General features: G+C 40.0%; 1 protein-coding gene across 5 annotated transcripts; it reads right to left on the reverse strand.

Annotated features, from left to right (window-relative positions):
* Positions 1-6,516: 6,516 nt before the first annotated feature.
* Positions 6,517-52,200, reverse strand: RAD50 (RAD50 double strand break repair protein). Of its 5 annotated transcripts, XR_010589892.1 has the most exons (27): positions 51,995-52,200; positions 48,880-49,062; positions 48,052-48,135; positions 46,803-46,954; positions 45,811-45,996; positions 45,458-45,662; positions 42,017-42,145; positions 40,372-40,537; positions 38,749-38,942; positions 37,326-37,532; positions 34,898-35,080; positions 34,507-34,664; positions 31,423-31,598; positions 30,523-30,760; positions 28,822-29,011; positions 26,914-27,040; positions 26,393-26,586; positions 25,875-25,985; positions 25,197-25,289; positions 25,006-25,119; positions 22,486-22,613; positions 20,870-21,094; positions 18,456-18,480; positions 12,851-12,936; positions 12,186-12,328; positions 7,839-7,972; positions 6,517-7,020 (listed from the first exon to the last, which is right to left on the reverse strand). XR_010589892.1 is itself a non-coding variant. In XM_008171210.4 (26 exons), the coding sequence occupies exons 2-26, from the start codon at positions 49,006-49,008 to the stop codon at positions 6,834-6,836; spliced, it is 3,939 nt and encodes a 1,312-aa protein (XP_008169432.1). In that variant the 5' UTR covers positions 49,009-49,062; positions 51,995-52,200; the 3' UTR covers positions 6,517-6,833. The 5 variants fall into 5 exon arrangements, 4 of the variants coding, with proteins under 4 accessions (XP_008169432.1, XP_065411055.1, XP_065411057.1 ...); XM_008171210.4 differs by lacking the exon at positions 18,456-18,480; XM_065554983.1 differs by lacking the exon at positions 18,456-18,480 and having other exon boundaries at positions 51,816-52,051.
* Positions 52,201-72,089: the final 19,889 nt, after the last annotated feature.

Here is a 72,089-nt window from a genome sequence, read left to right on the forward strand (position 1 = left end):
GGTCTCATGCTGCCAGTATTAAAACATCCTTGGAATTTCTAAAAATTATAGATGACAATTTCCTCACTGAAAGAGCATTGCTTCCAATATGGAGGAATTCTACACTAGACCTTATTCTGACTGATAAAGGGAAATTAATCAAAGAATTAAAATGAGTGGTTACTTATGTGAGAGATAAGATGGTATCTTTTATTGGACTGACTTCTGTTGGTGAGAGAGACAAGCTTTTGAGCCACATAGACTGGAAGAAGAGCTCTGTATGGCTTAAAAGCTTGTCGCTCTGACCAACAGAAGTTGGTCCAATAAAAGATATTACCTCACCCACCTCATCTCTCTATTATCCTGGGACCCCAATATGGCTACAATAACACTGTATACATGGTTACTTACATGTAAGTGATTATGACTTGATCACATTTGTTATGTGCAAACAGGATAAAGCCCAAACCAGTAATACATATACTTCGTGCTTTAAAAGAGCCAATTTCTCAAAACCTGAAAACAATTATGACCAAAGCATCTGGGTGAAAGCATTTAAATAGAGTAATGTGAATAAAAATTGGGAAGTGTTTAAGAACATTTTGCTAGATGCCCATAAAGCTACAATAACACAACTGAGAAAGACTTCACTGATTCTAATGGAAAAAGGGGAAAGTTGATAGCAACGGATATAAATTAGAAGCTAGGAACTGTAGCAATTGATAAGGGAAACAAAAAGGCAAAAGGAAAAATCTATGAATAGCAAAGTTAAGGATAATGAGGAAGTTTTTAAAGTATATTGAGAACTAAAGGAATCGGTTCATTATTATTTGGAAATGGTAGAATTGTCAATAGTAATGCAGAAAAGGAAGAAGTGTTAAATAAATATTTCTGTTCTGTAGTTAGGGGGAAAACAGATGATGTATTCATATCATGATGATGATTAAGAAACACTTTTCATTCCAACAGTAACTCAGGAGGCTGTTAAACAGCAGCTATTAAAGTTAGACCGAGGGTCCGTGGACCAAAGGTTGAAAACCACTGAGTTAGACACTTTAAAATAGGCAGCTCTGGATAACTTCCAGCCAAGAATTTAAAAAGAGCTGGCAGACGAGCTCTCTGGACCAATAATGAGTTTCAATAAATCTGGAACACCAGAGAAGTTCCAAAGGACTGGAACAAAACTAATGTGCAAATATTTTAAAAAAGTAAATGGACTCAGCTTGACAATGATCCTGGGCAAAATAACTAACGACTAATATAAGATTCAATTAATAAAGAATTAAAGGCAGGTAATACAATTAATGTCAATCAACACAGGTTTATAGAAACAGGTCTTGTCACACTAACTGGACATCTTTTTGATGAGATTACAAGTTTGGGTGATAATGGTAGAGTGCTGATGTAATCTACTTAGATTTCTGCAAAGCATTAGACTTGGTACTGCATGATATTTTGATTAAGAAATTAGAACAATACAAAATCAACATCAAACATAAATGTATTAAAACCAGACGAACTAAGAGGTCTCAAAATGTAATCATAAATGGGGAAATATCATCAAACAGGTGGGGTTCCAGGGGGTTCAGTTCTTGGCCCTACATTATTTGAGATTTATCAGTGACTTGGAAGAAAATATAAAATCATTACTGATAAAGTTTGTGTATGACACAAAGATTGGGGGAGAGGTAAGTAATAAAGAGGAGAGGTCACGGATACAGAGTGGTCTGGATCACTTGGTAAAATGGGTGCAAGCAAACAACATGCATTTCAATAAGGCCAAATGTAAAGTTATATATGTAGGAACAAGAAACGCAGGCTAGGATGGGGGACTTTATCCTGGGAAGCTGTGACTCTGAAAAGGACTGCCATGGTGAATAATCAGATAAACATGAGCTCCCAGTGAGATGTTTAGGCCAAAAGGGCTAATGTGATCCTTCGAGGCATAAACAAGGGAATCTCAAGTAGGAGTAGAGAGAGAATTTTACCTGTATTTTGGCACTGGTACAACTACTACTAGAATAGTGTGTCCAGTTCTGGTGTCCACAATTCAAGAAGGATTTTGAAAAATTAGAGAAGGTTCAGATAAGAGTCAGACAAGATTGACTGAGACATTGGAAAACATGTCTTATAGTGAAGGACTTGAATAACTCAATCTATTTAGCTTATCAAAGAGAAGATTAAAGGGGTGACTTGGGTCATAGTCCCATATGTGAGGAATGGAAATATGATAGTAGAGGGCTCTTCAATCTTGCAGACAAACATATAATATGATATAGTGTCTGGAAGCTAAAGCTAGATACATTTTGACTAGAAATAAGGTGCAAATTTTTAACAGTGAGGGTAATTAACATTGGAATAATTGAGCAAAGGTTGTGGTGGATTCTCCATCACTGGAAATTTAAATCAAGATTGGATGTTTTTCTAAACAATATTCTCAAATTCGAACAGGATTTAATTCGGGGAACTCCTATGGCCTGTATAATACAGAAAGTCAGATTAGATGATCACAATGATCCGTTCTAGCCTTGTCATTTATTAATCTCTAATTGCATTAAGGTTAATTAATATATTATCATATAAACTATCTTAATGAGGTGCTGGAGTGTTCTGACAATTTTTGAAGAACTCTTCTGTTGCCCTGAGCTGAAAAGTAAGGCTTAGGATCTGCAGTCTCAAACGACGACACTGGACTGGCTCCAAATTCGTGATGAATGAGGAGAGAAGCTGTATAGTAGAACTGTTTGGAGTGGATTTCTGCAGTCCAAGGCCAGAACCAAATATGGCATCTGTTTGGTGAATTGGAGTGGGAGGCAGAAGAGTGGCAGATGCAGGTGGATGAAGCCACCACACTGCCAATTACCAAATCCAGGAGAAAAGGAAGAAAACAAGTTATAAACTGCTTGCTAATTCCTAAAAACTAAACGTTGCCATAGGAAATGGTTGGGAGAAAAGCCCTAGAAGCAGAAGTTCTGGAGGGAAGCTGGAGAAAGGGACATGCCCAACACAGGCTATGCTGCAACACCGAATCATCTCCAGAAATGCAGAGAGACGGGGAACAGTACATACATCACAGAACTGTGGGAGATGTTGGGTTGTAGAAATGAACTGCACCTAGTGGCCTGAGACAAACACTGTTCTTACTGGATAAGACAGTCCTGAGCTCCCTGCATCAAGATATGAAATCGTAGGGGAAATCTGACAAGTAGCTCCAACATAAAAGTAACCATGGGGATGACTAGTTGTTCTGGTTTTAACAGCACCCACTCGCCTTTTCCGGAGACATAGGGCGTGCGTATTGTGAGGTGGAGGGTGGGGAGGTAGCAGAGCTTAAGCATGATGCACTGCTGCTGGTGATCTCTACATATTCTAAGTTATGCCAGGGCCCTGACAACAGGCACTTACTTTTAGTTTTCCCTGTGGCACGGCCAAACAGCTCTGGCAGGTGGGTGCTGAGCACCCACTATTTTTTTCCCCATGGGTTCTTGAGCCCCGAAGCACCCACAGAGTCGGTGCCGATGGCCCAGACTCTCTGCCTCCTGCCCCATCCTGCCAAGGACATTTTCCTTGTATTTGTATGTTTGGGGAGTTGTTTTTGTTGGGTTTTCTGCTTCCCTCCCCCAAACAGCTTTAGATTTGTGGGTGACACTACTGCTTTTTCATGATGAGAAGCTCTCTTTAGAGATTCAAAGCCATTCCCCCACTCTTTTAAGAAAGAGCGGGTTCTTCTTCTCTGTCCATAAGGGACTTGGAGAGGAGATGCAAGGAACTCTTGGATAGGACTTAGGTCAAACCATTTCAGGAGGTTGTAGAGCAAGGTGGTTAGGGAATGCATGCTTCCTTCAAAGAGATTAATGTTTACTTGAGAACCTGAGTGAATATTAGAGACCTTGTTACCACTGGAAATGGGGAAAAGGTTTGGGGAGGAAGGTACTTTTTCTTTTCTCTGCAGCTCGATTGGTGGAAATGAATAAGGTGGCCATGCTAACACCCATTTATCCAATAGGACAATGGATCAAGGTTGGTTGAAATGGGAAAGGCAGCTCCCAAAGGTAGTGGCAGGCTTTGGGTTGGCTCCAGTGTGGCTCTCAACCCTCCCGTCACACTTGCTGCCTTTGTGATGGCATCAGGTGAATGACGGAGGACAGATGTCTCCTGGAAAACTGAGATACCTTCTGAGGCAAAAAAGTTTTCAGCTTTGCGAGTAAAATGGCAGGTTGTCAGCCTTGTGAGCAAAATGGCATTCTCTGCCAAGGTTGGTACCTTTCTGGTTTCTGGTAGGGAGATGGTATGTAAGTCCCTAACAGCAGTAACATACTCCTTGAGACCTTCAGAGAATGGGGAGCACCATCAGTTCTTTGGCTAAGGAGCTACAACCTCTCAAAGGGCAGGTGACTTGTACCTCTTTGGGTAACCCAGATGCTAACAACTAAGAGGTCCATCTCATCATGATGGCCACAGCCATCAACTCTGTGACTGTGCTGGATAAGTCCATGGCTGCCTGTGGTGACATTCTAGCAACCATTTGGCATTCTTACGATTTCTTGCAACTCCTCCCTGTTGTTCTCCTGTCAGAGATCTCTAACAGGAAGGGAGTGACCCTCTCCCAGGTGAGAAATGTTATACTTTGCTAACAGGGCTTGATAGTTCTATACCTGGAGCTGGAGTCAGGCAGAAGTGTACTCTTTGTACCCATACAGGTCTAATTTCTTTGCAACTCTGTCCATAGGTGTACCCTGCGATGACATGTATTTTCTACTGGACTGTGAACACCACTGAAGATCCTGGAGTTGGTGTATGGAAAAATGTTCAAACCCCTTCAGAGACATCTCGTAATTTTTTCCCCCTGTATAGACAGAGGAGGAGAGTGGACGGATTCTGACAGAGTCCCTTAGCTGGCTCCAGTATGCCTCACTGATGGGGCGGGAAATCCTGGCTGGAGTTGTCAAACTTAAAAACCATCCCCAAAAGCATGTGGGACTTCAGTCATATTGCTACTATTTCAATGTCCAAGTCTCTGCAATGTCAGACAGGAGAATGCTTTGAAGTCATCGGCTCCTAGGGGAGGAGCTATTGTCACCGCCTCATCAGGTGACGAGGCCTGGACAGTGATGCTGCTGGAGAATGGGATCACCTCCTCTTCCTGGATGCGTGAAAGGGGGATCTGCTCCAGGGCAGGTGCAGTGACAGTCCCCAGTTAAGTCAGTTATAGCTAAGGTGACATGGGGTACTGATTTGCTTGAGGCTGGTTGGCCCAATGTCACTTATGCCCTGCCTGGGACGGGGATCTTAGCAAGGGACTTGTGGCACTGTCCTTGGGGTTGCTCTCTGAAGGCAGGGGAAAGGCATCCCTGCTCAATGCCAGGAAGGCGTAAGCTAGTGAGAGTGAGGACAAGTACATCACTTCAAATGGCAGTGACATAGAGTAATGTGGCATCTGCACCAATTCTGGAACTGGTTGCCACTCTGGAGTGGGGGATGCTGGAGCCTCTGAGGGGGATAATTGGGCCTGTTATTGGCTCAGTCATCAGCACTAGTATCAGTGCCAGGCCTCCTTCATCCTGTGCTACACTCTCCTTGCTAGAGGACTTGGGAGGCTCAGTCCTTGAAGGAGTTATATTTTACATCTTCCTTGTGGGATGATCCCATGTGCTGTTTGGAGCTACCTTTATGGTCTGTGCATGTTTGTCTCTCGCACTGCCTTTCTGTATCAGCAGCATCGGTGCTAGCTCCATTATTGAGGTTGTCTGGGTCAAGGTGGTTAGTGTTGAGGTCACTGGCGCCGAGGTTGTCAGGGTTGACACTGATGATGCAGGTTTTGACTATGTCCTCTTTGTTTCCTTGCTTTCACTGCCTGATCCCAGTATATGGTGTTTGCTTGGGGGAGTACTGACTGATGCTTGCTCTTTTGGCTCCACCTTAGTTGACATTTCCTTTGGGTCTGAAATGGACATCTGCTCAAGCATGCCCACATTGGTTCCTTCAGCACGTGTAACTTGAGTTGAATGTCCCTGACATGCAGGTTCTGGAGAAAAACAACCTGCACACCAAACACCTATCCAGAATGTGGCTCTCTCCAGGCAGAAGAGTCACAGGGTATATCAATCACTGAGGGGGATGAGTCCATCACAGGTCGGGCAGGATTTGAACTCTGATGGTTTAGAGTCAACCATGTTGGCATACAGAATCTTGCCCTGCTGTTCAAGGGTGTGTGTGTCTCTCTCCCCCCCGCCTCCCTTTTGGGGAGGAATGGGGGACATCCAAACAAAGAAAACATGGAAGAAGGGTGAAAAGAAATTTTCTTCAGCAATTTAACTGAAAAAAGACAAGTCTGAAGCTCTGAAAAGTAGAAGATCTTGCTGGGTTCCATCTTGCTACCATAGGCAGTTAGAAGGAACTGAGGGATGGTGAGACACTCTGTCCTTTATGCGACACAGGGCATGTACACAGCACTAACAGACACCGCTATTTAAAAGAATCTGACCTTGCATGCATGAGACACATGTGCACCTAAAGTGGAATCATGCTGACACATACTCGAAGAACATGCCTTTATTTATATTTTTAAAGCACCAGGTACATTTATAGTGCTATCTAAGCATTTTGTAATAATTCAAAATCCTCCATATTTTTGTATTTATATTTAAAACAAGCACAGAAATGTGTATCTTTTAGATGTTTTTTGAAGATGCAGAGTTTAACAATACAATAGTTTGATACTACTTAACTAGAATTTAAACATTAAGCTATATTATTTTTCAGTGTCAGAAAATATAGTTCCTTTCTTCATATCCAGTATCTTAACTTTTGCTGTGTTACTGAGTCATCCTACAATACAAAATTATTTGAAAGTGCTAATGAGCATAGGATCCTAAGGAACTGACACTGCACTTCACAATCTCAGAACATTGGTCAATGTTCTTCTTTATCCTGTAGAATTTCTCCACGTATTCAGAACGGCCCAAAAGCTCCACAAAATCTTCATCATGTGTTATGACAAGAAGCTGAAAGTTGCGCTGTTGTGAGCGGCTTTTTATTATCCTATGAAAGAATTGAAGTTTAGGACACTTTTATGGAAGTTGAATGCTAACTTTACATAACTTGCAAATACACAAAATAAAAAACTCTAAAACAACATTAATGCAATATTCTAATAAATACTGTATTCAATAAAACAAGGTATCTTCCTACCGTAATTATTATCTCTTCATTTTTAATTTAATTTTTCATATATAAGAAAATGAGATTAACTACTTCGGCAAAAACAGGAATGTATTGGAAACAAATCCAGACTCTCCTTCTGTCATCTAATGAATCTGTCCATTAGTAAAATGCTTCACAGTTCATACTCTTAGGCTCTGAGTATCAAAGATGTAGTGAACTCTTAGCAAAGATAAAAGAATAAAGAGCTGTGACCCATATTAACTGCTTGACTAAAAAGCTCTTCATTGTTCCTGTGGTAGCCCTAATGTGGATGCACCAAGACAAGGAGCATAGATTGTTTGACAGTTTAACAGCTAACGTTCATGTTACTTCTTGACTATGTGTAAAATGAAAGAAAACTGATTCAATGCTTCTCTTCTCAACAAAGCAGCAGGAATCTAAATCTCTTCCTGGCCAAAATATGGTAAGAGGTGTACAGAATTAGCAAGCCACTGGGCAAAATTAAAAAACCAGTGGCAAAACTACTGCAAATGCTGGACCTGATTCTGTTCTCACTTAAAACTGTATATGTCAATGAAGACACAGTAGTGTAAAACCAAATCTATTTATAACAAAGAATCCACCTTTCTCAAGTCTATTAAAACTCAGAAGACACCCATCCCAAAAGACTCCCAATGAAAGCCGAAGTCACTTACTCCACCAGAGCATGTGCAAGAGACTCAATGTTCTCTCGATCAAGGTTGGTGGTAGGCTCATCCAGTGCAAGAATGCCACAGTTGAGACAGAATGTTTCTGCCAGAGCAAGACGAATAATGAGGGAAGCAAGCACCTGAAAGAAAATAAAAACTCACTTTTCAGTATGTTATTAGAAAGCACCGATGTACATAACTGTTCAATTTATAACACCAAAGACTTGGCTACACTTGCAAGTTAGAGCGCATTAAGTCATCCCCGGCCGCCCTAACTCCTGAGGTGTCCACACTGGCAAGGCACATAGAGCGTCCGGACTCTGCGGCTGGAGTACCCTGGTAATCCACCTCCACGAGAAGCATAACGCTTGCTGCGCCCTGGCAGCACCCAAACTGTGCTCCTTGTCCCAGGAAGGCTAACATGTCCACGCCACTGTGCCATGACGGGCGGGGGGACCATTGCTGCACATAGACAAGCTGCATAAGGGCCAGGGCGGAAGCTGCATTGTAGTAGAAGACCCTCCCTTGCTTCCCAGGTCACCCTCAGCAGTGAGATCTCTTCCAGGACGAACTCATCCTGTGGAAAATGTGTGGACAGTGTTCATTATAGGGGTCACCTGCAGCTGTTGGCTCTCCCCAAGGCACAGAACTCCAGAGGACAGTACGGCCATGAAAGAATCAGTCCCCCTTACCCCTGTGCTTACTCACCATTTTGGGGCTCCTGTGAGCTCGCATTGGGAGGGGCAATTTCTGCTATTGTGTACACTGTACTTGTCTTTAAGTACGGCTTAATCATTACTCTGTCTGGTGTGAACAATGCTGCCTCTGTTAAGTGTTGCATTTTGGCTTTACAGATGCAACCTGGAGATCCCAGCCATCCTTGTTATCAACAGACGAAAGACTTCAAAGAAACAGGAAGTGTCCGCGAAGAAGCAAAGAGGACATGCAGCAGTCCCTTAATGAAAATCAAAAAGTGCAGGAGTGGCGGGAGACTGAAAGGAGGCTCTGCCAGCAGAATGCAGATCGCCGGCACCAAACCACGGAGCGCCAGCTAAGCATCATGGAGCGCCAAGCGGACTCAATACGCGCTTGTAGCAATGCAGACGGAGCACATTTCCCCCTCCCCCCCCCCGGCCACAGCCCTTTTCCCAAAACTCTTTCCCTTGTGCTCCCATGTCACTGTCAACTATGGTGACCAGATGTCCTGATTTTATAGGGACAGTCCCGATTTTTGGGTCTTTTTCTTATATAAGCTCCAATTATCCCCACCCCCGTCCCGATTTTTCACACTTGCTCTCTGGTCACCCTACCGCCAACCCACTTTCCCCAACATCTGGTATCTTATCACTACCAGCTGCCTCCAACACCTGTAGCTTCAGCACCCAGCCCTGCAAACTACAACCCTTAACCACTGTACTCAACCCCCATCACCATGCATTTTAGCCAGCCTGAAGTGCAGCACTCATTGCATGGCACTCCAGACAGGAAGGCTGAGTATGATAACAGGACATACACAAATCTGTGATTGTCCCTTTCCCCACCCCGCCACTTTCCCTCCTCCCACACAGTACAGGTTGTGTCATGCCCTTTCTGTTTCCCAAGCAGTTGTGTTTCTTTTCAATTTGGCTTTGAAGACATTCTTTATTGCATTAAGTAAAAGATACTGTAGCCCAGGAAAGCAATCGGCACTGCAAGTCAGTGCATCATACGCAGCAAACACAGATGCCTACTAGCATTGGAACCACTGCACTTCACTCCCATACAGGGCACCGAACATTACTGGTGGCTTTCAGCATCAAATTGCTCCCTCAAGGCATCCCTAATCCTTACAGACTCGCACTGGGTGTCTGTAATAGCCCTGATTCTCTGGCTGTTCAAATTTGGCCTCCAGGTGTTGAACCTCCGAGGTCCAGGCCTGAGTGAAGCTTTCACTCTTCCTTTCACAAATGTTATGGAGGGTACAGCACGCGGCTATAACCGTGGGGATGCTGTTATCGGCCAGGTCTAGCTTCACATACAGACAGTGCCAGCGGCCCTTTAAACAGCCAAAAGCACACTCAACAGTCATTCTGCACCAACTCAGCCTGTTGTTGAACCGCTCCTTGCTGCTGTCAAGGCTCCCTGTGTAGGGTTTCATGAGCCATGGCATTAAAGGGTAAGCGGGGTCTCCAAGGATCACAATGGGCATTTCAACTTCCCCTACGGTGATCTTCTGGTCTGGGAAGAAAGTCCCGGCTTGCAGCTTCCTGAACAGGCCTGTGTTCCAAAAGACGCGTGCGTCATGCACCTTTCCGGACCAGCCTGCCTTAATGTCCATGAAATGCTCACGGTGATCCACAAGAGAACCATAGAGAAATACCCCTTCTGATTTATGTACTCGGAGGCTAGGTGGTCTAGTGCCAGAATTGGAACATGCGTCCCATCTATCACCCCTCCGCAGTTAGGGAAACCCATTTGTGCAAAGCCAGCCACAATGTCACGCACATTGCCCAGAGTCAGGTTCTTCTGAGCAGGATGTGATTAATGGCCCTGCAAACTTGCATCAACACAATTCCAATGGTCGACTTTCCCATTCCAAACTCTTTAGTGATCAACCAGTAGCTGTCTGGAGTTGCCAGCTTCCAGATTGCAATAGCCACCCGCTTCTCCACCGGCAGGGCAGCTCTCAATCTTGTGTCCTTGCGCCGCAGGGTGGGAACGAGCTCATCACACAATCCCATGAAAGTGGCTTTCCTCATCTGAAAGTTCTGCAGCCACTGCCCGTCATCCCAGAATTGCATGACAATGTGATCCCACCACTCAGTGCTTGTTTCCCGAGCCCAAAAGTGGCGTTCCACTGTGGTGAGCATGTCCGTGAATGCCACAAGCAATCTCATGCTGTATGCGTTACATGAGTCGACATCATTGTTGGACTCCTCACTGTCACTTTGTAGCTTAAGGAGTAACTCAACTGCAATTCGAGACATGCTGGCGAGACCCATCAGCATATTCCTCACAAGTTCAGGATCCATTCCCGCAGACCAAAACGGAAGACAGAGCGCTCAATACAAAAAATGTTGAAAGATGGTGCCAAATGTGGACAGAAGCATAGGGATTGCTGGGATGCGAAGTGATGCATCATGGGGCATTGGGACAGGACTCAGAATGCCCTGTCTCTGCCCCCTTCCCACAAACCACAGCACTACAATGGGAAGAGGTGCTCTGTGGGATAGCTGCCCATAATGCACCGCTCCCACTGCCACTGCAAATGCGGCCATGCCACTGCGCTTGCAGCTGACAGTGTGAACACATGGCAGTGCTTTCCCTGCTGTGATCTCCGACGGCTGGTTTACGTCACAGCGCTCTACATCTGCAAGTGTAGCCGTGCCCCCCAAAAAAGCAGCAGCAGGCTTTAGAGTTAAAAGACAACATGCCAGATGTTTGTAAATGTCCATTAACAGATCCATTCACTGTTAACAGACAGAACTAAATGAAAAAATTCTAATTTAAATTAAACAATTAATTTAAAAAAAGCTATGCTAAAAGAAGGTTGTGAAGGTTGGAAAGTGGAGTACTTAAAACTTAGGAAATAACAGAATTAAGTATGTCTTGGGAACCTTAATTCCACATCTGTATAAGAATGCATTACGATACAGTCTTTAATTAGGTGATCACATTTATTTTGATCCATTCTCACATCTTTTGACACTGGATGGTTGAGATCTATGTGCATATCTTAGTGGACCCGGCCCCTGATACTATGTTACTAAGCCTGACTGATTAGGTTCTCATGTGACCTTATGACCAAGTAAAAATTATAAACACATCATGGGAACTGTAGCAGGGGTATACTCTGCTAAAGGATACTTTCCAGTGACTATATATGCAGGCATATTTCCTGATGAACTAGTTCTCAGAAAATGACTAAGAAGAAGAAAAAATGAACATGTTTCACTCTCATTTATAAAGGGCTCTCATGGAACATCCTAGGCTACTGCAACAATATTTTTGTTTTATCTTTACACTGCTGTCTGGCAAAAGTCTTAGATTTTCCTCAAAAGGTAATGTGTGGAATTTTTATTAAAAAAAAAAAAAAGGATAGAATTGCTTTCAGCAAGAGATTAATTTGAGAACATTTCCCACCAGCATGATAACACTGTATGCATCTATTCATAGAATATCCTTTCAATGCATCAGTGCCATGGAGCAGCTAGATATATTTTGCATCAGTCATTTTAATTTTGGGGCCATTTTTTTCCTTTCCTTATCGTCACTTCTAAAGATCCAGAGTATGCCTATTCTCCCAACCCCCCAAACCTCCCACAGACTTCTTGTCCCTCAAATGTGTATTTAAAATAAAATGCTGTAATGTACCTTTTGCCCAGCACTGCATCTCCCTCGCATGTCCAGAGCAGTATCTCCTTTTATCATTACTACTCTATAATTGTAGTTCCTCCTTTTATCAGACGCTGAAACATTTTCATCTGCATCAGAACGAATTTCTACATATTCAATATCTAATATGGGAAGAAAATGCAATTTCATTATAAAAACATGTTTTAAAACAATGGATTGAGACAGTGAGATGGTAAAATGTGCAATAGTTACACAGAGCTGGAAAAGGAGAGAGAGTGTTACTGTAGGCAATATAATTATACAAACAATATTGAGAACACTCGTGCCAACAGATGAATTTTTGACATTGGCAGGTTAATTTATCCAAATAGGCAAAACTAAAGAAGTATGCTTAATTGGCACAAGTTTTTTCTTTGGAAGGATGTCTGAACTTTGGAAAACATGGGAAGAGAATGAATTACTTCTGGTTAAACCAAATCATGGGTAACCACATAATTCTTTATTACTACTACAATCTGCTCACATTTCAAAGGGGGACAGATGCAGATTTTGAAGAATGGCACTCTCTCTATTTTGATATCTTAGGTTTTTATATTTTGAGTACAGTTTTTATTATAGATCATTCTATACCTATTAGACAGCACTGGAGACTGATAAAATGAAACTACAAAAAAATAATGTACCTTGCCCTCTGTAGGTGCTTCGCCAAAGATCACGAATGATTTTGTTGATTTCTTCCATTTTCATGCTGTGAAATGTCATTATTGCTCTAAGAAAGGGGGGGGAAAAAACAGTCCATTTGCTTTGGGTGTAACTGTGCACTGCAGCTGACTGCAAGCTCCTTGGAGCAAGCACCACTTTTCCTTCTATGTCTTCTAAGCAAACAGTTGGTACTCAAATGCTCTTTAAAATAGTAATTTATAGTGGTGAGTGTATTAGAAATATTTATACAACAAATACATTACAAACAAGTAAATATTCCCTCTCTTACGCACCCTTTTTATTTTTTAATATTAACATATTTTCATTTTGAGAGATGTTGGAGCAATGGAAACAAAATTCTTTGTCTGCTCTTCTTAGAGCTTGTCTACATGACAATTTACTGCATGGCAATCCAGGATGTAAATCTATAGCGCACCAGCTTGCCACGCAGCAGTACACTAAGCCACCACATTCCGGGACTTTTACTGCGCTGTGGCTTTGTTCGCATGAGATGGTACCACATGGCAAACTAGCAATACTGTAGCTTCACACCCTCACTTGAAGCACAGTAACTTCCCATGTAGGCAGACTCTTAGATGTGCAATCATTCACTGAAGAACAGGGTTACGAACTTGTAATGGAATCATAATTCACATGTAAAATCTGCTTTTCAAATCTTTACCAAAAAAATTAAAGTTTCCCCAAATCTGCAGTGAATACGAAGCAATTATGATTAACTTTACTAACCCTAATATAAGTTATGTTTAACATTAAAGTGGCAAAAACAAATTCAGAGTTATGGGTGCACCACATTAAAAAAAAAAAATCACAGAGAACTTTCACAAAAATGACACCTGTTTAAGATTCTGAAAGTTATGAACTGTAGACTTAGGCCCTGATCCTGGAAACACATATGCTGGTGACTATCTTTACATATGTAAGTATCCTTACTGAGTTCAATATATGAAGTTACTCAAGTGCATACATGTTTGCAGAATTGGTCTTTCTTGGTTTCTCCTTCAGAAAAATGAGATCACAACTATCAAACAGAGATTTGAAAGAAACTATCTATTCTAAATTTCTAGATGCATTACCTTTTGGTTATAGTGCTTGATGTCTGTCATTCTGGCAGACATACCATGTCTACAGCTCAGATTCTTAGAGGGGTAGTTTTTTAAAAGGATGGTGCTAATTACAATTTTATTAAACAGACAAACTTTTTTGTTCTTTTCATATGTTGCTAACATTTAATTTGTATTTACTTTTTTTTTATTAAAGGAACAGAATGTTAACAATACAAAAAAAAATAGTATTGCCTTTCACCTTTATGACTGATTCTACATAATGGTTTAGATTTTCAAAGAAGTTCAGGGAATTTAGCTATTCATTTAAAATGAATAGAGATGTGTGGCTAAGTATCTTGGACTTTGAAAATCTCAATCAATATTTCAAAATATTGAAGCACACAGGTAATTCTTATGCACTGATTTGCAAACGTAGGCAATACTTAGGCACAACAGGAAGGCAAAGGGATATCATCAAGGATGGCGGGCTTAGAAACTCCCAGAAAGACTTCTGAGCCATGTCTTGCTTCGCAGGCACACATATGCATGTGACAGAGTGTGCATATACATGTCGTCATACCTCCTGCCCCATTCTATCCATTTATTCCAGGTACTGAAATTTACCAGAGTCCTTCTTTTGACGCACTCAGAGAAATTTTATATATTTTGACAGCTTGCCTATATACAAAAACAAAGCAGACTTGCAGAGCGGGGAATGACACCATGTACAAACAAGTCACATTTAGGGATTTGTCAGTCTTGCAAGTGAACCTTGTAATAATTTTGTCTTCCTTCACTAAAAATGTCCATCTTTATCAAATTTAAAAGCACAAATATGCCTTCATTTTAAAAAACACAAATAAAATAGAATTCGTTTAGAAGTGAACAAGATCTGGCAAGAGACTAATGGACATCATGTAACTTACCACAATCTAAGAACATTTGAAGCTTGGGCTACATTTAGTATGCACTGTAGAGTTTAAAATTATGGCTCAGTCACTAGGCAAACTTGAAAAAAGAACAGGAGTACTTGTGGCACCTTAGAGACTAACAAATTTATTTGAGCATAAGCTTTCGTGGGCTACAGCCCACTTCATCGGATGCATAAAATGGAACATATAATAGGAGTATATATATATATATATATATATATACATACACACACACACATACAGAGAAGACTCTTAGAGACTGGGAATGGCTGAATCATTACACTACTTGAATCTATTTCCTTATGATAACTATCCTTACACCTCTTGTTAACTGTCTGTAATTGACCATCTTGATTATCAGTACAAAAGTTTTTTCCTGATAAGTATCAGAGGGGTAGCCGTGTTAGTCTGAATCTGTAAAAAGCAACAGAGGGTCCTGTGGCACCTTTGAGACTAACATAAGCTTTCGTGGGTAAGAACCTCACTTCTTCAGATGCAAGTCTTGCATCTGAAGAAGTGAGGTTCTTACCCACGAAAGCTTATGCTCCCAGTACTTCTGTTAGTCTCAAAGGTGCCACAGGACCCTCTGTTGCTTTTTCCTGATAATAGGTAATCTTAATTAATTAGCCTCTTAGAGCTGGTATGGCATCTTCTCTGCGTGTGTGTGTGTGTGTGTGTGTATATATATATATCTATATATATCTATATATCTATATATATATCTTATTATATGTTCCATTCTATGCATCCGATGAAGTGGGCTGAAGCCCACAAAAGCTTATGCTCAAATAAATTTGTTAGTCTCTAAGGTGCCACAAGTACTCTTCTTCTTTTTATGGATACAGACTAACATGGCTGCTACTCTGAAACTAGGCAAACTTGTAGGCACTGACTACAATGGAATGAGGAAACAACCCTATACCAGCACATGATGGTTGGTTCACCATCCCTGCCTCTTAGCCCAGCCGAAGTGTATATTAAAAACTGTAAAAACATGCAAATTAAAATAAATATGAAAACATGGTTGCAATAGAAGCAAAAAATGTTAACTCAGTCATCTCCTTTTATTTTGACAAATTCTCATTCTTTTGGACAAGTCTGGAAAATCACTAATGTTAGGGGGCCTAGAAAAATATTTAAAACTGGATAGATACTTGATTGTTTTGGTTTCTATCTCATAAGGATGGAGAAGCAAATCTTGGCAGCACATACTTTTTTCTAAAAGAGAGAGGTTCAATTTAGATATATGTTTCATACATTCATAAATGTTAAGGCCATGTTGGACCATTACGATAATCTAGTCTGATGTTACTAGTAAGGCTATGAAATGCCCAGACATTTAAACAGCAGGATATGGAAGAGGTAAGATCTGAACTCCTGATCTTTTGGCTCCCAGAGCACTGAACCTTCCCCTAAACTAAACAGTAGATTTAATGTACAATCTCTTATAAATTCTAATAATTTTCCTCACAGAGAAAAGTTGTAGTGCAATACTTCCCTGTGGCAACTCTTTTGACCAAACAACAGTCTTTTGTGTCAAAGATTTCTTAATTCACACTATTATTTATTTTTTCTTATCTTTGTGTTGTCTTATAGTATATTTTAAAACCTGAAGTAATTTAAGAGATTTTGCAAGTATCTATCTATCTTGGTGTTTTACACTGTTGCCCATCAGCATAGTATCTGAGTACCTACAAAGTAAAACCAATGGCAAAAGCAAAGTCACTAGAAGATTTAATGTAATCTTTGGCATGGTTCCCTTTTCAAGGTAAAACCTCTGCTTGGAGTAGGTGGGTGGATTTTTTCCTTTGGTTTTTTAGATATTATTGTTGTTGGTAGGAGTTTATTGGGTGGATGGGAACGTCGGATAAGTGATCATCATTCTTATGGTGGGAAGGCTTTTCGTATTAATAGTCAAAAAGGATAAAAAATAAACTTGGGTCTTTGGTTGACATTTATATAGAAAGGTGAGTTCTTTTTCTCCCTTTTAGCTAAAAAAAGAAACGTTTTTGCCCCATCAGTATTTTGAAGGGGTTAGGCTTGAAAAGTCAACTCAGGCACTCACTCTGCAGTCAAGAAGTCAAGTCAATACATGTTGGGCTTTGAAGGTAACAAGCACTGAGGGGAGATGGAGTAGTATCTTCTTGATTACAAAGTGCAGGGGACTCTTCCCTCCCTTCTGACTCTACCAAGAATACTGTTTCAATCATTTGGAAATGCTTAATTCTAGTAATAAATTCCACCCACCTTGTCCTACAGTAGTAAAACGAACATAAGGACTTTATTAATCCTATATTTTATTTTAATCCTCCACCTAATAATATCGAACGTATGTTTTTTATGTTGAATCTTCTCTTTTTTTGACATTGAACCAAAGACCTGCAAGAAGTATGCACTAAAGGAAAGATGCATTTTTGAGTTGACCTTTAAACAGAAAGCGGTGCTCAACCTAGTGTTTTGCTATAATATCAGATAAGAACATGGAAATAGAAGTAGATTGCTGGCTTACATCATTTGCATGAAAGTTTCTTTTTTCCTTTTTTAAACTGGGGCAATAAAATGCACTGTTTTAAAAAAATATTTTTCCCACCTGCCCATCAAGAGGAACATTCTTTCCCTACCTCTTGTTGGGATATACCAAATTCCCAATGCCATTAATAGGAATTGCTAAGCATGAATGAAGGAAAAAAACATCAAAACATTCTCAAGGACTTAGGAATTTGTTACTCATCAATATTTATTACCAATCTTCAAATTTCAAAACAATAAAACTATATAAAGAAGAATTAATCTCAAGCGAAACCTTGACAGCACAAAAGTGCATACAAAACGCTGGTTTTCCCAGCCTACATGTAGAGATTTCAAACTCTGACCATTAGAGGCAACATTTCTTCTCACTGATTATTGTAGATTACCAATAAGTGATGCTTATCTGTTTTTTCTTGAAATTACATGACTGGATTTCCTGTATTGCCTTAAAAAGACACACAATAGAATCTACACTATGCAAGTGAGTTCTGAACTCTAAAAGGGAAAACTGCAGGGGAATTCCTGGAGAGCACGTCCATTTAGGTTGAAGGGTTAATAGTGTGCAAGGTTGCACGCTAAATTTCAACACTCACTATTTCATGAATTTTGGAGAAGCTTACAGTGGAATATTAACAAATCTTTAACTGAAATTAATTTTTTTAGTAATAAAATTATTTCTATTATACTAATTTAGTATTCTGAAAAAAATCTACATGTAAAGAAAGTATACTTTCACTGAAACTCAACCTTTGAACACTGCAGAAAAACACAAGATAAAATGTCCTGAATGCAACTGTAATAAATTTAAATTTTAATCCTTAACCAGAACTGCTTATAGATTGTGATGAATAAATCATTATCAATGGAAGACTAATGTTTATATGTCTGCAGTGCATCAATAAAAGACTATTATGATTGTGATAATTTACTATAATATGTTAAGTAGCATGCCATCAGCCCCAAACTGTGCTCTGTCTCTCTAAATCTTTGTAAAATACAAAAGACACTAAAGAATATTTGTTGTAGTTTAAAATCCATCGTAAAATAAACATGCAGAATACCTTTACTGATGAAAAATTGTAAGCCCTGTAGAAAGGAAAATTAGTTTACTGCTTAAAAAAAAAATTATGGAGGAAAAACTGTCACCAACAGCTTACTTTATCTTTACCATTCATTTAACACAGACCCTGGGCATGAAGCCATCAGCCCTTAGGAAACTCCAACTAGTACAGAATGCTTCATCACATCTCTTCAGAAGTATGGGCTACCACAAGCATATGTAACCTGTTCTCCACTCTCTATGCTGGTTTCCCATAGAATATCAATACAAAGTTCTCAATCCTTATCTGCAAGGTGCTCAATAGCCTAGGGCAGCTGAGCATACCAAAAAGATCAACTAAGGCTTTGGAATGAAGCCTGCGGTCAACAGTTCTGCTTCTTGGGGACCATGGAGCATTCTACCAGAAGGCAAAGATCTTCTGTGCAAGAGAAAAGGCTTTCTTGAGGTCAGTCTGAGACTAGAATGAGCTCCCACAAGAAGTAAGGACCATCACAGACCCCATCACATTCTACTCTAAGGAACACTTGTTCAATCTTTTCTTCTCTAACAGAAAACACAGCACGTACATTAAAAAAACCTCAAACCCCTCCAAGTCAAAACACTATACTGCACACACATTTCTGCACTTGATATGAGAGTTAGAGAGAGCAAACCACTTGTGACAAATGCTAATCATATTGCTTAGTGCTAAGATACTATGGTAATGAGGGTAGTACAGGAACTTGTATAGAAAAGAAGAGCAAAATGGGTTTGGTATCCAAATACCTAAATAAATTCCACCGTGCTCATAACTGTTATTTTGGACTTTTTGTCTTTTGGGGCTACACGAGAGAAAAACTGCAGAAAGAAATTCCTGAATATCCATAAGACAGAGTTATATCTTGTGTATCTGTACTGAGTCAAGAGTCCCTTCCCCCTCCCCCCCTCCCCCAAAAAAAAACCTGGGAGGCATGCCAATGATCAGAGGGAGTGATAAGAAAATGAAAACTGTGTGTGACTCTCCTTATACAGTTTCCTAAAAATTCCTTTATGGGGGAAAGGATCCATAGGAGAACAGGACAATCTGCATGGAGACCCTGTGTTTCCACACCACCTTTGGATCCTCCTCTGGTTTCCAGACAACTCTGCTGCTAGGGAACTGTGCTGCCTGGGTTTCCTCTGCCAGTATGAAAGGGGGTTTCATAGCATGGAGAGGATTCTACACAAAAGGCCAACAGAATGATCCTGTGTTATCATTTAGGTTCATTCACTGGACAGTTTTGCTGAATATAACTGTATGAATCTTCTCTCATACCTCCTAACTTGTACATCTAGACCCAAAGAGTTTCTCCAAAGAACTGGAAATGAAATGGGTTTGAGAGGATTAGGAAGACAATTTTCAGGTTTCAGAGTAGCAGCCGTGCTAGTCTGTATCCGCAAAAAGAAGAACAGGAGTACTTGTGGCACCTTAGAGACTAACAAATTTATTAGAGCATAAGCTTTCGTGGACTACAGCCACGATGTTATGCATCCGAAGAAGTGGGCTGTAGTCCACGAAAGCTTATGCTCTAATAAATTTGTTAGTCTCTAAGGTGCCACAAGTACTCCTGTTCTTCTTTTTGCGAAGACAATTTTGTTACTGATTTATGACTTAACTGGTTCAGTTGTATTGCATACATGAAAATGGAGTGGATGACATGATGACTGATATACCTTAACTTCTGGGGACATGTTTATGGTTCCAATCTTGTGCAATGTGCTGAATTATTTTCTTCATTAATAAAATTTGTTTTAAGAAAATGCAGCTATCTTCATCCTATCTTCTAGATATAAAGAAGTTCTGGTTGCAAGCTTTCAGGATAAATATTATAGAACCATTTAAAAAGAAATACCCCACATTTCTATAGGAACTTTAAACTTAAATAACTGATTTTATATCAGGGAAAGAACCATGATATTTTTCAAGAATGTCAAGAATTTTTAAGAATGAATTTACTCACTATTTTGAATTTATCCTAAAAAGCTTGAAATTGAAAGCTGTTTCCATACCAAAACTCCTCCCTTTAAGTTGTGTTCACCCAATGGTTTGTTATTTACTGTTGTTCCTAAGTGTTGGGCTACTATATGAATAATTTATTTTTATAACACTGAAGAATTTGCTTTGATCAAAACCTAACCAATTTTGACCCAATTAACCTTGGACTTGACAATGTCTTTTTAAAATTATATCTTGGGAGAAAAGAATATTGATCAGACTTTTTTTCCAATAGCTACACATGATAAGTCAGCTTTAGTGGCATAGTTTGCACTGCAAAAGATAATATTGCATTTCAAAAATTATTTTAGTTTTAGGCTCAATAAGAGAGGTGTGTGATGTTACTAAATGTAAAACAGTCTCTAAATGTTTAGGGAGTGTCGTCATATTAAAATACTCACTTATCAAGTGCTTTGTAGTACATGTCTAGATCCCTGTTTACCAGCTCTGTTGTTCTCATAACAATCATCATTTCTCTGTACTTTTCCTCAGCATCTTTGAACTGAGATTCTCGAAGCTCTTTCTTAAACCGAATGATCTCTTCCTCAAATCCATGCTGCCGACCTAATGCCAAACTGTGATTTCTTTTAAAATCCTCTAATTTCTCCACCAGACATTGTCGTTCACTGTCAAGTAAGAGAAGAATCAAGGTATATAAAGTGTTCTGCATTTAAGGCTTCATATACAATGAAGTCTTTAAAAAACAGCTCTACTTCCCTAGTTATGCCAGAAAGTAACACTTTGTATACAAACTTAAGTACTAGAAATTAATCCACAAGGCCTAGAGTATGTTTATTGGTCTGAAAGTTGGAAGTGTACTATGAAAATATATTTACTATTGGCAAAAAGTGAGAAAACATTTTTGATAAAATTTGTTTACAGAATAAATTTAAAGCCACTATCTAGTTAGAGAAAACAAATTACCAATGTTGGAGGCTGGAATACTATAAAATAACTAGTCTGACATTAGGGACCTAATTATTCATGCTGCTGCTCAGCAACAAGATTATTATTTTGATAATTTGTTAGGTGCCAATACTGTATTTGGCACTGTACAAACAAATATAAAAAATAGCTACTGCCCCAAAGAATTTACAAATCCAAGGGATTAATACCAACAATTTCTGAAATCAATGGAAGATATGCCATTGGCTTTAATGCAAGCAGGATTCAGCATTGAAAAAAAAGACATGAAGACACGATATTCTTGTTTGGAGAAAGGAATTAATTCCCCACACATGGTTTGGAATTATGATGGAAAAATCATTGAAAACATTCAATGTGCAGAAACAAGAAAGAGGGCAAAGATACTCTTCCAGCTACATTTTTTAAAATTCGACAATCATACATGACATTTTAAATTTCATATTACAAAACTATCAGAAAAGATACACTGCTCATAAAATATTAAGCTGTATGAGACGTGGTATATAAAAGAAAATAAAAGTGGTAATATTGTTATTTTATAATTCTATTTGAAATGCTACTTGCAGGATTGGTTGCCACAGTAGTCGCAAAATATATACGATTACATTGGGGTTTGATCCTGCGAACACACATGTGAGTGACTACTTGCATAAGGAGTCCCACAAACATCAAATGGACTTATGCACATGTGTAACTTCACTCATGTAAGAAGTGTTTGTAGGATTGGACCTTTGGAGATTTTGTAAAGCAGCAGTCCTCAAAACTATGGTTTCTGGAATATTTGCTGATCAAAATAACAAAAATTTGCTGGCCTTCCTCTTAATTCCCACTACTAAATGACACTCAAAAAGACAAGAAAATATTTAATGTACTTTTAATTAGCACCACTTTTTAATTTAAGCAATTAGCTTATGTTAAAGTTGACACAGGGATTTTACGCATGCATGAACTTGGAGGGGAAGTGGTCTGTGTGAGTGGAAGGAAAGGTGGTCCATGAAACAATTCTCTGTTAAGATGTGGTCAACTTCTTGAAGACTCCTGCTTAACATTTAAGAAGTTATTTTTTTTTAAAAAGATAAGGTAACCCTACTTTTTCAGTTGTGGAACTTTCATTTCCCCCATCTCCTTCAAATGTTGTTTTCGTTCTTCTTCAACTTCTTTTAGGTCGTCATTTCTTTTTCTTAATGTAAGGTTATCCTCTAGCCATCTTTCCTGGATCTAAAGTCAAATAAAGTCAAGCGGTTTAACAGACTAATGCATTTTTCAAATTCCATATGTTTTTACAAAATTACATAACTTTCCACATCTAAATGAAAGCTTTTGATTATTTTAATCAATGGGCTCTGGATAGATAAGTCATTGGAGATGAAATTTTCCATGCCTCAAAATGCCTTTAGGCATTACAACGAATATTATTAATAATAAAATATCAAACATGCCAGTTGGATTTTTGCTTGTAAATAAATAAAATTTAGGTGTCACAATAATACTTTATTCTGATTAAACACATAATATAGTGAAAAAAATGGGATAAATCCAGTCTAATGCTTGAGAATATAAGTAGTGTTTATTAAATACACTACCAAAGAATTTCAAGTATTGAAAAAGAACAAGTACAAGCTAATAAACATGTTCAAGAGTGACTAGTTGCTTCTGATGCCTTGATTTCTGATTTCAGAGTGGTAGCCATGTTAGTCTGTATCAGCAAAAAGAACAAGGAGTACTTATGGCACTTTAGAGACTAACAAATTTATTTGAGCATAAGCTTTCGTGGGCTAAAACCCACTTCATCGGATGCATCCAGTGGAAAACACAGTAGGAAGATATATATACACACAGAGAACATGAAAAAATGGGTGCTGCTATACCAACTATAACAAGAGTAATCAATTAAGGTGGGCTATTATCAGCAGGAGAAAAAAAACTTTTGTAGTGATAATCAGGATGGCCCATTTCCAACAGTTGACAAGAAGGTGTGAATAACAGTAGGGGGGAAAATGGCGACTTTGGGGTCTGTAATTGAGTGACCAGGGAGGTTGAAGTGTTCTCCCACTGGTTTTTGAATGTTATAATTCTTGACGTCTGATTTGTGTCCATTTATTCTTTTGCTTAGAGACTGTCCGGTTTGGCCAATGTACATGGCAGAGGGGCATTGCTGGTAGCTGATGGCATATCACATTGGTAGATGTGCAGGTGAACGAGCCTCTGATAGTGTAGCTGATGTGATTAGGTTCTGTGATGGTTTCCTGTCCTGTAGTTGATGACTTGAAGAAACAGATTGACAGATCCAGAGGAGTACCCACAAGTCACCTACTACAGGACAGGCCCAACAAAGAAAGTAACAGAACGCCACTAGCCGTCATCTTCAGCCCCCAACTAAAACCTCTCCAGCGCATCATCAAGGATCTACAACCTATCCTGAAGGCCGATCCCTCACTCTCACAGGTCTTGGGAGACAGGCCAGTCCTCTCTTACAGACATCCCCCAACCTGAAGAAACTACTCACCAGTAACCACACAACAAAAACACTAACCCAGGAACCTATCCTTGCAACAAAGCCTGTTGCCAACTCTGTCCACATATCTATTCAGGGGACACCATCATAGGACCTAATCACATCAGCCACACTATCAGAGGCTTGTTCACCTGCGCATCTACCAATGTGATATATGCCATCATGATGTCAAGAATTATAACATTCAAAAACCAGTGGGAGAACACTTCAACCTCCCTGGTCACTCAATTACAGACCTCAAAGTCGCCATACTCCAACAAAAAAACTTCAAAAACAGACTCCAACAAGAAACTGCAGAATTGGAATTAATTTGCAAAGTGGACACCATTAAATTAGGCTTGAATACAGACTGGGAGTGGATGGGTCATTACAAAAAGGAAAAACTATTTCCCCATGCTAATTTTTTTCCCCTACTGTTACTCACACCGTCTTGTCAACTGTTGGAAATGGCCATCCTGATTATCACTACAAAAGTTTTTTTTCTCCTGCTGATAATAGGCCACCTTAATTTATTACCTCTCATTATAGTTGGTATAGCAACACCCATTTTTTCATGTTCTCTGTGAATATATATCTTCCTACTGTATTTTCCACTGGATGCATCCGATGAAGTGGGTTTTAGCCCATGAAAGCTTATGCTCAAATAAATTTGTTAGTCTCTAAGATGCCACAAGTACTCCTCGTTCTTTTTGCTTGATTTCTGGGTATCCTTAAAGGGCCCTCCTACTCAGAAGGCTCTACATGCAAAATTACTAGTCACTTCTGAAAATTTAGGCTGATAATTACACTATATACTTATCTCTTTTGGACTACTATGTAAGCTGAACATTATAGACCCAACTTTTCAAGAATGCATCTACTTTAGAATGTGTAAATCTTGCACTTTTGGGGCTGATACATGGTAATTATTCTCACTAAGGTCCTGATCAGTCAAACTGATCTATGTGGGAAGACCCTTGTGCCAGCGTAGGTCACTCCTGAGTCACCGCAGTTCTGCCTGGGTGCTAGGGACCACTTGCCGGGACCCACCTACAGGATCAAGGCCTAACCACTCAGTATATGCTCTATTATAAACCAAGACAAGTAGGAACTTACCTTCTGAGTATCAATGTCTTGTCTAATTGTTCCCATTTCTTTACTTATTTTTTCTTTCTGTTTCTCACAATCAGCTAGTTGAGTTTTTACTTCATCAAGTTCAGACTCTTTTTGCTATACAGAAAGGAAATTTTGTTAGTTTAACAAAAAATAAAGTTTGAGTATTTTTATTCTCTTTATTATAAAATTACCTTTTTATAGTCTTCTTTTCCTCCCTGAATATATTTTTCAATTTCTTTCACATAGTCATGGATATTTTTAACTTTCTCTTTGATCTCATTTATCTGTGGGGAAAAATATCTAATGTAATATAGATTTATGTCTAAAATATATATATACTTCACAGAACTGCATAAACTTTAAGTACAGAACATTTTCAAAGTGCAGATCATTATCATAGCTAAAGCTTACTTACCTGTGAAACCATTTAGTTTTTAAAAGCCAGGTATAATCCAGTTTATCTCACATTACCATACTTTTCAAAACACATTTAAATGTTATATTTTTTAGCAGATAGATGCATAATTATTTTTACTGAGTGTTGTTACACAGAGCTTTCCCCCTCAAACAAGGCTATTTATATTACTACATTTTATTGATTTTTAATTAATTGTTGTCAGAATTGTAAAGCAGCCAGATGCTTTGACAATGAGTACCAATATAAATTCTAAACAATCTCACACATCTAATAGTTTGCTTCACATTAATCTTCTACTATGTAAATCCATGACAATTCTCAACAAGGGAAACTTCTTTATGACAAAGGCCCTGCACCTCTGTCTAAAAAGTGTATCATTTTAATTGACTGAATTTCTACTATCCCAACCTAAGCAAAATACATTTTACTAACATGTGATAAGTAGTCTAACCTTCTCTTGTGTTACTTTGTTACTTGTGTTCTTTTTGTTGATTAGATCTACTCTTTCTCGCTGAAGTTTTTCTAAAGTTGCTTCCAAAGGAAATAGCTGATCCTTCGCCTCCTAGGGGAAAAAAACAGCCAAGTTGCCTAATTTCCATTAGAAATCCATCCTTATCTTCTCAGTGACTTAGAGATTGTTTCCTGTTATTGCTTGTAAAATTGTGAAAAAAACACATGCATGCATGTGAACACACCTGGTTTTTCTGTGATCTGGAATGTTTTTTAAAGGAAGTATGTTTATTTTTTCAGTGTTAATGAAATTGTGAATATGCAGATAAAGCAAGTGCAATAGGTTGCCAAACTTATATGGTGGCAAAATAAACAGGAGGAATTAAAAAATAAATCTTAATTTCCATGATAACTGATAATGTTAAAATAGGACAAAGTTAATCCTAATGTACCCTAGTTAAATTTAATATTTAACAGTATTTCCACAAAAGTAAAGAAACTACTATTGGATTTTCTTACTTTGATCTCTCTGTATAAAGACTGAACCCCAGTGGACAATTCCACAGTCTGATCCTCCAGTTGTTGTCGACGCTGCATATTACTGGAAATTTGTAGCTTCTCTGCTTTAAGTTCATTCACTGTACTCTTTAGCTGCTGGATCTGAGTCTGCTGGTCCTGTTTAAGTTTTTGATTTAACTCAATTTTACCAGTAACTGCAGAAAAATAAATACCCCCGCATTTAATCAAATTAATTACATTAACCAAAACCTTTTACTCTGCACTAACTGAAATCTTACTCTTAGTTTCAGATGATGGATCATAACATTCAAAACATTCCAATGAAAAATGAGAAGCAGTATGCCTGAAATAAGACTTCATTAAAAGATATTAAATAATCAACTATCGCTTAAAAAAATTAAAAATATAAATATGCATATACTTTAAAATAGAAACTTTCATAAAAGAAGTTTTAAAAAGTTACTTTCAATATTCAAAATGCACAGAGGCTAGGAAACTATCAGTTTACTTGTATGATTTACCTGTATCCCACAGGTGTTTTTTTTCTTGTTTTTCCTGGCTTACTTGTATAAGAGTTCGATCTAAGTCTACCCCTTGCAGCTTATTGGCCTGCTGGGCAATTTTTCGTTCAACATCCCTTAGATCAGTCTGAAAATAACAGGAAAAAACGTTAAAATTTTTGTAGTGTTGATTGCTGTATTTAATAACTTTAAGAAAACAATCTTGCACTCACCCTACTTCAAATTCAGAGCAGCTTATACTAAAAAATGTGTTTTAATCTAAAACAAACTATTTGTTTTTAAAACAAATGTACAAATGGATGAGGTTATTTGCAATTGAGTTTATACTATAGACAAAATTTGCAAATTCAGAACTTCAGATGTGCATGGGAAAACAGCATTCACACAACGGTTTCGAGCTGAAAAATTCAGGTGTGCAAAATTGATGATGTAATTTTGTAGTCCATGTTATTAAATTAGGCACAATTGTAAAAGCTTACACTTAAGATCCGTTGAAACAAAGGAAGGAAAAATGTAGCCAGAGTAATAAATATATAATGATGCATTCAGAACTAAGGGAATTTTAAATCAGTATGATCAACATGACTGACTTCAAATCATACAGGGTGCAGAACTATATACTTTATTTCCTGCCCATTTGACACCTTTAAACACTGTGCCATGGTTTGACACAGCTGAAACTGTGTCAGCTATTGTTTTGTTTTTTTTTAAAAAAAGTCAGTCAGAATTAGGAACATTCTTGAATTTATCTTCTCTTATTCAGTGTTGCATGAATATTTTCACTTAATTATGGGGCAAATGCTGTCCCCACATGTATGTGGATGGTGCTATAGCAAATGGGCACATTTGGAGAGGCACACAGTATGAAGCCCAGATGCAGGAAGAGTTGGAATAGAGTGGTAGAAGGTTAGGGCTGTAAAGGACAGTTCAGTCCCTAATTAGGAGTAGCTTCCAAAGTGATTGTGTTCCCATTTGAAGGCCTGGAGAACACAGGAAAAAGATTTCTCCCCTACTTCCACCATGGTGTTCTACAAAACCCAATGATGCTTGTGAATTGTTTGTAAAGCACTTTAGGATCCTCTGAAATTAAGGACACTATACAAGTATATATTATTATTATCACCCATAACCACTTGTGATAATTTTGGTATTCTTTTTTTAAAATCCTCTTTTTCCTCTATTGTCTTTGAGATCCTTCAACATTTCGAGGCACTGTGATGGACTGCATACCAAGGTAGCACTAATGGAGTGTTATTTTATTCATTAATAATCATAGAATCATAGAATATCAGAGTTGGAAGGGACCTCAAGAGGTCATCTAGTCCAACCCCCTGCTCAAAGCAGGACCAATTCCCAGCTAAATCATCCCAGCCAGGGCTTTGTCAAGCCGGGCCTTAAAAACCTCCAAGGAAGGAGACTCCACCACCTCCCTAGGTAACGCATTCCAGTGTTTCACCACCCTCCTAGTGAAATAGTTTTTCCTGATATCCAACCTGGACCTCCCCCACCGCAACTTGAGACCATTGCTCCTTGTTCTGTCATCTGCCACCACTGAGAACAGCCGAGCTCCATCCTCTTTGGAACCCCCCTTCAGGTAGTTGAAGGCTGCTATCAAATCCCCCCTCATTCTTCTCTTCTGGAGACTAAACAATCCCAGTTCTCTCAGCCTCTCCTCATAAGTCATGTGCTCCAGACCCCTAATCATTTTTGTTGCCCTCCGCTGGACTCTTTCCAATTTTTCCACATCCTTCTTGTAGTGTGGGGCCCAAAACTGGACACAGTATTCCAGATGAGGCCTCACCAATGTTGAATAAAGGGGAACGATCACGTTCCTCGATCTGCTGGCAATGCCCCTACTTATACAGCCCAAAATGCCGTTAGCCTTCTTGGTAAGTCCAGTAAACTTACCTGGTACCTTTCCATAAGTGTTATATCTTGTAAACATGCTTTGGCACTTTCCTCCTCAGGCATAACTGTACCTAAGAGAGTTTCCTGTTCTTCTACATCACTCTTTAGGCGCTGAATATCTCGGTTTACATTCTGTAGCTTGTTTCTTAAGTCTGGTATGTCCTTTTCTTTAAGTTCAGCTATGGTCTGCCTTAATATAAAATATAAATCCATAATAACACTTGCTCATTTAAAAATAGTAGCTTAAGTTCAAAATAATGGGTAATTTGTGCTATGATTTAAAATTGGAGCAGACGGAACTATTTTACAGAAATTGTCAGTTACTGAAATCTGCCCATCTGGTCATCTCATTTCATCAACCTATGGTAACAGATCCTATCCTTTCAGTCAGCTAAGATCAGTTCAAAGCCAAGAAAACTTATCAAAGCAATGTGCTCATACTAGTCTCAGATCTTACAGAAAACCACTATACAATACTACCACCTTGTGAAGGAAAAGCATAAAAAGTTTTTATATTGTGTATTTTTTTTTCTCTCTTACACACTAAGTCCCATGCAACCCTGAGCTAACCAGACTACTAGAAAACAGGCTCCCAAAACTTCTTGAGCCTGGAGACCCTTCATCTCTGCAAAATGCATGCGTTTTCCACCCCAACCCCAAATCTTGTTGGTACTGACATGAATGATAAACTTTTTTTCAGTTTTGTTTTGGGGGAGTGGTGGGGAGAGAAGAAAAGGAGAGTAATTCAAAGTGCCTTGTGTGATACATTTTCCCCAGTTTAAAAGATGCAGACAATTTTGAAGCAAGGATAATTAATTTTTGTAGAGAGATCTGCAGGGATCCTTCTGGTGATTTTTTTTTTTAAACATTAACTGCTATCTGGTGCCATCTGGTAAATTTCAAAGACAACAACAATTAAACTGCTCCTTAGAAAGATCTAATGTCAAGGAATAAAATTCAATCCATGCAGGGATGGATTAGCAGTATACAGAGACAAGGATGGATTCCACAAAAGGCAGGAGCGCGAGCGCACGCACACGCACTCTCTCTCTCTCTCTCTCTCTCTCCCCCCCCCCCCCCCCCCACTAGGAAGTTCCTGCAGATCCCAAATTCAGAGTTTCTGCTCCAGAAGGTCTGAATTCACACAACCTTCTCAGAAACAGAAAGAGATTAATAAAAATAATTGATTTATATCACCTGTAACAAAATGTTTGTAAAATGGTGAGCTTGTTTCACAGTTTGTTTTTAGCAACATAGTCTCCGCTTCAGCAAACATATTTAACATGAAGTAGAATGAAGACATTTTAGTAACAGCATAAATAATTTCACCATTTTAATTACATAGATGTTAAAAAGTGAAAAAAAAAGGAGGAAATTTTATACTGGACATGACCACTGAAGAAGCAACACTTAACCAATTCCTCTGCCTAGCCCTCAACAGAAATGTGAAAGTACTGGAATTGTCAAACATATAGTACAGTCTAAACTGAGTAGAGGACAAAGCTCTTAGTTATTATGTATTGAGGTAATGACACTTTCTAGGGTTAGTGTTTTGAGAGTTGAATTATCTACTTCCAAAATATTTTCCTCACGTTTATCCTTGTTCTTTGTAACACACAGAAACTATCATCATTTGGAATAATCTGATTCCTTTTAAAAGTGTGTAACAAGAGGCGTAGTATTCTCTGTGTGATACCTTACCTTATTGGTTTAAGCCCCATCATTTCATCACGCTTCTTTTCTCTTCTTTTAAGCTCAGACTCTGTTGACTTCAGTTTATCTGGAGCAAGACGTAACTTGGACTGCAGATCGCTAATTACATCTTCCAGTTCTGACTCTGTTTGAAAGACCCTCTGACAAACTGGGCAACATGACTGTTTCTCATCTGTCAGTTGTGTAATAAACTGTGAATAAACTGCTGTGGCTCCAGCAAGCATAGCTGTTTTTAAAAGAATAAATTAAAGTTTGTCAATGCAAGCAGTGGATAATCAAATCTGCAACAATAATTTGTTGCACTACAAAAGGAAACAAATTTGATACCTGTGAAATTAACAGAACAAGGGAATATTTTAGCTTAAATTGCTCTCTCTTAAATAAATGAATTGTGAAAGTGACTGTAATTTTCTTTGAATACTACCAGACTCTTCTGCTAACATTAGGCACAACGAGCCACATCTGTGGCCACGCTGGAGCTGCTCATTTGCACTGTTTGTATAGCTGGCAGATCCAGGTAGCGGAATATTCTCCCAGCTTTGACACAATCGAGGATCAGGACCTAAATATTTACTAAGTCAAAGTAGTTACTAGTAAATTTATAAGAATGAAGTAATAAGGTAGCAAATTCATTGAGAGAACGAAAATATTTTCATGGCTGTTTACATGCAATATAGAAGTAAAAGAATAAAACTAAGGAAACATTATTTTAATTTTATTCTTAAATATGGCATCTTCAGGTTGGGCCTTATATCAAATTTTATATTAACTATTGATCATCTCACAAGGACCCACTACTCCATATAACAGGCAGTATTACGGTCTTAAGATTTGGAATTTAAGTTTAAAAAGAGCATTAGAAGAAAGTGAAGAAATACGTAAACTTACCGCGCTGCTTTGAAGTCTTTTCAATTTCATCCTGAAGTTTGTATAGATCACTATCAAAATCTTGGCTTCCACAAACATCAAAAAGTTTGTCTTCATAATTGGACAACTGCTCTTCTTTTTTTCTTAGCTCAATACTGATATGATTTTTATTTTGTTCTGCTGAAGCTAGTTCTTTGCTGAAACAGGAATGTGTGAATTCTTATATTAAAGAAGGGCACCAAAACAAGTTTATAAACCATTATAGCCCAGAAACTATTAGGTTAGTTTGAATCTCAAATTCACATTGGACAAATTCCTGTCAGTTCTGGCTGAAAAACTCATCTACGAGGAATACTTTCAATACTATAAGCATTGGATAACACTTCTTATTTGCTACTTTGAAGACTGGGGTAATATGTTGCATTTCCAAAGTCTACCAGCCTGTTTGCCAGAAGCTGGGAATGGGCGAAAGGGGATGGATCACTCGATGATTCCCTGTTCTGTTCATTCCCTCTGGTGCACCTGGCATTGGCCACTGTCGGAAGACAGGATACTGGGCTAGATGGACCTTTGGTCTCACCCAGTATGGCCGTTCTTATGTTCTTATGACAAGACATTATTTTTGTTTTCTAGCTTATTCCTGGAGTCCATTTCTAAATTATATATCCATGGCCATAACTTCCTAGAAATGAAATCTGAATTTCATTTTTATTGTTGTTTACTCCACTTATATACTAACTAGAGCTGTCAAGCGATTAAAAAAATTAATCGTGATTAATCACACTGTTAAACAATAATAGAATACCATTTATTTAAATATTTTTGGATGTTTTCTACATTTTCAAATATATGATTTCAATTACAACACAGAATACAAAAAGTACAGTGCTCACTTTATATTTATTTTTTATTACAAGTATTTGCACTGTAAAAAAAAGAAATAGTATTTTTCAATTCACCTAATACAAGTACTGTAGTGGAATCTCTATCATGAAAGTTGAACTTACAAATGTAGAATTATGTACAAAAAAACCCGCATTCAAAAATAAAACAATGCACAATTTTCATTCCTGCAAGTCCACTCAGTCCTACTTCAGCCAATCGCTCAGACAACAAGTTTGATTACTATTTGCTAGAGATAATGCTGCCCACTTCTTGTTTAAAATGTCACCTGAAAGTGAGAACAGGCATTCACATGGCACCATTGTAGTTGGCGCCGCAAGATATTTACGTGCCAGATGCGCTAAAGATTCATATGTCCCTTCATGCTTCAACCACCATTCCAGAGGACATGTGTCCATGATGATGACGGGTTCTGATTGATAATTATCCAAAGCAGAGCGGACTGACACATGATAATTTTCATCATCTGAGTCAGATGCCACCAGCCAGAAGGTTGATTTCCTTTTTCGGTGGTTCAGGTTCTGTAGTTTCTGCATCTGAGTGTTGCTCTTTTTTGTCTTCTGAAAGCATTCTCCATACCTCGTCCCTCTCAGATTTTGGACGGCACTTCAGATTTTAAACCTTGGGTTGAGCGCTGTAGCTATTTTTAGAAATCTCACATTGGTACTTTCTTTGTGTTTTGTCAAATATGCTGTGAAATATAAGTGTTCTTAAAATGAACGTGCTGGGTTATAACCCGAGATTGCTATAACATGAAATAGATGGCAGAAGGCAGGTAAAACAGAACAGGAGACATACAATTCTCCCCCCAAGGAGTTCAGTCACAAATTTAGTTAATGCATTATTTTTTTAACGAGCATCATCAGCATGGAACCATGTCCTCTGGAATGGTGGTTGAAGCATGAAGGGACATATGAATCTTTAGCGCATCTGGCACGTAAATATTTTGCGGCGCCAGCTACAATGGTGCCATGTGAACGCCTGTTCTCACTTTCAGGTGACATTTTTAAACAAGAAGTGGGCAGCATTATCTCTTGCAAATTGTAACGAAACTTGTTTGTATGAGCGATTGGCTGAAGTAGGATTGAGTGGATTTATAGCCTCTCAAGTTTTATACTGTTTTATTTTTGAATACAGTTATTTTTGTACATAATTCTACACTTGTAAGTTCAACCTTCATGATAAAAAGATTGCATTACATTACTTGTATTAGGTGAATTGAAAAATACTATTTCTTTTGTTTTTTACAGTGCAAATATTTGTAATACAAATAAATATAAAGTGAGCACTGTACACATATTCTGTGTTGTAATTGAAATCAGTATATTTGAAAATGTAGAAAACATCCAAAAATATTTAATAAATTTCAATTGTATTCTATTGTTTAACAGTACGATTAATCGCGATTAATTTTTTTAACCGCGATTAATTTTTTTGAGTTCATCGCGTGAGTTAACCGCGATTAATTGACAGCCCTAATACTAACCCGTTTTCTGAAAATATTTTGAGCTGTCTTTTGGCTTAAGTATCCGTGTGAAAGGGGGCTAAGTTACATAAGGAAAAATATATTTGTTAGGAGTTCTAAAATTAGATCGCTTCCTAACAGTTATAAGCAAAGTTTATTACAGAATGTACCTGGTACGTGGATATTTCCAATATAAAAAAATCAGACCTATATTATTGAATAAAACATTATTCTACAACCATAAGGGGAAGAAACCCAAATCATATTGTCATTCTATTCTTTAAGAAAAGTATATTTCTTGACAGATCATTATATTTCATGTTTCTGAATCTTGCAGTATCATTGAGTCCCAAATCTTGTAACCAGATCCAAATGGAGTCTCATGAACTTCAACTGGATTCTGCACAGCTATAAGGGGTCTGCCAATATGTATCCCACTGCAGGACTGGGGCCTCAATAATTTTACAAATAGAAATTATGGGCTTGATATAGAGATTTCTGGGTGAGATTTTTTAGCCTGTGTTATGCAGAAGGTCAGACTAGATTAGCGTAACAGTGCCTTCTGACCTTAAATATGCATTAATTTTAAGATGCAACAATAAATAACAACAATAATAAATCAAACAAGACATAACTGTAGTAAGGGAACAGAAACAATGGATTAAACTGTCCAACTTCAAAATGAACTAACTTCAGAAATTAATTCTGAAGCCAGAATCGAGCAAATGAATACTTACTTAAGTTGGGCAAGCTTGTCTCTTGTCTGATTAATCTCTCTAGTTTTAGCATGAAGCCAATCCTCGAGCTGTTTTTTGTTTGGAAAATATCCCAGCAATAAGGTCAATTCATCAGTATGTCTAGATTTTATTTTTCTGATCTGCTCCTCTTTGTCCACCTTGGGGAACAAAATAGTCTTAAAATATACTATTCTATATTCACAAACTGTTATTTTATTCAGTGTACTTATAAAGTTAAATCTTTTTTCAAAGGCACAAAGAATTTTTTATGCAATTAATGATGTAAGATTCTGAGAAATAACTGCTCCTCATAAAGCCTCAATGAAAGGTATTAAATTCATGTACATTTCTTAACAAGAAGATACTAGGAAAATAAAAAGGAATACGCTACTTTGTCTTTCCTCAACATATCCATTTGGGTGATTGTCTTGGTATGCAAGTTTAGCTGTTCCATCTCCTGATCCAATTTCTGAAGAACCTTGTCCAGGTTTGCTTTCTCATTCTGAAGTTTTTGTACCTCCAATTCAAGAGCTTCCACATTGCTGTTCTTCTCAGCCTTATCTAGTTCACGTTCCTAAACAGAAAAATAAAACCAACCAAAGATTTATTTTTAAAATGTGATTTATAATTATGCCAATTAGAGAATAAGACTAATGAAGTCAGACTGATAATGAGACAGCAATATAACTCTGATGGATAAAGGAATGACAATTACGTGATCTGAAAGGACTCCATACAGAAGGATGAAGACTGTGAAATGGGGCTGTTAACAAGGGATGTAAAACAAAGAAAGGAGGACATGGATGTTAAGACTCCAACAAGGTTGCACAGCCTCCCCAACTGCTCATCTACTACCCTGATGGGTGCTAATATAAGAGAAGAAAAATGAGTTTTCATTCCCCTGTTAAGGTGCTAGATAGATAGAACATGGCTTCAATGTGCCTCATTCACATCCTGTTTGCTCTTTGGCATCCATTGAATGATAAACTATACTTAAGAGTTTTCCTTAAGGCAGGGATGGGGCAAACTTTTTGGGCCAAGGGCCACATCTGGGTGAGGAAATTGTATGCAGAGCCGGGGCAGGGGGTTGGGGTGTGGGAGGGAGTGCGGGGTGTGGGAGGGGGTGTGGTGTGCAGGAAGGGGCTCAGGGCAAGGGATTGGGGCAGAGGAGGGATGCGGGTGTATGAGGGGGCTCAGGGAAGGGGGTTGGGGTGCAGGAGGAGTGCGGGAGGGGGCTCAGGACAGGGGTACAGGAGGGGTGTGGACTGCGGGAGAGGGATCAGGGCAGGGGGTTGGGGTGCAGGAGGGGTGTGGGGTGCAGCAGGGAGCTCAGGGCAGGGAGTTGGGGTGCAGGAGGGGTGCAGGGCATACGAGGGGGCTCAGGGAAGGGGGTTGGGGTGCAGGAGGAGTGCGAGGTGCAGGCAGGGGCTTAGGGCAGGGAGTTGGGGTCCAGGAGGGGTGCGGCAGGGGGCTCAGGGCAGGGAGTTTGGGTGCAGGAGGGGTGTGGTAGGGAGTTGGGGTGCAGGAGGGGTGCAAGGTGCAGGCAGGAGGCTTATGGCAGGGAGTTGGGGGGCGGGGTGCAGGAGGGATTCGGGCTCTGGGGTGGTAGCAGCGCGCACCGGGGCCAGGGCAGGCTGCCTGCCCTGTCCCCAGTCCCAGGCCACTCCAGGAAGCGCTGTAGCCCTTGGTGGGGGGGAAGGGGGGCGGCGAAGGGCTCCGCGTGCGCTGCCCTTGCCGCGCCTCCAGATACCTCCCCCGAAGCTCCCATTGGCCGTGGTTCCCCATTCCTGGCCAATGGGAGCTGCAGGGGGCGGTGCCTGGAGGCAAAGACCCAGGAGCCACAAGGACATCGGGCTGGCCGGTGCTGAGAGCGCCACGGGGCCTGCGGCGCTACAGAGGGCAATCCCCTGGGCCGGGCTGGGTCGTAGTTTGCCCACCCCTGCCTTAAGGGAAAGACTATGTGGAGAAATTCCACGCTGCATTAAATTCTTCAGCTATAAGCAAAGTATAAACATTTGGCTAAAAAGGCACAAGTAAGGAGGCAGCAATTAGACAACTTGCCCTTGAATGGGGATGGCTTGTTATAAGTTTATAACTGAAAATCATGGCACCATGCTCATTTCAGTCATTATTTTTCTTGGTCCCTGATTCCAACAAGTAAAATGTAGTTTACTCTCACAGAATATGATATAGGTTTCAGGATTTTGGGGGATGCCTGGGGCGATCAGGTTTTTTCATTATGTCACTGCTGTCCGCATCTGCAATACTTGATGTGACCAAAAGCATCATCCAGCCCATACTTCTTTAACTTGGCGGCAAGAATACTGTGGGAGACCGTATCAAAAGCTTTGCTAAAGTCAAGGAATAACACATCCACTGCTTTCCCCTCATCCACAGAGCCAGTTTGATAGCAGCCTTCAACTACCTGAAGGGGGGTTCCAAAGAGGATGGAGCTCGGCTGTTCTCAGTGGTGGCAGACGACAGAACAAGGAGCAATGGTCTCAAGTTGCAGTGGGGGAGGTCCAGGTTGGATATCAGGAAAAACTATTTCACTAGGAGGGTGGTGAAACACTGGAATGCGTTACCTAGGGAGGTGGTGGAGTCTCCTTCCTTGGAGGTTTTTAAGGCCCGGCTTGACAAAGCCCTGGCTGGGATGATTTAGCTGGGAATTGGTCCTGCTTTGAGCAGGGGGTTGGACTAGATGACCTCTTGAGGTCCCTTCCAACTCTGATATTCTATGATTCTATGAAAAGCATCAAGATAACCGAATATGCTTTCTGTTGTGTATTTATTTAAATTATTCAAATATAAAATCTTACAGCCTTGATGAGTTCCTGATCCAGTTCCAGAATCCTGTCTGAAGACTCCTCCAACTGATTCAGTTCATATTTCACATTCTTCAGTTCAATCTGTTTCTTATTTTGAATGTCTGACTTCAGGTCAATGGTTTTTTCCAGTCCAGTTTTCTTATCTCTTATTTCATCTATCTGTTTTTGTTTCATTGTTTCTTTTTCTGCAAATTCTCTCTGAAAAAAAAAAAAACATCCAAAACAGTTACTAAGCAATTATCTACAGCTGAATTAATTTATACAGAGCCCCCTACAGACTTTTTTTTTTTTTAATAAGCAAATCACAATGACCATATTGGCACCTGTCTAATGCAACATGCTGAAATATTTTGGAACAAATTTTCCACCAAAACGTTTTTCTGTTGGAAAATACCGAGTCGTTGAAATCAAATTATTTTGCAGGAAAAGTGTTGATTTTGACAAATCATTTGACAGAATCCAAGCAGGTTTCCAACAAAAACTTGCCTGGTTTCTCGCCAGCTCATCTACCCACTTCCCTAGCCTGTCAGCAGTTCACCTGGCAGAGAGCTTGGGAGCTGCAGATGCCTTAATGCCTGAGGACCAAGCTTCCTAAGCCGGGCAGCCCAAGGAGCCATATGTTTGGGGAGTCAGCCATCCTAGCAGAAGTTGGACAGTCCTCTGAACAAACTGAAAAATTCCATTTAGATTCTCCTGATGTGGGATACAGCACCTGTCCCCCCCATCGTCCTGTCTGCGGGCGGGCCCCGCCGATCAGAGCCTCTCCATCCCTTCTCGTGCCTCCCATCCACCACAATCAGCTGTTTCGTGGCATGCAGGAGGCTGGGGGGAGAGCGGGGGAGCAGCGAGGATGCGGTGCACTTGGGGGTGGAAAGAGGTGGGGCTGTGGCATTGATGGAAGGGATGGAGTGGGGGTGGGGCCTGGGGCACAGCCAGGGGTTGAGCACCTGCCAGCGCAATGAAAAGTCGGCGGTGCTACGTAGGAGCCCCAGTCATGGGTCAGAACCCCACTGTGCTAGGCACAGTACAAACACAGAACAAAAAGATGGTGCCTTCCCCAAGGAACTTACAATCCAAGTATTAAATGCTTTTTCACTGCATTACAGCTTATGATAAGTTACACTATGCATAATTTAAAAAAAACAACAACCCCGAACAATATAAAATGTCCTTGCAAGGTCTTCCTGGCAGAAGCATCTTCTAATACCAAGCATATTCTAAAAACTGTTGACAACTGTGTGTATAATATTAGAATTGTGAGATAAGGAAGCACATAATGGTAATGTAGGTCCCTTGTGAACATTTCACTAGGAAATAAAGAACATAACTTCTGATGACTCTACTGCTGTCAAGTCACATGCATTATGAAAACCGATATTATGAGAATGCATTAAGCAAGGTGACGAAATCTTACCATTATCTGACTGGCAGTTTCGGCTTCTCTTTCTTGTCTCTCTTTCACAAGCTTGTGAAAACTGTTAATTTGCCTTTCATTAAAAGGTGTTCGTTCAAAACCATCTAATTCCAACAGTGCTGCTAAAGTCTGGATTAATGAATCCCTGGTTCTGATGTCCTGCTGGTGACGATCTGCTTGTAGCTGAAGACGACCTTCACAAATATGTTTGTACACACACGCACACAAAAATAAGCTTCCCACATTTTGCAACATTTTATCATTCCCCTATTTTAGGCCCCATTTGTAGACTTCAACACCTACATTTGGATTCCATGAAGGCAGAAGAGTTTTCACTAGTAAATATTAACAGCAGATCACAGCTTTTACTTGCTTTGCAATGAAACAAGGCATTGGAGTTCTCAGTCTGTATTTTGTACAGATTTAAAAAAAAATCTAAAAGCAAAAAGTTTCCTTTGACCAATTCAACAAAAAGGCATTTATTCTAATGCAGTGATTCTAGTTGGCAGGGCAAAAGAATGCAGTGGCAGATCAGCAGGAGATAAGATGCCACCAATATTTAAAATTATTTTTTACTTTTCTAAGTGCCAATTTTGTGGCCTTAATCATTCAGCCAATTCAAATTACAGAATTCTAAAAATTGCACTAAAATTGCCAGTTCACATTTACTTTCTTCTCTTTCTAAATCCACATAAAATTCAGAATATAGGTTTTAAAGTTGTTTTCAGTAGAAAAGCAATAACCTCCCTCCATACCATTAATTTGTCCTATTAAGGAATTTTGGTAGTTGTCTGAACCAAGAACACAGGAGCTAAGGAGCTAATTACCACAACACCAAGAAGGAATGTCCATCGCTTAAAGGTCATGTTCTTACTACCTGAGTAAACCTGTTCCATTTTATAATCTTTCCAAAAATCATTATTACCTATACTATTCCATATTGATAATATTATAACTGTACTTATGACAACAAACACTTTCTGTTTATAGATATTTTCATAAAACTTGTAATGTACGTATCTTGAAATAATTAATAAGCTATACAGAACAAGATGCATGGTATTTAGGGAATTTTAAAGAAATCACATGAAATACAACTTTCCTGAAGTCAACCCTTTGGGTACATATGGTGCACTCACTTCCCTCCCAACAATTTTCTTGGCTACAATCCATTAACTATAATTGGTGACAGATCTCAATTCCTCCAAACTGGAGGACTCATGCTAACGCAACCAGCTCACAGACCAAACATATGCTTTGTAAATTGTTAGACTGATGATTTCTTGGTGACCTAGAACAGAAATGCCAAAGGTGCCTCGTTTTCCGTAAAAAGTCCATAAATGAATGAATGCACCAATGTCAACATTATTGGGCAAAAGGGCAATTATACAATTGAAATCCCATGGAGAAGACTAGTGACCTTTTGGTTATCTCTGATAGTGAAGGTCAAAGTTCAAATATGAGACTTTGACCCCCTGTACAAGCAGCCAACTGAATAAGTATACCACATTTCAAGATTCTCATCTGGCTCAAACATTGAAATTGTGTCACTCATCCTTTTATAAGTGTCTATATTATATTCTATGATCATTTCTGCATTAATTTTTTTTTTTTAAATCATACCTTGTTCAACAAGCAATTCTGATTTCTCTCTGTTGAATCTCTGACACTCTTTGCTTGCTCTATCCAGCTCACGTTGACAGTCTGTTAATCTCCTTTCCTTCTCTTTTACTGTTCTCTGATGGTTCTGGTACATATCTCTTAGTTGGTCATCTGTTCCTTGAAAAACCTATGCAGTCAGAGTATACTGCAGCATTAAAAAGTTAGCTTTTTAAACTGATTTATAACAAAATACTTTGCCCATGCTTATAAACTATATAATGCGTTTTCCAGAAGTTAAACACAGAATAAAATAAAAAAAGATAAAATATCATCCGATTTGTAATTTTTACCATAAGACCACTCAAACGGCAGTGGTAAAAGGTATTTTGGGTTAGCTTGAATAAACTTCTTATTGCAGGAGTTAAGCCACAAGAACTAAGTAAAATTATTTGGGTCCAATAAAGGGATTCCCCTTTTTCATACTGATAAAACAATATGATACATACTTTTTGTGATACATGCCCTGGACAAATTCTTTCTAGTTGTCAAAATAATTTCATATATTTAGCACACACATAATGAAAACCACTAACTTTTTTACTGGCTATTTTAAAGGGGAGAGAAAACAAGAAGATTTGTGATGTTAATGAGAAGAGATGTCCTTGTACTTATAGGTCAAGTTTGGGTTGCTCTGCTGTCCATTGCCAGTTAATGCCATTTACATATGGTCATGACAAGTCATTACTACTCTATAAAATCGCTGACTCCATTGTTCAGCACACTGAGCAGCTCATTCTACTCCATAGATCTTGGAGGGAAAGGTAATAAGTTTTAATCCCCCTCTCCCTACTAAATCAAAAAGAAATACATCTTCATGATACTGTATCCTACCAGCTATTTGTGATATTTAAACCATTTATTTTAGGGGCCATTTTGCTGATAGTGGCCACTCCTTAATACTTGTGGCTGTCTGGTTGCTCTTCACTGTGAGAGCCACAGCATACTGAAAATTCACTTTGTAGTGCCATTGTAAATTGCTCAGAAATCATACATGCAGAATAATATTTATGGATATCTGTATTACTACCTAACTACATTATACAACAACCTATTGCATCTTGCATGCTTGAAGACATCAACCAATGCTGGTGACTGATAATAAAAACAGTACTGATTAGGAAGGTCAGCCACACTTAACCACTTAATACTCCTAGCAAACTGTATATTTTAAAACCACAGCCACCATCTTTCATAGTTTCTTTGCACTTTATTTTACTGAGTTTTTATAAACTTTGCCCACGATCCAGAAAAAACACTTACGAATGTGAGTAGTCCTACTGAACTGAATGGGACTGTTCATATTTTTAAGCATTTTCCTGGATTGAGACTTTACTAGTGGGGGGATTTAAAAAAAAATTATATTATGTATTTACTGAAGAATACTTCATTGAGTACACTAAAAACATTCACACCTTTCTGCATTCAGTTTTACAACAATTGTGGCCAAAAAAGCTTGGAAAATAAAACCAACAGAACAAAAATACACTGTTCTGGCTATGGGTACACAAGTTTTTTAAAATTTATGGTTCATTCTATAGTAAATATACGATTGCTTCTGATTTTTTAGGATGAAGGATGGTGACACACAGAATTTAAAAAAGCAAACCTTCTCCATCTTCTGTTGCAAATCCTGGTTATCTTTTTCCATCTGCCTTTTCCTGCTGTCCAGAGCTTTAATCTCGTTGTCAAGTCTCACTACTTTTGCAAGATTCTGTTCAATTTCTGCGAGACGGTTCTGAAAAGGAAAGAATGCTTAAGTAAATTGGCTTCACTACATTTTATGGATCTTATAATCAAATTTTCTATTTAAATATATTGCATTTTAAAAATGGGTCATTTCCAGCACCTACAAGTTCATAAGGCGTTTTAGACACTAACACAAGGGTTCTCAAATCTTTTCATACCATGCCCACATATTAATCAAGACACCACCTTGCGGATCACCTCCCCTTCCTGATTAAACAACATCCCTGCAGCAACTACAGTAATTACTTAAATGGAAAAGTAATATTAGCAAACTATTTGAAAGCTTATTCTTCAGAGAATTTCCCCCACCGTTGATGATATCCTGAGTGCAGATCATGCAGGTTTCAGACCAAACCTCAGTGCCTGTGATCAAGTGCTGCACTCACCACCCACACTGGGAACTGCCTGCTCTGAAGGCCAAAGACAGGTTCAGTATTCCTAGACATTACTGTTGCATATGACATGATCTGGTATACAGGCCTATTATACAAACTGTCACTGGTCCCACCGAAGCAGGCTGTCATGGCTGTTGAACTGTTGCCGAGAAGTTGCTAATTTCAAATTATGGTCCTAGAGGTCCCAAAACAATGTTTTATCTTATGGCTCAATTCTAACACCAACACTTTTCAATCTCTTCACAAATGACTTTCCCAAGACCACTGCCAAGCATTTTATCTATGCCATGACATGTCTGGTAATACAGTACCAGGTTTCCAGTCACCTAGAAGTGCTGAATGTTGACATGAAAGAGATGGCCTACTATTGTAAAAGATGGAGACTTAAACCTAGTACCAAAAAAACAGTTTCCAGCTCCTACCATCTATACCACATAAAAGCCAACAAACTGCTCAACAGCCTCCTGAATGGATAAAGGCTGGACCATGACTCAAAGCCTGTATATCTAGCTGCTACACTGGGCTGTACATTGATTTTCAAGGAACACCTTACCAAAACGTTGCTGAAAATAAAGACAACAGACTGATCAGAAAATTAGCTGGTTCTACCTGGGAACCCAATGCACAAACACTACTCCTGGAGGGGCGCAGAATTCATAACTTCTGCTGATTTCTTGACTCCCCCACAGAAAAATGGGGAAGCAAAAAAGTCTGTGGGGAACACACGCCCCTTCCGTGGCAGCCCAGGAGCGTCTGCTGGGAGCAGCCAGCAGAAGAGGGCAGATTACTGTGGAGGGGGAAGGACGGAGGCTGGTGTGCGTTTTTTCAGGAGAGACGTTAAGGGGGTGGGGCTGGGTGCGTGCCTGCATGCGAACGAGTGAGAGAGACTCACTCTGTCCCTCTCGCTCACTGTTGCTGCATCCTGGGCTTGGAGGTGTAGGGCTGTGTGAAGCAGGCTCTGTCTCTGAGGCAGAGCATAAATGTAACAACTAAGGGCTGGTCTACTGGCCAGAGAGGCATAATGGGGTAAGATTACAGATCAGGATCTATTTTACTTATCCATTTAAAAAAAAAAAAAGCAGGACAACGGTTAGCAAAACTGTATGGACTTTCATGTGTGAAAGTGAGCAATTTAAAGCGACATTCTACTTTACAGAACATCAAAATAAAAGTAATGTAATTTAAATGAAAATTCAGGATTATAACTGGAATGCAAGGTATTGATTACCAAGTATTTGTAATTTAACTTTCATGTGCTTAGGAAATACTGAACAGTTATTGTGATTTTTTTCTGTATGGTAGTTTAAATAAATTATCAAAATAAGTGAAACTGGTGTAATTATATTGCATTATTTTTACAAATAAAATATGCAGAATTGTACATTTTTTGGTGCAGATTTTTGGTACAGAATTCCCCCAGAAACCCTGGGCTTACCTTGTGCTATTCTGTAACAAAGTATTGCTCCCCGGTGTGTCTCATCTCACTTCACACAGGACTACAAGACGCTCAGCTGAATGAAACCATGCATATAACAAGCACCATAAGACAACATTGTCCTCCTAACATCAGGCAACAAGTAGCCTTGCAGAATCTGCTCCCTAAGGTGCAAGACATGCCATATCTACCCGTTTAAAGATTTGTTTAATCCACCGAGCCACCATCTCAGCTCCTGGCACCCTGCTTGGACAATTCCCCTAAGGATCCTCAATATCACATCCAGGTGGCATACTGGGGGTAAGAACAAGTTTCAAACATAGCCAATGACTATCTTATGACACATCCAACAGACCAGCCATCTAGTTTTGACCTTCTACACCATCTTTGGATAAAGCTCAATCACTTTAGATGTGGAGTGATCAGATGTGCTGCTAATGACGATAAGTAAGGCTTCTGTAACTCCCTCCTTTGCTTCTGTGGCCAGTTAGAATATGTAGGCCACATACTTACAGGCTGCACCCATTGGCAAGGGATACTTGGTTCCCTCATGGATTTGCGTAAGAAAATAATGACCTTCCCTCAGCTATTGAATGGTTAAGGTGCTTAGACAAACACACTTGACTTGACTGTCTATGTAGAATCAACACAATATATAAACAATGTATTTTAACTTATTTTAAAGATAGCTAGCACTCAGTTCTCTGCATACTGTGGTTAAAAACTTCTGCACTAGGGTATCCCAGAAAAACATGCACAGTACTACTAATGGAAGAGGTACAGAGACAACAATTGCTATCATTGGTTGTAACTCTGGAATGTGTCATGGCATCATGGTAAATACAGGCTCAAGATATTATTTACTTAGAGGCAGGGAGAGGGTTTTGTATAGATGCTTTTCTCCGCTTTGCTGACAATATATTCAAGTATTAATATATTATCTGAGGGGAAGGTAATAGATAAGAAAATATGCCACCCTGTGATACTAAGCAGGTTGTATAATTAATCTTCCAAAATCAGCTGTTGAATAAACGCTGAAAATTGCATTTTCCCAAAAGTTTTCTAATTAAACCAGACAGCTTAAGAGAGGAAAGATACATGTGGCTTTCAAGGTTTGGCCTGAAAATCCCCAATTGGAGGTAAATTAATTTAAATATAAGAAAAAATAAATTGGTCCAAGATGGTGTAAAGATAAGATAATTTCCACCACATCTTTGAATACAAATTCTACTCATACAATTTCATTATTTGTCATGATGAAAATGGCCTTTAAATTCTGCTCTGAATTTTATGGTTAAATGAAAAAAAAAAACACAAAAATCCCCCTGATAATACATTAAACTGGAGAGATTTTAATCGCACAAAAGTCAGGAAATTCCCATAGTAAGCAACCTTTACTCTCCCTATCCTAGTGAATATGTACAGTATTACAATAAAATTTTGAATTACATGATCATACAAACAAAATTACCTTTAGAGGATCAAGTTGATTCTCAATAGATTTTACATTTTCCTTAGAAGCAGCCAGTTGGGCTTCCCTATTACTAAGATGATCTTGAATTTCACGTGCTTTTTCTTTATTCTGTTTTAGATATTTCAGTTCCGTCTGACACTCTTTTACCCGCAAGCTTTGCTTCTGACGTACCTGACGAAGAGTTTCCAATGCTTTAATATACCTTCCAAAAAGAAAACCATGTGTAAATTTCAAATTCTATTGGTACATGCAGCTTTATGAATGAACATTTTTTGTGAGCATTTAAATAATTATAATTAAATGGAAGGAGTACTTTACTGTAATTATGTTAGGTATGGAAAGAAATAAACCTTGTTGCTGAGAAGATCTCATCAAATTTTTGTTTCAGGGCCCTTCCCTCACTTAAGGGCCAGTTGGATTCTTCTTGATGACAGAAAATGACATTGTTAATCACAGATTTGGAAACACCAAGGGCGCTGATCATTTCTCGGTCAATTTCCGCACACTTGGAACTGAGACTGACCTTTTCCCCATGCCTGTGTACATATATTAAGAAAATGCATAACAATAAGATGACTATTGGTTGCTGTACAGTTATTTTTTTCTAAAATAAATAACATTCTGTATAATTCCAACATTCTAACTCAACCTGTTTTGATGCTAAGTCACAAATTATTATTTTTACAATGGTAAATGTTTTTTGCCCCTCATTCTTCTCTCACTCCTCTTCCTCTTTAACTCTGAATACCTCATTTCCAACTAAATGGATTTTGATACAGCACTCCTCTGATTTCAAGCCATCTTTCTGTAACTTAATGTCATGTTAGCCATGTATATAGTACCAATTTGCTAACTATGACTGCATAGCCAGCAGAGGGAGCAAAAATCATAGTGATCAGTGCAAAACAAATGCTCTTTTTAAAAAAAAGTCAGAGATGAGAGTCAAATAAACAGATAGATACTTGGAATGAGTTGCAATGGGACTATTTCCCCACCAAATTACTTTGACTTTTTCAATGCCAACAGGACATAAAGTGAATGCATAAACACCACCCTCAGAACTAAACTATCACTGAGTGACTCAGGTGCCTATGTCCACGGAAAACCAATGAGACTCTGGCCATTTTGAAGGGTTTACCCATTAAATCTAGGGATTTCTTGTAACATATAAAACAAATAGACAATGCAGTGGAACTACATGTAACTTTTTGTTAGACTTAGTTTAATCTGAAAGAGTAGGTAGAATAAATTATCCAGTTATCTCTTTCCTTACATGAAAAGATACAGACAAAACAAATGGATACTCAAACTAAGAGGCAATATTTAAAAACATACAACTTACTTTGTTCTGGTAATGATACCTTCAAGAGTTTTAAATTCTGTTTTCTTGCCTTTCTGAGTACAAACCATGGATCGCTGGACAGCTATAAGCTCTCCAGTAACATCACGAAACTGCAGTCGAATCTGAGCTCTGACATCTGTTTCATTAGCAACCTTTGGCAGGAAAAAAAATATGAAAACTTATTTAACAAAGAAAACTTTTGTCGTCATCCAGACATACGTTCCAAAGCCATAAGTGAAATCTTGGCTCCACTGAAATCAATAGGAGTTTTGCCATTGACTTCAATGAGGCTAGAATCTCACCCAAAATCTTTTTTTGGCCTAGAGGTTATTATCCGGGATTCTTATGCATACCTCACACTTTGGCTATCCCCCACACCCATCTGATAAATGGTTATCATTAGAGAGCTTTCCCTCAAGTAAACAGAACAGAAAAATAACCTCCTCAAAGTCTGACACCAAACATTCATTTCTGTCAATGGGACTACTCACAGTGTGCAAATCATTGTAGGATCCGGGCCTAAATCATGCAGAGAGCAGTGCTCTATACTGTAGGTTAACTCATATGCAACATGTCCACATTTTATTCCCATAAAATCTTAGTTATTTAGTGTATCAGTAACTGGGAAGGAATAGTCCATGTTCAAAACATTTCAGTTAAAACTATCAATTTACCAATACTGACTAAGAAAATACCAAATACCAAACAACTATTTAACAGACTTTTTGTACCAAAAGACAATATAAAAAGTGATCAGGTCACATGTTACTTATTCTTGTATAAGTATTTCTGGCAACTAAAACTTATAAAACATATAGCCAGAGAATAATGAAACAGATATTTTTCACATTGAAACTAAATACAGTTGCTAACATGAATTAGGCTTTTTTTTTTTTTGAAAGATTTAAACAATTTAGCATCTCCAATACTGTACATAAAGTAAAATTAAAAGGTAAATTAATCTTTCATAAAGTTAAATTAAAAGGTAAATTTAACTACAAAATAATCTAGTTTGTAATGTTACGATTGTGAGAAAAAGGACAACCAAGAAATTTAAGGTTGACAACTCACTTCTTGTAATTTCTCCCTCGCAACTTCAATCCTTGCTTTTGTATTACATTAAAATGGGTGATTTAAATAATTAACTTTTATTGGACTCCCCCCATTTCTGGCACACTCCAGTGTTCATTAAATATTTTGTCGTATCAACTACCAGTTAGACACAGAAGCTAGCCATCATGACTCGTACCTTTGGATCATGAACAAATGAGTGTCCTTTGGTGCCTGGAGGGAAATCTCCAGTAGAAATATATTTAAGGCATTCAATGATAGTCTACAGAAATGGAAATAAATAGGTATCAGTAATATCAATTTAGAGCAAGTAAAAAGATGAACTAAACAGGGAAGAGAGTAACAGTCTGTAAATACCTGAGAACCAAGAAAGGAGAGACATAATGGGATGAAATCAAGGTAAATATTCTTTCTGAGTATTGGGAAAAGCTTCATGACAATAGCTCTACTTAGCTTGTGGAAAAGTCCCTCAAGTGGAGATAGTCCAATCAATAGTGGATAAAAATTAGATTTGACAAAACACTAGTACATGTACAACATGGCATAATTCTGCATTGGCAAGGAGATCGATTAGATGATCTAATGTAGTGTTTCTCAACCTTTTGGATACCAGGGACTGACTTGCTGCCTTCCTAAACTGCGTCAGGGAGATCTCAGGGACTGGCACAGGTCCACAGACTGGCCATTGAGAAACACTAAACAGATCTTTCTCATCTCTAACTTCTATGGCTCTAATACCTAGTGCATAAACAGGTATTTGTAAAACAACTAAGGGTCTGATCTTGCAAGGAGCACCATGCAAGCAGAATCCTGGGCCTACACAGAGCTTGTTGCAGAATGCAAGCCTGAAAGTGGAGCACAAATTATGCAAGTGTCACAAAATGCAAACTGTTTAATGTTTTATAATTTCATTAATTATAAATTCATATAAACGATCACTCATTTGTATGGATTTGTAATTATTTATAATGACATGAAGCCTGTTTGCACTGTACAAAAGTCTTACCGTTTTTCCTGCACCATTTGGCCCCACCAAAATGGTTAAAGGACTAAAGAAAGTGATGACTTGTTTGTCTTTGTCCTCTACCCCGAAACTCCTCACTCCAAGGATGCTCATCTTATCAATCTTAGACATTTCTGCAGGATATTTTTCTTCTTTTCTGAATCTCAAAAATTAATTTTCAAAAGCCTACAAAATAAACAGTTAAATTTAGTGATGATTTAGGTAACAAACATTATCCCATTTCTCCCCAAAAATCTTGTACTATCAAAAAAAAGTATGTAGTGTGTAATTTAAGAAAGCAGAGCAAAGATTCTTTGATTATGGTGTGGATTATAGACACTCCTTTAAATTATTTTGTAATGAAAATCTTATTTTTGGTTTAGATATTTTCTCCAACCAAAATATAGAATGGTAAATTAAGAAATTTACCACTTTTTACTTATTCCCCATTACAACTAAACAACTAAGGTCAGCCTAAAAATGTCTAACATTTCCTGAGTGTTTAGTAAAAGAAATATCTTGAATTAACTATAGTAAAAACTATAACTGAATTTTATAAGCTTTTGCTTAAAAGGTGTCAATAAGAAAAAGTTATAGAAATTAACACTTTTTCTTGAAAAATTTCAAAATTTGGTGTTGCACTACAAACACAGTATCAAAACTCAAGCACATATGGACTGGCTTTCATGTTGTTCTACAGTAATCTCCTTCCCCAACACCCCTCCCCACAATCCAACATTTTAATTCACATGAGGTCCTAGTGCTATGAGATATTTTTGTCTTTGCTAGATTTACAGGCCTAGACCTACAATGCTACAATCATGCAGGTTGACTCTGGCAGCCACATGGAGTTCACTGAAATCAGTTTCAGAGTAGCAGCCGTGTTAGTCTGTATCCGCAAAAAGAACAGATGCATAGCATCCGAAGAAGTGGGCTGTAGTCCACGAAAGCTTATGCTCTAATAAATTTGTTAGTCTCTAAGGTGCCACAAGTACTCCTGTTCTTTTTACTGAAATCAGTGGAACTGAAATCAGGGTCATCAGCCCATATAGAGCTGTTACAAGATTGTGGGGCATAGTATTTAGGGGCAGAAGGTTTCTTACCTATCAATATTTGTCAATATGATTTATTTACAATTTAAGAAAAATAAACACAAGAGCGGACGTCCCCAAGGCAACAATCCAGCGATGGAGAGAGAATAAAGAGATTATTGATAATGAACACAGAGAAAGGAATTGCTGGATGAAACCAAGATGGGCATTTTAGTTGTTTGGCTGTTATTTCATTAGGAGAGGCATGGAGCAATTTGCCCTGTGCATCATTCCCTGTCAGTGATCACTGCAGCATGGTATTTTTTGAGAATTAAAGGTTATTTCCCATGACAGGCAATTTACTGCTGCAACAGATGGGGAGTAGAAAAAAGACATTTCTCAGCAATAACAGATCGCACCTGATTCCACAGATTATTTATTATTATTATTCAATTCCAGAGATTATTATCTATACTACAGTAGCTCCTAGAAACCCCAAATAAGATCAGGGCTTCATTGTGCTAAGCACTGAAAAAACATATAGCGAGAAACAGTTTTTGCTGCAAACAGTTTTCAATCTAGACAAGATAGACCAATATGTGGTGAAACTGCTCCACAGAAAAGTGAAGTGACTTGCCCAAGATCACAGTATAGTACAGGACAATGGTTGAGTCATACACAGGACACAAGTTTCCTGAATCTCAGTCCAGTGCCCTATCCACAACACGGTAGGCAACCTATGGCACACGTGCCGAAGGCAGCATGCGAGATGATTTTCAGTGGCACTCACACTGCCCAGGTCCTGGCCACCGGTCCCGGGGGCTCTGCATTTTATTTTAAATGAAGCTTCTTAAACATTTTGCAACCTTATTTACTTTACATACAACAATAGTTTAGTTATATATTACAGACTTATAGAAAGAGACCTTCTAAAAAGGTTAAAATGTATTACTGGCACGCAAAACCTTAAATTAGAGTGAATAAATGAAGACTCGGCACACCACTTCTGAAAGGTTGACGACCTCTGCCCTAGAACATTCTAGTATGTTACTCTGGTGGGAGTGGGCACAGGAAATTTTCTGGAAAGAGCCGGACACCAAATAGTAGTGGGCTAGTGGAATTTCCCTAAAATGGCACATTTCCATACTGGGGGTGGAAATTTTCCAGGCATAGCAGATTAGGACACTGGCTGTGGGTGCAAGCTAGTTTGCCAAGATGGCAGATTAGCAGGGTGAGTGGGGACATTAGACATTTTCTAGAGAGAGCAGGTTATGCGGGAGCACAATGCATTTTCCAGATTATCATGATAAGAGTTGGTATGTGGTATTTGCTACTGATGGCAAGTTGGGGAGGGGTGGGCACAGAGCATTTTCCAGGGATGGCAGGTTAGTGGGTGGGGTAATTTCCAGGGATGCCAAGTTACCAAGGTGGGGGTGGGCAGGGGGCATCTTCTAGGGATGGTGTGTGGGGAGCATAGTGGTGGGCACAGGACATTTTCCAAGGATGGTGGGTTGGGGGCAAGGGCACAAGGCATTTCTGGAGATGGCGGGTTAGGGGGTGGGCATGGGGCATTTCTGGGATGGCAATTTAGGGGGTAGGTATGGGGCATTTCTGGGGATGGCGGGTGGGTACGCAGCATTTCCAGAAATGATGGAGTCTGGGGCTGGGCACGGGGCATTTCTGGGGGTGGCAGGTTGGGGTGGACACAGGGCATTTCTCAGGGTGGCGGGTGGGCATGAGGCATTCCCAGGGGGTGGCAGGATGGGGGAGTGGACCCGGGGCATTTCCGGGCGGGAGTGGTTCTAGGGGGTGGGCCCAGGGCATTTCCGAGAGGGAGGCTGGTTCTAGGGAGTGGGGTCGGGGCATCTCCGGGTGTGGCGTTGACCGGGGGCTGGGACTCCAGCGCACCTTTCCAGACACATCATACCCCAGGCCGGCGCCCAGCTAGCGCCTGGGCCGGGCCGGGGAGCGGCCGCCCAGCGCTCCCCTTCACCTGCCTTTCCCAGGGCTCCCCATTCCCTCAGGAAACAGACCCAGCCCGAGCAGGCCACGGCGCCCCCAGCAGAGACCCCCGCGCCCCAGGTCACCTCACAACAGGCCGCAGCGCCGCTCACGCTGGTTGTTACCCGCCCTCTGGCGCCAGGCCTCCAGCGCGAGCGAGCTCGGCCCCGCCCCCCGCCCAGTTCAAGAAGGGAGCGCGCCCGGGCCGAGCTGTGTGTGGCCGGGCTGAGGGCGCGGCCTCTCCTCAGGTCTGTGCGGGCTATGCAGCCACCCGGGCCCGCTGCCTAGCCAGGCACCAATGGTTCCCACACCGATCTCAGACAGTCTCCCGCCACCGACCCCCATCTTCCCCATGCCCGTATCAAACCCCAGTATACCCATCTCAAACCCCCTCCCCCAGCGACCCCCACACTTACATCAGCCCCCCTATACCCACCTCACACACCCCACATCTTCCCCATGCCCATGTCAGCCCCCCACAATACCCACCTCAGACCCTCTCCCCTGTGCCCCTATGAACCATCCATACCCATCTCAGAACCCCATCTTCCCCATGCCCATATCAAACCCCAGTATATCCCCATCTCAGATCCTCGCATATCAGCCTCCACAGGACACCCTCTTCAGACCCCCATCTGCCCCATACTCAGTTTCCCTGCTATCTACCTCAGCCCCCTAGTTCCCCTCGTAACTACCTCATTCTCCCCCTTCCCCCGATGATCTTCAGGGAACAGTACAAGATACAGCAATATGTCAACCTTTTTCATTAAACATTCCCTCCTCCCCCTCGATCCCCCATGCTCTTTTTTCTAAATGAATTGTTGTTGGGAAATTTTTGTTCTTCTCTGAATTGTCCATTTGTTCAGTCAGTCCCCATCTCCCTTCTCTCCCTTTTTCCTTCACTCCCTTCTTTCCCCCTTTTTTCCTTTTTCCAAGTTACCATTGGAAATGGGGGGTCAGAGGGAAGAAGAGAAAGGGGAGATGAAAGAACAACAGACAAAAATCATGAGAAATTGTGAAAAATATTTCCCCCCCACAAAAACTACAATTTCTTAACCAGCTTTCTACAGCAGTTTGGTCACCTGACTGTGGGCCATCCTTGGGTTACTGATAGGGGCTGACTGGGTTTCGGGTGCTCTTTATTAAAAGAAGTTATTTAATCCAGCTCTGAAGATCTGAGAATGGGTGTATTAAAGCTGTCTAAATAACTAACTTATTTTAGATCAGTACATGCTGCCTCGCTGATGTCAAGTCACCTCTAGGCTTGAATTCTCACTACTTTGGCTTTAGCAACCAAGGCCAGGCAAAAACTTGGGGTTGTCCAAAACACAGCAGTCAGCCTTCTGAGTGAGGCGAGCCACAAGGAATATGTAGTAAGTGAAGGCAACATAGTAAAGGCCTAATGAAGGCCAAGTATGAGGCCTGAACCAAACTAAAGTAATGGTCAAGGCTTTGCTAGCATAGAAAGTAAAGTTAAGCTATGAGCAAGAGGCAGGCCCTGCTCACAGAAGCTGGCAAGGAAAGGGCTGATGTTGCAGAAATATATAATCATTTAGCATAGTTACAGTATAAACATGGTACCAAGACATACCATACGGGAACATTCCACAGATAACATGGAACAGACCGACCCATCCCAATGACAGGGGCAAAAGGGTAAAATGATGGATAGAGTTGTTTTGATCGAACCAACAGGTACAAGGTGCGAGGCGGCACCTTACTGCATAGAGGGGTTGTACCTTGCTACGTAGAGGGGTTGCACCTCAATACGTCAGGAGTGATGTGTAACTTGTTTGTACCTGTGTATAAGAATGTGTCCCTGGGGTGGTGTCTTTGTCCGGCCACGGGGGCAGTGGAAAGTCCCGCCACTGAGCCGGGTCCTTGCCAAGAGGCACTTTCCTCGTAGTATGCCCTGAATTAGGCTAAGAAACCTACAGGGAACTGCAATTGTGTCCGAAATCGCAATAAACCTGGCTGAGGTGCCTTTGTACCTTACTAGACTCTGTGGTCATTGGGGGTTCTCGTCGGGTCTGCTGTGTCAGCTATCTGCGCAGAGCTGGGGCAGCACACAGAGGGAACACACGCACGCAGCCGAGTGATATCAACAGGAGAAAGCAGAAGCACCACCCCGGTAGCCTCTGACAACAGAATACATTGGATAAGTGCTCTGCATTCTATGCTGGTTGATATTAATTTTTTGGTCCAAATCTTCAAAGTCCTTAATAGGCTGAAACTAGATTATTTTATCATGTACAGCCTCCACTCCACAAGACTACCTCACACATCGGGGACACCAGAGCAGTTAGCCCGCACTAAAGAAATGAAGGCTAGATGTTATCTGCGTTTGGCCCTAGGTTATGGAACACCCCCATTAGAGATCAGAATATGCTCTAGTCTGTCCAGTTTCAGAATCCAGCACAGTCCCTTCTTTTTGTGAAAGTACCTAAGCTAAGAAGTTGTATGCTGATAATTATATATATATATAGTTCAAGTGATCAAACCAAAGAGGAGTAAGAACACAGTCTTTTGTTTTTATTTTTAAATCCACTTACTCTATTCAGCACTTCAGTACTGTCAAGATAATTATTCCGGTTAAAACCTAAGATAAATGATGTTTCAGGTCAGTGGGTAAGAGTTCCATCAGAGCTGAGCTATGCACCTTACATGGCAAAATAATCCCAACCATATTCGTGGTAATTGTGTGTGTTTGAGGGGAGTTTTTTCTACATTCATGGCCTGAGCTTGCACATCCGTGGCAGAGCAGCGGTTGTACCATGACGCTGATGTCAGTGTAAGCCATGCAGCTGCTCTCCCTCAGTGACAACCTTGAGCCAGGAAATGGTTACAGGTTGTAGTCTAAACAGTATTGTATGAGTTGGCGATTTATGAACTTGAATGAGGAGTCTATAAATTCATACAAAAGCCATAAAAATCCCATTTAAAATATTAGTGCTTATTGTAGGATTAGGATACAATATAGCAATGTATCTTACTGTAGGATTATTATTTTAAAATTTAATTTTAGGGACAAAAACAACCTGTCCTTTAAATCTACCTGGAAAATAAATAGTGTTTAGAGATTAGTGTTGTGCAATTAATTTATTAATCTCAGTGCCATGGGGTGTTATTGAAGCTAAGGATTTAATATGATTAAAAAAAGGATCAAACATTTAGATGAGTAGTGTCATAGTGGTGGGCATAGCATAAGAACCTAAACAAGATGGACTAAGAATACCTTCAGTTACATTACATAGAATAAATAATTATAAGGGATCTGAACCCTCATGTTTTAGTACAAGTATCTGTCTCTTACATCCTTATTTAACACTAATCACTGTATTATTTAGGTGCTAAAATACCATTACTGCAGTATGAAAACCTAGATAGATAGCCTTTTCTTAACCACCTTAAGTAGGAAAATATTTTCTCCATAGGCACACTATTGTTTAATTGTCTATTATGTATATTTTACACCTTCCTCTGAAGATGTTAGTATCAGCCACTGTTGGAAATAGGATACCAGACTAGAGAGTCCATTGGTCTGATCCAGTCTGGCAATCTTTATGTTCCTAAACACTATAATTGTGGTTACAATAACACCTCCATTACAAATCCCTGTTTTTACTTGTTCATAACTTTCTGAAAGTCTTCTTGTGGGCTGAAGTTTTTCATGGTCTCAGTCCAAAAGTGATGTTTTAAAAAAAGGTGGAGCTATGTTTGGGTTATTGGAGAAGGAAATAAAACAAACACCTCAGCAACTTTTTCCACTGAAAAAAATTAAGATTTCTGTAGCTCATCACTGAACAAAATCACTGAACAAACACAACTTAAAATTTTCTCTGTGTCTAGTCCTCACTAAAAAATTAGAATATTTATTTATTTGGAAAACAAACATATACCCAACTAAATTATAAGAAAATTAGAAACAATTAAAAGTTGCTTCCTGATCTATCCAAAGGGGAATTGCTAAATATCTTAGTCAAGACCCCCATGTAATTCTATTGCCACAAAATTCATCTCTCCCACAGAATTTTGCAGGTGAATCTCCTTTGGCTGGCACTCAGAACAGAGTTCAGATTTCCAGAAATGTTTTTAGTTTAAAAAGCTGAACAGATTTGTAGTCATATCAAGACATTAATGTGGAGTTGTGGCCCCTAATTTCAGACTGCCACAATGATGAGTATGGCCTGAAAGCCATAACAATCACACATTTGCACTAAATAATATGGATAATTAAAGACTTAGATATGGATTTTCTCCCAATAGGCTAGAGACATCATAATGGGAGAAGAGGTCCACAGAAACTCATGTTCCACAGCTGTCTTTGCATATTTTTCCACACCATCTCATTATGAACCCATAATGCTACAACATTCTTTTCTTTCAAATTATTTTTCAAGACCCATTGTTATCATGATGCCAACTGATGATGGATAGATAGAAGGCTAGTTTATATCTATTCAAAAAATATTGCACATTTTATCCCTCTCCCATAAGCCCCATATAATGCTAGTCATCTTAGATTGTAAGCAAATTGGGGCAAGCATCTTAAATGTCTGGAAAGCGCTTAGCACATTGTAGATGCTACTATAATTCAGATGATGATGATAAATAATAAAGTGTGACATAGCACCTGTTCCCCATCTGTCTAGAACAAACATTTTATTTTATTTGTAATATTAAAACAAATAATTAACACCAGTTCCTGTTTCAGCTCTACACTGTGGGAAAAGGAAATCTCTTCTAACCAGAGAAAATGTTTTTGATCTCTGTCTTCCTTGCCAGTTGCTCAAACCTACTACTGCCTCTTTTTGTCCCTCTACCTCTAGCTGAGCCTAGGATATCCTCTTTGTGGACAATGGTGTAGGCAATGACTCCTATCTTTAAGAATCCCAAAGGTCTTTTCATTCAATTAATGAGTTTCTGCGCTTCAGTGAATCTTTATTTTGCTGAATTTCAGAATTAATCGGGAGAGTCAAAAACATAGCTTTTAAGTTTAAATATTTTTTAGCCACCATATTCTGCAAGACAAAGCATATCTATTCATATTCATAAAATTAGTACAGTATCCAGAAAATAAGTTCTGCCTCTGTATGGAGGGCTGACTTGTTTATGTGACATACATCTTTTGTTGCCTTTAAAAGGGCTTTATAAAGTAGGGAAAAGTTCAGAGTACCTTCTGTAATACAGAAACTAGGTGACTCTTCTATCCTGTTGTTCAGAGGTATGTGTTTAATCTTTTTTAGCAAGTTTTTTATGACCAATTTTTGTCTTCTAATAAGCACTTGGCAAACATATTAAGGTAGTTTTTGTTCTTTATGCAGACTCCACTGTTTTTTCAGCACATGCACCTTCCCTTGAAAAACTGAAAGACTTCTCTACACACACATTTTAGGGAGAGTGGGGGCTTTGGTTGCTAATTTCTACTCTTATTTCTATCATGGATTAGCTAGTTGACTTTGGTCAATTCACCCTTTCTGTGCTTTGGTTTCTCCATCTGTAAGGTTAATAATACCTAGTACATTTCACAAAGGATGTTGAGGGTTAATAAAGTAAAGTTTATAAAATGCTCAGAGATTCTTGGGTGTTTAAAATGAACTATTATTATTTACGAGGAAGAATACCAGCTTTACAACTGATCCAGCAATCAAATCTCCCATTGAATGGAGGATCTCATCTAAAATAAACCAAACACAAGAATTCCCCAGGTGTCCAGGTTTCCAATGTGACGTCTGTGATGTGAAAGCAAGGGCAGAATCACACATCTATATTTAACAGCATGAGGAATACTTACATTTCCTTTGTAAAAGTTTTTGGTATCTTGACAAATCTTATCTGCAAAGGTATTTTTCCCTTTTTGATGTCAGAGTGAAAGGAAATCCCCGGCTCCCACAGTGAGGCCTCCCACAATATGTAAAAATAGTATATGAGAAAATTTTCCCTTTATCATACACAGTTAAGTCAATATTCAAAGTGTAGGTGAGTATATATAAACAGGTTCTGATGTCAAAAATGCATGAATCAGATATCAGCTTCCCTAGAAGTGAAAATGCTGTTCCTCTGTTTGTTCTTGTTGAGTTGTTGCCTATCACTCTCTGCGGGCAATGAGATAGAAGAATTTAAAGAAAACTTTGAAGCTTTTGTGAATTTGACAAAAAAACAGGTGGGCCAGTAACTTTTCCCCTTCATTTTCTTTTGCTTTTTTGCATTGTAGCATAAAGTTGGTGTTCGCGGCTTTCAACTCTGGTTTACAGATATGGTTTCTTGTTTATTACAATTGAATGTTCAAGGTAGTTTGTGTTGAACCCTTTTCTGAAGTCTATGCGGCAATTGCTTCCCCAAAGGAAGTTCAGAAATAGAAATGTAGATGAAGATGATATGAAGCTAGATATAATGAACAATGGCAATGTACATTTAAAAGTATCTGTTTACAATATTCCTTTTTTTAAATTTTAGATCTTTCTTCCAATACTAAAGAAAAATGAGGTAAGATTTTTTTAAAAAATTTTTTATTGTTATAATTATTTCATATTATGGAAGTCCACCTAATGCAAATTATTGATATTTATCTGTAACACACTGTTAAAAAGAAGAGAACTCAGTGACAGTAGAAGATATGTACTGTAGTTTAGTAGAAAGATTATATTAACATAGACTACTATAGATTAAATGCAGTTTATATATTTGAAAGGTTTATCATCTGAGATACAAGTATATTAAAAAATTTCCATTAATTAATTATTAATGCTTATTATTATTAATTATGTTACACTTTAATTGAATGGTTGTAGACTTCCAGGGTCATATTTAATGCCAATAATGTTGAGGACAATAAATTGTTAAACAATTCCCTGAAAAATCTGATCCTATTACCACTGAAATCAATGAGAGTTTTGACATTCACTTTAGTAGGAGCAAGACGGAGCCTCAAAAGCCCTGATCCTTTTATACTTACGCCTTGGCCTAACTTTCTGCATGTGAGTAGTTTCACTGAATTTAACTACTTATGTGCATAAAGTTAAGCACACATAGTAAATCTTTGCAGATTTGGGGCTTTATTCTGTCTAGCATGTGAACTGCAGTGCATATAGTTGGTTACTGAGTTGTATGTGAGTAATTAATATTTAATTTGTTTGAGTAGAATATAATTTTGTCATTGTTTTATATTATAGTGCAAATGTGCTCATGATTACCTCAGTAATACTGAGAAATATCTGGAAAAATTAACAGAAAAATTTAACGATGAGCCAAAGGCGAAGGAACGTCTTCGTCTGATGCGATTCAATATGAAGCAGCTGATGCATAGATTAGAGAAAGGAGATAAAGTAAGTTTATTGGTATGTTTCTGATAATGGTTACACAGGCGGAAACCTGAGATTACTACTACAGGTTTGATTATTTTGTCTGCATTAATAAAACCATAACAAATCTGGACAAAATTCTGGCCCCTTTGAACTCAATGGCAAAATTCCTGTTGACTACAAAGGGACAGAATTTCATCCTCAGTACCTACGAATTGTGCAGACAACTAGTCTATACAAAATCATATTTATATCACTGTTTGACCAGCCTCTTCTCTCGCCCCCACTTGTTTGTTTCTCCTACCTGTTCCAACTTGTCCTCAACTATCATTGTAAACTCTTTAGGGGCTCAATCCTGCAAAGTACTGAGCTCTCGGTCTCCCATCCAGCAAAGCACTTTTGCACATTTTTAGCGTTAGGCATTTGAATAATCCCATAGAACTTAATGGGGTTTGGATCAGACCCTTAGTCCCCTAAAAGATGTATTAGATTTTAAACTAAAGGTGCACTTGAGATTAGCTAAAAGACCAGAAAGACGTGTGATAGCCAACCAAAACCCATGAAACAGACACACAAAATAACCCAAATAGAAACATTCCTGTTTTTCCAAGGTCTTATTTTCTTTATTCACTTATGTAGATGATTTCTCTCTCCTTACTGAAAAATTTACATTGAATGTCATTCTTAATTTATGCTGCTTTTTTGTTTCAACTAATGTTTCCTTTTTTAAAAATGTTGATTGCTTATAGCAAGCACAAATATTAACTTTTTAATTTTTCTAGGTAAATCCATCTAAACGCTGTGGGAAAACAGAAGTAGGACTGAGGAGGGCATTGATATTCTATAAAGCGTTCTTTGAAAGACTGAATGAATTTAATTGCATCAAATCCCAATGAACTGAGACGAGCAACACATTCTAGTTGGATGTATGTTTTAGGTAACACATTATTAAGTCTTAAGAAAATATTGCAAAATTACCATGGAAATACATAAAGAGACACACAACGTTAACGTGAATATCTAAAACATACCAAATGTTTGTAACTTAAATTTATAGTGCATTTATTTATGTATGTATGTATTTATTTATTTATTTTATTATTTTAGAGGGTGCCTTTATATTTATATAAAGCCAGAGCATTCAAACTATGCTACAGAATGAAAGGGGCAACTAAAATAATGAATTCCATCTTATTCTTTCCTGAGGTACTATAGTATTTAGTATCTTTTAAAATGGTCATAATTAAATCCTGTAAATGAAAATGATTTAAAATGCATATTAGATGGTCGAATTCAGAGTTCTGTCTGTCGACATCTTTGAAAACAGATAATAAAAACTGGCCTAATCATTACAGCCTCAGCTCACAAAAGCACTTCAGAAAATACTTACCTTTAACTCCCATGGATGTCAATGTACTTTCCTGAATCAGGACCCAACTGCATTTCTATGGCACCCATTATGGCTCATTATATTTATTGTATTAATGTCATAGCACAGTGATTTTCAACCTTTTTTTATTTGCGGACCCCTACAAAACTTCAAATTGAAGTGTAGACCCCTTTGGAAATCTTAGACCCCAGGTTGAAAACCACTGTTACAGTATATTTATGTCAACATTTGTATATTTATGTCAACATATTTATTGTGGAAACAGAATGTATATATTTTATATAATTCCAGGCTAATATTTATTGTCAAACTGTGTTAGATTGTAAGCTCTTTGGGCAGGGACTATGTCTTCGTATCTGTTTGTACAGAAACTAGCACAATGGGGCTCTGATCCTAAGTCTTCGCACTACTGCAATATAAATATTATAGTAGAATAATAATAAATAATTATAATAATGTAATGTTTAATTTGGATGGACAATTTTATCTAAAATTTTGTTTGGAATAGTTTTGAGTTAGTATTTTTATAAAATTAATTCTGTATTCATGATTTATTTTCATAAATAAAGATATTGCTTTACATACACTAACTACAGTGTGAGATGAATAATCTGTGGATTTTTTTCTCCAATCATAATTAAAAATGATACTCTACTCCACTCAATGAGTAGTGATCAACGGCTCGATGTTTAGTTGGCAGCCGGTATCAAGCGGAGTGCCCCGGGGTCGGTCCTGGAGCCACTTTTGTTCAACATCTTTATTGAGGATCTGGATCATGGGATGAATTGCACCCTCAGCAAGTTTGCAGATGACACTAAGCTGGGGGGAGAGGTAGATACGCTGGAGGGTAGGGCTAGGGTCCAGAGTGACCTAGACAAATTGGAGAATTGGGCCAAAAGAAATCTGATGAGGTTCAACAATGACAAGTGCAGAGTCCTGCAATTAGGAAGGAAGAATCCCATGCACTGCTACAGGCTTGGGACCAACTGGCTAAGCAGCAGTTCTGCAGAAAAGGACCCGGGGATTACAGTGGACGAGAAGCTGGATATGAGTCAGCAGTGTGCCCTTGTTGTCAAGAAGGCCAACGGCATATTGGGCTGTATTAATAGGAGCATTGCCAGCAGATCAGGGAAGTGATTATTCCCCTCTATCCGGCACTGGTGAGGCCACCCCTGGAGTATTGTGTCCAGTTTTGGTTCCCCCACTACAGAAGGGATGTGGACAAATTGGAGAGAGTCCAGCAGAGGGTAGCGAAAATGATTAGCGAGCTGGGGCACATGACTTACGAGGAGAGGCTGAGGGAACTGGGGTTATTTAGTCTGCAGAAGAGAAGAGTGAGGGGGATTTGATAGCAGCCTTCAACTACCTGAAGGGGGGTTGCAAAGAGGATGGAGCTCGACTGTTCTCAGTGGTGGCAGATGACAGAACAAGAAGTAATGGTCTCAAGTTGCAGTGGGGGGAGGTCTAGGTTGCATATTAGGAAACACTATTTCACTAGGAGGGTGGTAAAGCACTGGAATGGATTATCTATGGAGGTGGTGGAATCTTCATCCTTAGAGGTTTTTAAGGCCCAACTTGACAAAGCCCTGGCTGGGATCAGGGCCGGATTAATTTTTTGTGGGCCCAGCACCAAACATATTTGTGGGTCCCTGTTGGGGAAATAGGGCATGTGATGGGGGGAGTGGTCCGCAGAGCAAGGGGCCTGTTGGGGGCAATGAGGCACAGCGCAGTGGGAGTGGCCCCACTCAGCCCAGCACAAGGGCGCTGTTTACAAACCCACAACTGCTAGACGCACACTGGCCCATCCAGCCCTGTGCTGCCAGCATGTCCCTTCCCCCCTGCCCAGTGCCCTGCCCTTATGCCCAGCACCCCCTCACCCAGAGACTTCCCCCACAGATCCCTATGCCCAATGCCCCCGGACTCGCTATGCCCAGAATCCTCTGCCCAGAGACCCCCTCCCGCTGACCTCCCACCACAACTGCACAGCACCCTGCACACCATACCCCCTGCCCAGCTCCCCCACCCACAGATCCCCTACTGTCCAGCACCCCAATCACAATCCCACCATCACAGCTGTACAGCGCCCCATATTCCTGAGGGAATTCTGCATCAAATTCTGTGCATATTTTACAATTCTGCAATTTTTTTTTTTACAATAAATAAATGTGGAAGCTCCACCATGGCAGTGGGAAGCACAGGCCACTGGCTGCATGGAGGTGGGAGAATACCCTGCAGCCTTCCCCAGCCCCTTGGGACAGGGACTTGGCAGTGAGGCTGACCCTGGCCCTGACACAGCACAAGGGCCATGCCTGCCACAGAAACACCCTGGGGCCCTGCCCCTTTTGGGCCAGGCTCACCACATGTGGGCAGGGAGGCTCAGCCCGGCAGCAGGATCCAAGTGCAGAGGGACTTAATGTGGGGGGGCCAGATGGGGGGAAGAGGGTTCTGTGGGGGGCAGTCTGGGTGCAGGAAGCTCAGTGAGGGATCTGGATGCACAGGGAGGTTCCAGGTGCAGGAGCAATGGGAGTCTGCAGGGGGAACCAAGTGAAAGTGGTTGGAGCTCAGCAGCGGGTGGGTATGGGGGGGGGTCTGGGTGCAGGGGACGTGGGGTTCATTTGGGTCGGGGTCCAAGTGCAGGTGGTTGGGGCTCAGTGGGGAGGGTGTCGGGGTGGGGCTCATCGGGGTAGTACAGATGCAGGGGAGGTGGGGCTCATCAGGGTGAGGGTTTGATGTGCTTGCTTAACAGGGGAGCCCCAGCTGCTGCCAAGGGGATCCGCATGCTGGGCCCCCGCTCCCCCATCCCCTTATCTTCCCCATCCCATCCCCCTTCCCTACTGCCCCATCTCCTCCCCACCCCACTCCCTTCCTTCCCCACTGCCTCTTTCCCCCTGCCCCTGCTTCCCCCATCCCCTTCTCTTCCCCATCCCATGCCCCTTCCTCACCACTCCATCTCCTCCCCAGGCTTGAGGGTCAGGGGGGGAAACCAACCCCCAGCACGAGCCAACGGAGCAGGCTAGGGCTGTGGGGCTCCACTTCCTGCTGCCCGGTGATTGCAGGGCGGGCCCGACCCCACACTCATGGGGCGGTGGGAAGTGGAGTGACCCGGTCCCAGCCTACTTTGCTCTGCTCCCCTGGCTCCCAGCCTTGGGACTGGGGGGCAGGGGGAAAGCGCCCCCCCAGCACTCACTGGCAGCGCGAAGCAGGCTGGGGCCAGGTCACTCCACTTCCCGGTGAGTGCAGGGCTTGCCCAAACCCAGCTGCAGTCCCCCAGGACGTTGCTCAGGGGAAGGGGTGGAGTGGGTGCTGGGCTGGGGCGGAGCAGGGGTGGGAAGAGGCGGAGCGGGGGCGGAGCAGGGGCGGAGGCTTTGGGAAAGAGGTGGGGTGGGGGCGGAGCAGGGGCGGGGGCTTTGAGGAACAGATGGGGCAGGGGCAGAGCAGGAGCAATGGCTGCTTTCCTGGCTGACTCAGCCAGCTGGGGGATCGGGCTGGCCAGGGCCCCTTCTGACTCTGGGCCTGGGCCATGGCGCCACTGGCACCATAGTAAACCCGGTACTGGCTGGGATGATTTAGTTGGTGTTGGTCCTGCTTTGAGCAGGGGGTTGGACTAGATGACCTCCTGATGTCTCTTCCAACCCTAATAGTCTATGATTCTATGAAAAATAAAAATAAATTGACCACATGTTTTACAAACTAGAGAATATTTTTGAAATTAACCAAGAAAACTGCCAGAAGCAGGTGAGTGTGCCATAGGAAGCAACAATGAGAGTCAGATTCCCCTAAAACTCTGCAAACACACACCAGTTTTCTATGGGTTATCTGTTCCTCATGCCTTGCTGCACCTGATCCCTTTTCTCCCTCCAGCTGGCTCAGGAATTGGGGCTGAAATAGAGGGAAGGAAAGAGCTAGAGAAAGAATGTTGCAGTTGGAGGGTTAAATCAAAAAGGTTTGCAGACTGCTTCAGATTTTCTTACACCAGTCATGGGTAATACTAAGTACTGGCATGATGAAACTGACCAGTAGCTACTCAGATGTTGGTAATACAGAATAGGAGGCTCTGAGATGTATTTTTAGAAAAGGTGGAAACTAGAACGGGGGTAAGAAAGGAGGTGGACTGTGTGTTCCAAATAACCTGCGAAGCAACAGAAAAGGAACAACCTCTGCCAAAAGCGGGAGCTGAGGTCTGCAAGGTCGTCACAGCTAGTAGAGGAAAGAAAGCAAATGGATTCACAGAGGTAAATGGAGTCTTGCAATGGAGAGTCTTGGTACAATTAAATTAATTTTTGTAATGACTGGGGAGCTAGTGGAAGTCTTTCAGATTGGGCATGATGTGACATTGGTATGAATGGATGAAAGGGCATGCTGCAGAGTTCTAAGCAGGATGGACCTGGAATAGGTGTGATTTTGGGAAGCCACAGAGGAGAGACTGTAACAAAGGTAAAAAGTAACAAACCTATAAATAAGTAACTTGGCAGAGTAAGGATCAAGGTGTTGGCCGAATCAGGCTATGTTGCAAAGATCATACTAGGAGAGTGCAGCAATGTGAGGAGAAAAGGAAAGCTCAGATTTGAAAATGACTCTAAGATTACAGATAGGCAAAAGGAAGATCAGAGCTGAGGATGTCCATCTTGGGATTTTCAACTGAAGAAAGCTAAGCTGGAGACAAGTGTTTTGGTGGTGGAGACAGATTTGAGGGAAGTCAATGGAGAATTGAAGGGAAAGAGAGAGTTGTGCCATTAGAATAAAAGTGACATTTGGGGTTGATTTGTAAAATGTTAGGCCCACATGGGAAGAAATGTGAAGGAGGAATGCAAAAACTTGGGACAATCCCACTAAGGAGTAGTTTAGTGTCCATGGTGAGGTCACAACTAGAGACAAAGGTAGTGGTGGAGAGAAGGGAACAACCCCAAATGAGGAGAGAGCCATCAAGACCAGAGTAGTGTTTAAAGCATTAGGAAATTGCAAGGCATTTAAGGTGTGGTCCAGATGCTTTAGTGAACACCTGGAGGATAAGTAATATGAAAGAGCCAGAAGCAGCAGAGTAGAGGAAGGTGGTTCAATGCTGTGGAAGAAATGGAAACCAGAATGGAATGGATCAAGGATTCTGTGGACAAGGAGGTGGCTGGAGAGGCCTGCGCCAGTATTTTGCTAGGAAAGCATAAGATAGACACAGAGCAGTAGGGGTTGAGGGTGTTAGGTGCACTGAATAGTGTTGTGCGTGTTGCATAGGGTGACCAGATGTCCCGATTTTATAGGGACAGTCCCAATTTTTGGGTCTTTTTCTTATATAGGCTCCTATTACCCCCCACCCCTTGTCCTGATTTTTCACATTTGCTGTCTGATCACCCTAGTGCTGCAGTGGAGGGCAAGTTTGTTGAGAAGTGTTATGTCACTTGCAGTTTGGTAAGAATATTGTGTGCACTTGAAAGTATGATGTGTTGGATTACAAATACCCCTTGCCTTCTTTTTACTTGCTTACTGCTGAAAAATGAAAGAGACAGATTTTGTACCAAACAAACATCCTGTCTGGGTAACTCATACTCTAGTATCCTCTAGTTTTAAACTGAACATAAAAGTGTTCTGATATGTCAGTGTTAAGTATAGTGTAGCAACTCGGACAAATAGATACATAAAATAAATATGTGGTAATGAGTTTCATGTGTTAATTAGACATTGCACAAAAAAACCTATTTCCTTTTACCTTTTAAATCGTTGCCTTTTCATTTTATCGACCATCTTCTTGATCTTGTACCGGGGAAAGAGCAAGGGCATTCAGCTGGCCTTCACCATATGTATTATTTATTTTTCATTCAAACCTTTCTAAAATAAAAGTTTCTCTTTTAAGTTTTCTCCTTGTTAAGAAAAAAAACCCACACCACTCCATTCTGTTTTTGTTTCTCTTTCTGATTCTGCCAGGTGAATGCATTCTATCGGTTTATATTGCAACCATCAAAATATCCCATATATTATTCTTTGTCCCTTGGTTACTACAATCTACCATATTATCTGCAGTGTTCCTATTCCTTGCGCCCTAATTATCAGTTTAAGATGATTTTCTATGCATCATTCGGAAGATTGGGCTGTAGCACTTGCTAAGAATCAAGGGCTTTAGGATTTTGTGAAACTGTAATGTAGCTAAACATAAAGTTCTAATCTCATCAGTGACAATGATAATCTTGTTCATTGTGGTGTTTGATTTTAGTAATCTACATCATCACTAAAACTGATTGAAAATCAAAATTTCCACATGTGTTTTCATACCAAATCAGGGCAAAGTCAAAACACTGAAACTTTTAATAGAACAAAAAGTACCCCAAAAATTCAATTTAAAAGTGTCAAAATTAGGACTGTCAATTAATCACAGTTAACTCAAGCAATTAACTCAAAACAAATCAACTTGATTTAAAAAATTAATCACGATTAATCACAGTTTTAATTGTACTGTTAAACAATAAAATATGGTAATGCCCTTCAAATTTATTATAAATATTTTTGGATGTTGTGACGCAGTAGGGAGCAGGGCAGATTGACCTGGGAATATCATCTAGTTTTACTGGGACTGTCTGCATTGGGGTGGGATAGCAGGGGATGACTTTTCTTGAGGGATGATACCTGAGCCTGTAACCTGAGCCGGGAGGGGGATGGGGCCAGGTGACACCTTTGCCTGGGAAACTGGACAAAGGCTGGAGGAGAAGCTGGGGGGAGGAGGAGTGAGACTGCTGGAGGGTTTTTTTCCAGTATTTGGCTGGCTGGAGAATTGAAGGGAACCCCAAGGTTTGGGTCTAAGCTCCCTACCCCCCAGAAGGACCTGACTAAGGGGTCCTGTTTATGCCTACAAGCTCTGGTTTGGACTGTGTTCCTGTCATCTAATAAACCTTCTGTTCTACTGTCTGGCTGAGAGTCATGGTGAATCGCAGGAAGCCGGGGGTGCAGGGCCTTGTCTCCCCCCAAACTCCGTGACAGATGTTTTTCTACATTTTCAAATATATTGATTTCAATTATGCTAAACATTTGTAAGCCCCTTCATGCTTCGGCCATCATTCCAGAGGACATGCTTCCATGCTGACGAAGCATGAAGGGGCATACAAATGTCTACCATATCTGGCACATAAATACCTTGCAATACTGACTACAACAGTGTCATGCGATAGGCAAAATAAGATCAGAGCTGAGGATGTCCATTTTGGGATTTTCAACTGAAGAAAGCTAAGCTGGAGACAGGTGTTTTGTTTGTTTGTTTTGTTTGTTTGTCATGCGAACACCTGTTCTCACTTTCAAGTGACACTGTAAATAAGAAGAGGGCAGCATTATCTCCCATAAATGTAAACAAACTTGTTTGTCTTAGCGGTTGGCTGAACAAGAAGTAGGACTAAGTGGACTTGTAGGCTCTAAAGGTTTATATAGTTTTATTTTTGAGTTCAGTTATGTACAAAAAATTCTACATTTGTAAATTGCACTTTCATGATAAAGAGATTGCACTACAGTACTTTTACGAGGTGAACTGAAAAATACTATTTCACCTACTACTAAGTCACCTACTACAAGACAGGCCCAACAAAGAAAGTAACAGAACGCCACTAGCCGTCACCTACAGCCCCTAACTAAAACCTCTCCAGCGCATCATCAAGGATCTACAATCTATCCTGAAAGACAATCCCTCACTCTCACAGACCTTGGGAGACAGGCCAGTCCTAGCTTACAGACAGCCCCCCCAACCTGAAGCAAATATACACCGGCCACTACACACCACACAACAAAAACACCAACCCAGGAACAAAACCCTGCTACCAACCCTGGTGCCAACTCTGTCCACATATCTATTCAAGGGACACCATCATAGGACCTAACGACATCAACCACACCATCTGGGGCTCGTTCACCTGCACATCTACCAATGTGATATATGCCATCATGTGCCAGCAATGCCCCTCTGCCATGTATATTGGCCAAACCGGACAGTCTCTACGCAAAAGAATAAATGGACACAAATCTGTCATCAGGAATCATAACATTCAAAAACCAGTAGGAGAACACTTCAATCTCTCTGGTCACTCAATTACAGACCTCAAAGTGGCAATTTTTCAACAAAAAAACTTCAAAAACAGACTCCAACGTGAAGCTGCAGAACTGGAATTAATTTGCAAACTGGATACCATCAGATTAGGCCTGAATAAAGACTGGGAGTGGTTGGGCCATTACAAAACCTAAACTTAATTTCCCCAATACTAATTTCTCCCTACTGTTACTCACACCTTCTTGTCAACTGTCTGTAATGGGCCACTCTCTTACCACTTCAAAAGTTATTTTTCCTCCCTTGGTATCCTGCAGGTAATTGATTTATCTTGTTAGATTGACCTCACACTTGGTAAAGCAACGCCCATCCTTTCATGTATTTATACCTGCTCCTGTATTTTTCACTTCATACATCTGATGAAGTGGGTTCTAGCCCACAAAAACTTATGCCCAAATAAATTTGTTAGTCTCTAAGGTGCCACAAGGACTCCTCGTTTTTTTACTATTTCTTTTGTTTATCTTTTTTACAGTGCAAATATTTTTAATCAAAACTAATATAAAGTGAGCACTGCACACTTTGTATTCTGTGTTGTAATTGAAATCAATATATTTGACAATGTAGAAAACATCAATTTTTTTTAAATAAATGGTATTCTATTATTGTTTAACAGTGCAATTAAAACTGTGATTAATCATGATAATTTTTTTTAATCGTTTGACAGCCCTAGTCAAAATGTTTCATTTTGAGTTTGTGCATCATTAAACTGCATCTTCCTTAGATGCTGTGGTGTAATGGTGCACTGTGATGGCTCAGCCAGAGAAGACTGCAGTGCATCATGGGAGACACAGTCCAGCCACATAGTCTGCCTGATAGAGGAGAAAAGGGGCATGAGGCACTTGACTGACAGCTTCCATGAGGCACTATAGCAGATGCAGTTAAATGTTGAACTAATTCAAACCGAAATGTTTCATTATTCATTTCATTATTCATTCAGCATTCCATTTCAATTCTTCCAAAATGCCAAGAAAGACCTCTTGATGCTGAACTGATTCAAGATGGAGTTTACACTAAAAAAAGATTTGCTGATTTACTATACCAGTACAGCTATAACAGCAAACCCTCCTAGTGTAAACGCAGCTTATACTGGCAATAAAGTGTTTTTGCAAGTTTAATTTATATTGGTTTGGCAAGCAAAATAAGCAATACTGGCAAAAGTATGTTGGTATAACTGTGCCTATGCTAGCGCTTTTGCCGGTATAGAAATGTTGCCAGAAAAAAAAGGCACACTCCTAAATGAAGGTGCCATACTGTCAAAAGTTCCTAGTGTAGACCTGGCCCAAGGCACACAAGAGGTAGGTAGCCACTTGTAATAGCAAATATCCTGCTGAAAATATTGAATGGAAGCTCTCAGCAAGTCCATGATGTCAGGGTGCGGACTATAACCAGGGGATGAAGGAAAATCCAGAAGTCACTCTCTAAGGACAATCTTAAAGAGCCTGCCTGGGACCCAGTGAAAGGCTGCAGGCTCCCACTCATATTGGGAGTAAAAGACATCACAGAAGCGCTCCATAGTGAATGTGGTGAAAATTCTCAACAGCAAACACAAGGACATGAATTAAAATCTGAGCACCTTGGAACACCCCTGGATCTGGTGCAGAAAGACTTAGGTGGGAAGAATTTTGGAGGTAGATTTCAGAAGCCACATTCCCCATATGCTGATCCCATTCACCAACTGCAAAGAGGAAAAGATGGAAGATTCAGAAAAGATCTGTCAGACAGAAAAGCAAAAAGAGGAGGGAAGTTTACTAATAAATTGCTTGTGGGCCACTTCTTAGGAAATTAGAAGGTTAAAACACTGATGGTGGAATGGGGACATTGCAGAGAACAATTGGGGGAATATCAGGATGGGAACAATGAGGGGAGTGTTGGAACAGTGCAGGAAAGAGTGGAGTGGAAAGTAGGGAGACAGGGCTGTGCAGTGGTGGATGTTGGGGGCTTCAGCTCTGTCATTCTGGCTGGAGTGGGAGGTGATGGAGCCTGCTTGGAGAAGGGGTGCAAATTGAATGGGCCAGGGTCATGGAGACTATGTTAAAAACCTTACTAAAATCAAGATAGATGTGATATATCAGTTTTAGTAAGGCTTTTAACACAGCTTTTAACACATGACATTTTCATAAGCAAACTCAGGAAATGTGGTTTAGATGAAATTACTGTACAATGGGCTGATTAAAAGTTCACACTCAAAGAATAGTTATCAGTGGTTTGCTATCAAACTCGGAAGGCGTATCTAGTGATGTCCCACAGCGGTCTGTCCTGGGTCAGGTACTATTCAATAATTTCATTAATAGGTTGGATAATGGAGTAGCGAGTATATTTACAAAATGTGCAAATGACACCAAGCTGGGAGGGGTTGGTAGCACTTTAGAATTCACAATGATCTTGATAAATTAAGGAATTGGTCTGAAATCAACAAGATGAAATTCAATAAAGACAAGTGCAAAGTACTACACTTAGGAAGGACAAATCAAATGCACACATAAAAAATGGGGAATTACTGGCTAGGTGATAGTACTGCTGAAAAGGATCTGGGGATTAGAGTGAATCACTAACTGAATATGAGTCAACAATATGATGTAGTTGTAAAAAAGGCTAATATTCTGGGGGACATTAACACGAGTGTTGTATGTTAGACATGGGGGTGGGGTAATTTCCCTACTCTACTTGGAACTGATAAGGCCTCAGCTGGAGTACTGTGTCCAGCTCTGGGTGCCACACTTTAAGAAAGATGTGGACAAATTGGAGAGAGTCCAGAGAAGAGTAACAAACATGATTAAAGGTTTAGGAAACCTGACCTAGGAGGAAAGGTTTAAAAAAATGGGCCTGGTTAGTCTTGAGAAAAGAAAACTGAAGGGGGACCTGATAACAGTCTTCAAATATATTATGGGTTGGTATACAGAGGACAGTGATCAATTGTTCTCCATGTCCACTGAAGATAGGATAAAGAATAATCAGCTTAATCTGCAGGAAAGCAGATTTAAGTTAGATATTAGGCAAATCTTTCTAACTATCAGGATAGTTAAGTACTAGAATAGGCTTCCAAGGCACGTTGTAGAATCCACATCATTGGAGGATTTTAAAAACAAGTTAGACAAACACCTGTCAGAGATTGTCCTGCTTCAGCATGGGGTGCTAGACTAGTTCTCAAGTTCCCTTCCAGCCCCACATTACAATGATTCGATAGCTTGGGAGGCCAGGCCAGATTGGGGGTAGGCGCCCAGCTGAAGTGGAGGAGGATCATGGAGCTACAGGGTCTATCGTGGTGTACAGCTTGACCTGTGTTACCAAGGAAGTATGTGAGACTCCAGTAACTAGCTGCCTCTGATATGAGTTTGCAGCCTCAGAGAGCACTAGATAGGAAGAAGCAACTTTTTAGATGCTAGTGAATGGCTTTTTAAGTGCTAATGGCTTAATGGGTCCGC

The sequence above is a fragment of the Chrysemys picta genome, chromosome 8, assembly GCF_011386835.1.
Source record: "Chrysemys picta bellii isolate R12L10 chromosome 8, ASM1138683v2, whole genome shotgun sequence".
In the NCBI taxonomy this organism is placed as follows: domain Eukaryota; kingdom Metazoa; phylum Chordata; order Testudines; family Emydidae; genus Chrysemys; species Chrysemys picta.

Excerpts from the sequence above, each read along its gene's own strand:
- RAD50 (XM_008171210.4), bottom strand. The coding sequence starts at position 49,008 with ATGTCTAAGATTGATAAGATGAGCATCCTTGGAGTGAGGAGTTTCGGG. Across the intron at positions 27,041-28,821 it reads CACTTATGGAAAGGTACCAG|ACTGATCTAAGGGATGTTGA; the intron begins GTAAGTTTACTG and ends TGTTATTTTCAG. Across the intron at positions 12,937-20,869 it reads TACTACAAAGCACTTGATAA|AGCAATAATGACATTTCACA; the intron begins GTGAGTATTTTA and ends CCCCTTTCTTAG.